Source organism: Musca autumnalis, unplaced genomic scaffold (assembly GCF_047663935.1).
Source record: "Musca autumnalis isolate F117 unplaced genomic scaffold, ASM4766393v1 scaffold_4, whole genome shotgun sequence".
Taxonomy (NCBI): domain Eukaryota; kingdom Metazoa; phylum Arthropoda; class Insecta; order Diptera; family Muscidae; genus Musca; species Musca autumnalis.
The window spans coordinates 139,421,994-139,494,082 of record NW_027411977.1 but is presented as its reverse complement, the minus strand read 5'-3'; the positions used below and the strand labels follow the sequence as shown (position 1 = coordinate 139,494,082).

The window sequence follows — 72,089 nt, the reverse complement described above, 5'->3', positions numbered from 1 at the left end:
ATATGGATGTTTGTCATTTAACAGATTTTAGTAATTTTTTTTTAAAAAAAGTCACTTTAAAATTTTAGATCGGACGAGTACATACATATTTCCTTTTTGCTGATGTGACGGAAACTGTATTTTAAATAAATTTCCGGATAAAACCCGATGAGATTTTATCCCATGGTCATTTCTCGTAGATTTCGATACAACATTAAAATATTTATGTATGTATGTATGTTTGTAGTATTTCCACTATTAGAACTCATACAAATTGTTAAGAAAAAAATTTAATGGAACCATGATGATGACTGATAGTTGTAGGTCAGATACATCCTCTTATAACTGTTACATCCATCCTAACACATACAGATTAGCCAGGTCATGTTATGGAAAACCCAATTTAATGAACTGATAAACATTTCTCGTAACTGTGGCCTTTAGCGCGATTTTGTGAAAAGTCCAAGGGCCCCATACAAATAACTATGAAAATAAAGATCGCTCAGGGGACACAGGTTAACGATAACCGATCACCATAAACTTTCATATTTGGATCTAGTGGACAATAATTGGAGGGTGAGCAACAAACAGTTTCGGGAATTTTTGGTCTATGCGGCATTTCTTTTGTCTTGGCCCAATTTTTTTTAAGCGGAGAGGATTTGAGCTTTTGTATCCTCTGGCAACACCCAATATTAAATTACAGTTTCGAAAATTGTACAGAAAATTGAGTAGAAAAATCTGACTAAAATCTTAAATGGGCCTACCCTGATATGCGAGTGAAATAATGGGGCTAAAATTTTCAAAACAACTAAAATCGGGGGTACCGTTCTATGGAGGCTGTATAATACATTAATCTGTACCATGAAATTTCTGGAGGAAAGTTTTGTAACTCCAGCGACAACTAAATATCAAATTCGAGTCTTTTCTCTAGAACAATGTGGCTAAAATTTTAAAAATACCGAAAATCGCGAGTACTATATGAAGACGTTGGCCTATACCGACAAATTTCAGGTGGAAAGTTTATACACATAACGAAGTCTCAATATAAAAGTTCTGCCATTTCGGTGGTAGTTGGAGAAAACTAGGAGATACCGTCATTTGGGGGCTATATGAAGACGTAAACTTAACCTGCAAATTTCGTGTGGAAAGTTTTATACCCACCAACAAATGCTAAATACCAAATTTCAGCCATTCCGTGGGGTTTTGAGGCCACAATCTTAAAAATACCGAAAATCGGGAGGTGTTTTTCTATGGGGGGTATATGAGGGCGTGGATCTATGTCGACAAATTTCAGGTGGAAAGTTTTATACTTCCAAACAAGACGAAGTATCAAATTTAAGCCATTTTGGTGGGAGGCCATAACCTTAAAAATACCGAAAACCGGGAGGTACGCTTCTATTGGGGCTATCTGAAGACGTAGACCTATATCGACAAATTTCAGATGAAAAGCTTTATTCCCCAAACGAAGACGAAATACCAAATTTCAGCCATTTGCTTCAAAATTCGGAAAATTGGGAGGTACCGTTTTATGGGGGCTATTTGAGTGCGTGGACTTATACCGTCACAATTCAAGTGGGAAGTTTTATACCACAACGGGAACTAAATACCAAATGTCAGTCATTTCTATGTGATAATGCAGCTAAAACCTTCATAATACCAAAAATCGCTAGGTACGCTTCTATGGAGGCTATAACAAAACGTAGACCAATACATACTGATAATTCTCTTTTGGTAGGTTGTATACCCCAAGCGAAGACTAAATACCAAATTTTAGCACTTCCGGTATGATATTGACACCACTGAATTTAAAATACCGAAAATCGGTACGTGTCGTTCTATGGAGGCTAAATGGAGGCGTGGACCAATATAGCCCATTTTCAATATCAAACATCCTAGGAGTAATAGAAACTTCTATACCAAACTATAAAGCTCTATCTTAAAACGTCCGTCCAGACACGGTTTTATCGACTTAGAATTTTATACTGATAAGAATATATAAACTTTGTAGGGTCTTCGACGAATAGTTTGAAAGAGAGGAATTTTATCTTCACAATGATGTCCAATTTTGGTAGAAATTTTCCATAAAAATTTTAAAAATACTTACATATCGTCGGTGTCAGGCTTAAGTGTTTCATACGCCATTTGCTCGTTTCGAGAAAAACTGAATTTAATGTTTGGGTCCATACAAGCCAAAACTTGTGCAACAATTTTGAACTTTAAGAGCATAATTCTACTTTACTAAGTTCAAAGAATATATTAGCAGTATCTTTTAGTAATAAATTTGTCATATTCTAGAAGTTATGGTCAATTTTTATAATTGCAAAAAGTTGCTGATAGGATCTTTTTCCATGCTTTTGGCTGGTTCAATCACATGGAACACAATTTTTCACATTTAAGAAAAAACACTTTTTAGCAACATTGTCCCACCTCCTTTATAGCTAGTGATATTAGAAATTAAAATCCACTGTCTTAACCCCCAGTTTTTGTAACTATTTTTCGTTCGTTCGTCTATATTCGTAATAATTTGGGCATCCATAGCTCTGCCCCCAGGTGGCATCAAGACCTAATTTTTCGTAGATGCGTTCCATATTTAGTAAAGAATTCCTCATTTAAAAAACAGCGCTCTACATTTGCGCTATGGCGAGTAAATCGATCTACAAAATTTGACAATTCGTGTGAGAACAGGGGTAAATCAAATATTTATTCGAGAAAAGAAATATTTATGTACATACATTAAGGAACTTATGGTAAACTATGAAGAAAATATATATAAGCTACAATAGTCTAATAAAATAATATCCCCTGCGACTGTCTGGCATAAACTTTATTTTTTTTTAATTCTTTCTTTTTATTTGCTGTTAATGTTTGGGATTTTTATTTAAAAATACATTTTCTGTTGTATTCATATTTTATTTCTTGGATATTTTAATATGTTACAAGTTTGTAATAATGTTTTATACTTAAGTGAAATGAAATATTCGTTTTTACATAATAATAATATTTTCAGATAGGTAGATTTTCTTTGTGTTCATTTTTTAATAGTTCTACTTAATGATTAGGACTATATCTTTAAACATTCTATTGAATGTACACAGTCAACTTCCTGTATACTAGAGTGTCCTGGTTCTGAAAAATTTTGAACTAATTCCAAAATATTCAAATTTCGGTCCAAAATTTGGCGTTCGTAATATTTTGTCTAAACTTAGTTTAAGTTCGAAGATGGGTTGTATCGGTCCACTCCTTCCGGTACCTCCCCCACAAAAGTTCGGAAATGTTTGGAAAATTTGTGCGCACGATAACTCTTGAAGGAAGTACCCGATTCGGTCCATACTTTGCACATCGTGAAATTTCTACCAGACTTATATGAGGTTCCAATATGGACTCAATCGGTTCACTCCTTCGGGTACCTCCCACACAAAATTTCGGAAAAGTTCGGTTTAGGACCTGTTCACGAAACGCTTTAATTTTTGTTGTAGCAACTTGTATTCACTGCCCCTCATATAACGGTATAAGTTTTATTAGGGGCAAGTCCATACTTCCTGAGAAAATAGCCTGAAAGGTACAAAAACAGCCCTATGACACCGTGTGTGTGTTGGTTGGAGCGCGAGATAACTGTCGAACAGATCTGCCGATTCGGTTGAAGCAACTTGCATTCGCTCCCTCAATTACCGCAGTAAAAGTTTTTTCAGGGGCAAGTCCATACTTCTTGAGAAAACAGCCCGAAAGTTGTAAAAAAACCCCTATGGCACTATATACAGTGGCTGAAGGGCTCGAACCGAATACTGCGTTCGTCCACACTTTGGATATTGTAATATTTCTTCGAATATTAGATGAAATTCGAAGGTTGTGCTTATAGGTCCACTCCTTCCGGTACCTCTTCCACAAAACTTAGATTATGTTGAAATTTGGGCCATATCTGTCCAATCCTTGTGGTACAACCCACACAATTGTTCAACATTTATGTGTGGTTCGAGGATCCGTTGGACATTTTTACCGAAGGTTTTCCTAGTGGCCCTGTTTACAGCGATATTATGTTTTTGTAGGCTAGTGTGATAAATAAAGCCCTATCTATCGATATCCCCGCAAAATTTTTGAGCTTTAATCATATCCATACTTTTGTCGGTGCATACGACCAACATTTTGAAAAGTATTTCAACCAGCCGACTAATACTTTTTTACTTGTTATTTTTATACCCTCAGAATTTATGCTTACGAGGGTATATACACTTTAATACGGGCCTCATCGAAATAAAGGTTTTAGGTCCCAAGTATGTTTGGACGAAATCCGTCTCAGGCAATTTGGAGTTGATTTAACCATGTTCGTCCATCTGGCTGGAGCGCACGACAACTCTCGAACGGATCAAACGATTCGGTCCAAACTTTGACTTTCGTAATATTTTGTCCAAACTTAGTTTAAGTTCGAAGATGGGTTATATCGGTCCACTCCTTCCTGTACCTAACCCACAAAAGTTCGAAAATGTTCGGAAAATTTGTGCGCACGATAACTCTTGAAGGGGCTAACTGATTTGGTCCATAATTTCACATCGTGAAATTTCTGCCAGACTTAGATGAAGTTCCAAAATGGACTCAATCGATCCACTCCTTCGGGTACCTCTCACACAACATTTCGGAAAAGTTCAGTTTAGGAGCTGCTCTCAAATTCCTTTGATTTTTATTGTAACAAAGTGTATTCACAGTTGTAATATTTCCAATAATTTGTTTAAATACAGTTCCTTGAAAATTTGGTCCTATTTTATATAAATTTCAATATAAACATTTGCTATGTCTGAGGGGCTATAACTTTTTAGTAACACCATATATAGACGGAATTCTTAAAATAAAATAAAACCACATTGTTCGATTTTTGTCCACTGACGCATCATTGTTAAGTTCTTTTCCTTAGGTCCGAGGCTATCTCTGTCGGTACGGTTAACTGATACTTTCTTACTTGTTTTTGTTTCGGATAGATATTGGCTTTGTTTATTTTCTAAGAAGAACTTCTCAATCTTACAACATTGTAAGTAATTTAACTTATATCATAGCTGAGATATAGGTAAAAAAGTTGTCGAAATGAGCAAAAAACTAGAAATTAGAACTTTTGAAAAAAATGTTCAAACATTTCATTAAAAAATTTTATTTCGGTTGCGAGCCCCTATGCCCAAAGAAAGCATCACAAAATAGTCCATGGGCAACATGATACTAGTGTATGATTTTTCAATATATCCACTGCATACACCTAAAATTGATGCTGACATTTTGAAGCCAAAAGTTCGGGGTGTTTCGATTTTTTTAATAACCCCGACGAGCAACAACGTAATATTTTAAACTCATAATAGGATTATAGAACTCGTAATTTTACGTCGTTTAATGTATATCTCATGATTGTGCTCCATAGAGTATCCTAGTAATTGGAGTCTAAAGGCTAAAATTTGATGCGTGAATTTTCTTAAAAAAAACCTATTTTTTGCGTTTGAAATTTAGAAGTGAATTCAATTTCTATTGAACCCCGCGTGAATTTAGTTTTTTAAGCGACGGATATTATGAGCCCTACCGCGACCGAATTCATCCAGTAAAACCGCGGATATAGATACCTTGGAAATGGGAAATCAGCTAAAATATATTTTAACAAATCAGGGTACTAAACCGCGACTTTCTTTAAAAAAATTTAATAAATGGGATCCTTTATGTGCGATTATAATATTTGCGAAAAGGCGTGTCATAAATTACAGAGATACGCGAGTAGTATGGGTCTTTAACGCAAAATAGAATGTGGAGGCACATCCGCGGTTCTGGAAGAATCTATTTGAAATAGTTGTATATGTATTTTTGATGGGTGCTAATGAAACCGGGTGCGCATCAAAATCGTATGCTCATTGCGCGACTTTTACCCACTTTAAGGTTTTTGGCATTGTGAGATGCAACTGACACACAATGGTCGCTGAGTGAAACATCGAAATATGCATAGTATTGAAATATCTAAATATGCATCGCTGTATCCAAAATCGGATGCGCATCAACCGACTTTAACTAATTCGCGAATAACAGGCTTTTTAATTTTCATATTTTTTGAATGCTTGTAATTTCATTATTGCTCTTAATTTCCTATCCTAGTAAGTTATCACAGGAAGCAGTTTAGCTTTCGCAATGGTAAACCATAATTTTTGATGAAGTTTTAGCCGTATACATTAATTATTGTATGGGATTTTATCGATATAGTTTAAGAACTCCCACATATTTTTATACCCTCAGCATTTATTTAACGATGGTATATACACTTTCATACGGACAAAATGTGCCTCATAGAAATAATGGTTTGTTAGTAATGGTTTGTAAGTATGTTTGGACGAAATCCGTTTCAGATAATTTGGAGTCGATTTAGCAATGTCCGTCCGTCTGTCTGGCGTCTCTAGAACGGATGAACCGATTTGGTCCAAAATTTGGCTTTGGTAATATTTTTCCCAAACCAAGTTTAAGTTCGAAGATGGGCCATACCGGTCCACTTCTTCAGGTACCTCCTCCACCAAAGTTCGAGAAAATTTGTGCGAACGATAACAGATTTGGTCCATACTTTGCACATAGTAAAATTTCTACCAGACTTATATGAGGTTCCAACAGAGATTTTATCAGTCCACTTCTTCCGGTACCTCCCACACAAAATGTTGGACAAGTTCCGCTTAGGACCAGCTCTCGAATCGCTTTAATCTTTGTTGTAACAACAACCGAATACGGGTTGGCAAATAAAGAAGAAAAAGAAGTAACAACTTCTATTCACTGCCCTCTATAAAACTGTATAAGTTTCGTCAGGGGCAAGTCCATACTTCCTAAGTAAATAGCCTGAATACTGCAAAAAAAAACCCTATGACACCGTGTGTAGTGGTTGGAGTGCAAGATAACTGCAGAACGGATCTGTGGATTCGGTCCAACAAAATTTGGCCTTCGTAATATTTTGTCGAAACTTATTTTAAGTTCGAACATGTTCGAAAAATTGTGCGCACGACAACTCCTGAAGGGAGTGACCGATTTGGTCCATACCTTACACATCCTTTTATATCTACCAGATAAAGATCAGGTTGGAATATGTGTCCACTCCGCGGGTACCTCCCACACAAAATTTCAGATAAGTTCACTTTAAGACCTGCTCTCGAATCACTTCGATTTCTGTTAAAGCAACTTGCATTCGTTGCCTCAATTAAGACGGTAAAGGTTTTTTCAGGGGCAAGTCCATACTTCTTGAGAAAACAGACCGAAAGGTGTAAAAACCCCTATGACAGCATATCGTCGGTGTCATGCTTAAGTGTTCCATACGCCATTTTTGACATTTTGAGATAATGGTACCTTACAAGGTTTTGAACCATGCTCTTTCAGATTTTTTAGTCGGTTTTTCTCTATCTCTTATAGTTTCTGAGATATTCAGATGCCAGTATGTTCTATATCCGCTTTGTGACCCAAAAAATCTTGTCGTTTTGTTCCATATCCATAAAGCCTGGCGTATGGAACAAAACATCTTTGAACTTTTTAGTTCCATATCCATGTCGTTTGGCGTATGGAACAAAAAGAGGCAAAAACGAATTGTTCCGCACCAAAAATGATGGCGTTTGGAACAAAAAATTGCCCATTTTTGCCAAGTTACGGAAAAGTGTGGCGTATGGAACAAATTTTTTTAAAGGACTTGGTTTAAAAACTGAAGAATAATAGTTTCTAAATTCAAATATTTTTAAATATTGTATTGTTATATGAAAACGAAAATTTATCAATCGTTTAAACAAAAAATCACTAGCTTAAAGACAAAATTTTGATGTAAGCCCACAAAAATATACGCAAAAACGTCCATTCGACTTGAAGCTTACCGACTACAAAAATGGTATTATAAGAAAATCGCGTTTAAATGTTTTATGTTACCTTAGAAATGCAAAATACCAATCCGTTTTGTCCGATCGAAATTGTTACCACAAAAAAAAAATAGTGATAAGTGGAGGAAATCTCTTAAATAAGTGTTAAGGATACCTATAATAATGGTCCTTATTGTATTTATATGAAAAAAATAAATGTTTCACTTAAAGTCCTGATTTTTAAACTCCACAGTAGCACTTCATATAAGGGAGGTGGAACACGATTGATAAAAAGTGTTTTGGTTGAAATGTGACAAAACGTGTTCCATGTGACACAAACTGCCAAAAACATTAAAAAAAGATTCCATGGAACAATTCAGCAACTTTTTGCTATTATAAAAATTTGCCATAACTTCTAGACTATCACAGATACATGACTAAAATAAACTACTGTTATATTCTATGAGTTTAGTTAAGTAGAACTGAGCTCTTAAAGTATTGGATTATTGCACCATTTTTATCCTGTATGGCCTTAAACATTAACTTGAGTTTTTCTCGAATCAGGCAAATGGCGTATGGAACACTTAAGCATGATACCGACGATATGTAGTGGGTGGAAAGCACGATAACTCTCGAACTGATCAACCGATTTGATCCAAAATGTGGCCTTCGATCCTCTTTCATAATGGACTATGACGGTCCATTCCTTTAAGTACTTCCTGCGCAACACTTTTGATCTTTAATACCAATCCAGGGTTTTGAAAAGACCCTATATACATTCGAACTGTCCGTAGATAAAAGTTTCAATTCACATAGGCTGAGGGTTTATCTCTGTCGGCAAAGCCGACTGATACTTTTTTACTTGTTTTTTTTTTTCTAATCGAAGCAAAAAATATATTTGGAATTATATTTTAACAATAAGTTTTTTCTCCTTTGTTGTTGCTATAATATGCAATTTATAAAGCCAATGTTTATAATTTTGGTTTCATATTTTTTACGCGTTGTCTGGATTCTGTACGTATTTTTAGTTTATTTTTAGAGGTTTATACGGACTCTGAGACAGTAAAATTTAACTTTGCTCCCAGATTTTTTTAAATTCTTTTGATTTTCCGCGAAAGTAAAAACAAATTTTAGAAATTATGGTGGAAATTATGTATGGATATCAAATGCTGTTACTGATATATGCATACATTTTCTCAATACAACACATAAGAAATTTTAAAATATTTTTTCTTTATAAGAGAATAAAAATCGCTATAATTTTTGCGCGCATCGGTCAATTTTGTGAACGCGACTTTTTTCCTTAACCTCTAAACCAAAAATCGTAGATGTGCCCGGATTTTTTTTTTTTTAATTTTACTTCAAATGAAACTGTAAAGGAAATTTGGTTTTTACCATATATGTATGTATATTTTTATTTATTTCTAAAATAAGGAGAACAATTTTTAAGATCATACAATACTATTTTCCTTGCTACTAATTTTCGCAAACATTCGTCTTTTGGTAGTGTCCACATGACCTTCATCAATCCACAATAAATGTTCTGTCATTTGTTCCGCCATAGAGCTTATGTCACATTTATAAATGACCTTATGTCCATTCTTTTGATAGCCGTTCATGGTTATTACTCTGACTTTGAGCAGATTTTCTCATGAGACACCATTAGTAACAAACATACTTGGCCACTTTACTCAAATCCCTTTGCATTGCAAACCTTATCCCATTGTATGTGTCATAAGCGCATTGTGCTTTATTTTGTACTAACTTCTTGTCATATTTACTACATTTATCCAGGATTAACCCTTTTCTCTTTTTTATTCTTGCCTTTAAAAGCATAACTAAAGGGTTGACGAATATCTGCAAAAAATATCAAAAGGAAACGGAAATTATGTCAACACTTGCTAAGAAGCTAATATGTTGGAATTGCACGCGCCTCTTTGTAAAAAGACTAAAAGAAGATACAAATTTATTTTGTTGGGCAGGGGGCAGTGTTTGCATGTTAGTATTAAGGAAATTATGTCTATCTTCAAAATTGTCAGATACACTAATAACGAAATACTAATTTTTCCTTACTAACCCCTTTTTTGGTTTTATCAAGAAGCTTTTGTCGGTGTGTGCGTGTGTGATTATTATCGTCGTTAGATTAATATCTTTAAATATTTCTTAGTGTATTTATTACTTAAGGGAATGTTTTCCCATTTAATTAAGAGAAAACATTGTCGCAATTTATTTAATTGCATTGACAAGAAAGTTGTCATGAAGCTAATTAAATTGTGACAACATTTTGATACTGAAGTGAACGAAGAAATTTAAAAATTATGAATGTGACGTGAAAACAAATGCGTAATAATTTTTCATGATAATTTTTCTTTGACAAAAATCTTTATTCTATATTGGCATTAAATGATCTGACGATGATTATTTAAGGGGTAAACCCCACTTGTAAAGCCCAAAAAAAGCAAACTTTCATAATTTTTTGAAGGAAAACTACTAAACTTTTTTTTCATCTAAAAGAGTTCATCATAGCCTAGTGTCTGATTTTTTTGTCGAAGAACATTATGAAGTTTTTAATCGATTTTTTATTTATTTATTTTAATTAAACGATGACCGTATATTTTTGTGGGCTTTATCGATCGATTTGTAAAAAATATTAGATGGTGGACCAAAAAAGTCAAAATTTCAATTTTTGACTTAAAAAACGATTCGATTCTTTGAAATTTTCAAGTGGCGGTCACCCCTTAATGTCCTGAAAGCGGAAATCAGAATGATCTTGATAGCTTTATTGGATTGAATAGTTAAATTTCTTTCACAGTATGGCATTTTTATTAATACGTCACACAATAGCATATTTTTAGGCGCAGTCAATATGACATCTACCGTAATTAAATCTGAAACGAAATTCGGAAAAAATGATGAACATTTCTTGTCGCAAACGAAATTATTTCATATTAGATTTTCAGATATTCTACCATTTTTATATGCAATTCGAAGAGTTTCAGTAGCAATTTGATTATTTCATTTAAAATTCGAAACATTTCACTTGTAATTTGAGAATTTCAATTGCATTTCGAATTTTTCCATTTGTAATTTGAGAATTCCAATTCAATTTCGATTTACTTCATTTGTAATTAGATTTTTTTTATTATACCCTACACTACTATGTAGAAAGGGTATTATAAGTTTGTTTTGGGAAAAATTCATGTAACACCGCGAAATATTTGTCGGAGACCCCCAATGTGGTATACCAATCTTCATATCTCGGCGAGATAAAGCGATTTTGAGATGTGTGTCCGTCCGTCCGTGTGTCCGTCTGTCCATTATAAATTGTAATCAAACTCCAGGCCGCAATTATGGACCGATCGTCACGAAATTTGGTATGGAGGTCGGTTTCACATCAGAATAGATCGCTATTTTAATTGGTGATGATCGTGAAATATTTAGCGGGTGAAATGGACCAAAAACATAATTTTTATCCGATTTTGTAGTTGCTCTGTAGTTCGCAATAATAGTCCGATAGCCTCGAAATTTTAAATAAAATAAGAGTATATGACAAAGAAGAAGCTTGCGATTTGAGATGGCGATCAGATGATATTTAGAGGGTTAAATGGACCACAACTTTTGTGTGAAAATTGTGAATTTTTTTTATAAACAGCTTATATCTTTATTCCTGAAAGACACATTCCCCACTCGTGAGTTACATTTGGAAGACGATCTCTTGACCTTTCAATTGATGTCAATTATGTTGATGTACGTGATCAGATAACAGAGTTACAGCCTAATATATCCAGTTTTTTGTTTGTAGTGTAATTATAAACCCGCTAGAGGTCGCAGATATAGTTCAATAGTCACGAAAATTTGCACGTGGTAACAGTTTAGGTAGAAGAAAATGCCTATAATTTTAAATGATGATCTGATATTATTTAGCCGGTGACATTGATCATTAATTTTGTATGAAAAATATTCAAATTTTATTTTTGGTCCATGTTTTAATTTCTGGAAGGCATATACCGGCAAAGCAACCTACATATGGAATAATAACTACTGACCTTTCCCCTGATGCAAATTGCAATAATGTGTCCGCCAGATAACGGGAATACTGCCTAATATGTAACGGGGTTTCTGTAGAGAACCATAATTTCCTCCAATGCTACCAATTGTCTTATATCATGTCAGAGAAATTTTCAGTTCCGTTCATCTGTCTCTCTTACTGTCTAGCTGGCTGGTGCGCACGATAACTCCCGAACAGATCTACCGATTGCAACCAAATTTTGCACTTCGTAATTTTTGCCCAAACTTAGTTTAATTTCTAATATGGGCCACATCGGTTCACTCCTTCAACACCTCCCCCACAAAAGTTCAAAATTTGTCTGAAAAATTATGTGAACGATAATTGTCGAAGTGCGAAATCGATTTGGTCCAAACTTTCCATATATTAGTATTCCTTCCAGATATAGATCCGGTAAGACTATATCATTCCACAACTTCAAGTATCTCCCACACAAAATTTGGAAAGGTGAAATTTAAGAGTCCTATCGAATCGTTTTGATTTTCTTCAGCAGATTCTCCTTGCGGTCCCCTTTGCGATGGTACAATTGCAGTGGCAAGTCCATACCTCCAGAGATTATGACCGAAAAGGTCCAAGAAACCCTGAAAAACAAGCAAGAATCCTAACTAAAATGGCAAATCCGCAAGATAACTCTCAAGGGGATTTTCTGATTGGTCCAAACTTTGCACATCCTATTATTTCATCCAGTCATGTATCAGGTTGGAATATGGACTATATCGGTCCCGTTCTTCGAGTACCTCCTACACAAAATTTGGGAAAAGTGCAGTTTAAGGACCAGTTTCGGATCTATTTGAATTTTTTGAAGAAGGTTCTTTTCACGGTACCTATTGCAGCGGTACAATTTTTCCGGAGTAAGTCCATACTTCCTGAGATAATGGTCCAAAATTTCCAAAAAATAATTCTCAAACTTTTTCAAAAATCAGAAGTTAGACTTGGTAAAGCCTTATATTACGATACCTAGAAAATATATATTTTTTATACGGCATAATTATTGTGTTTGCTTCTTTTTTGGTCAGATGTTGAGGGTATATCACCGTTAGCGGAGCTGACTTATAAGTACTATCTTATAATTGAATATGAATAATTTTGGGATTTATAAATTTGTTTGCATTCAAATTATTTGAATTTCTATTCATTATTATTAGTTATTTCTATCGGTAAAAAATATGTATATAACCACAATGAACTATTTTCGAAATGCCCTGAAAATCACAAAACTGCGTGCATTACCAAGCATATGTGAGGACGATAGATCTTCAATAAACCCACAATCAATGTGAATTTTCCAATTTTGGCATATTGTTTAGAAATGTATAATTTAAAAATCCCAGTAGGGACAATGGAGGCTTATCGTATACCAATGAATTGATGTTATGTCATTGATATGTGACGTATTTTTATCGCCGAATCCGAAAGGCGTGTACAAGTTGCCACTTGTAGAGAAGTTTTTCATGGCTGAAATAATCAGGAAATATCGGTAGCATTACAAAGGGGTATTATGTCACCGTTGAAAATTTGATGTGGCCAGGCCTGGGAATCATACCCGGACATTCACCGTGCAATGCGGTTGCACATAGCTAATTCCTACAGGTTGTGGTGTAGGGTATCACATGGTCGGCTCCGTCCGACTATAGCCTTTGCTTACTTGTTTTTAATTCGAGTTATTTGTATTTGTAAATCGAATTTTCCCTTTGTAATTCGAAATATTCCATTTGTAATTCGAATTTTTCCATTTATAATTTGAATTTTTTTAATTTCAAATTCGAATTAGTTTATCTATTCCTGGCTCACCTCGGCGAATGAATGACTAGCGACAATTCGGATAACAGCTAAAGTTTTCAACATAAGTTTTAACTCCGTCATTATTCAACCGAAGATAGGAAGAACAGACCAAAGATATATATTACGAACGCTTAGAAAAGATCCGATGATCTGACAATGCCATTAATCGCTAGATTTAAAACCAATTTGATCATGGTATGATAGATGGAATACTCTCATCCTATGTGTACGCCTACTTTGTTGCACCAAAGCTTTGCCCCCGACTGAACGTAGAAAATAAAGTACGGACTGATACACCATAGTTGGACATACTTAAAACTGCACTTGCTATATGAAACAAGCCCTCGTAAATAAAACACAACTTTGCTGTCATAATATTGATATTTCTTACATAGGTGCCAGAGGCCTGCACCAAGGTGCCACGGGGCTGCCCTGTATTGCAGAATTACTTCTTTCTGCCATGTCATTTCATTATCAAATAATAAAGGCTCTTGGAATTTTGTTAGTCCCGGGCCAAACTAAATCGATTTCAATGAAATAATTTAATGAAATTAGGCGTTTTTAGATCGATTTCCCCACTACAGCAATTTCATAAAATTACTTTAGTATGGAACTCGACCTAAAAATGCCTAATTTCATTAAATTATTTCATTGAAATCTCTATAGTGTAGACCGGAACATATGAATAAAATGTTTTGCAATTGTGCCTGATGGATTTGAACTGTTAGTTATGTAGCTCATTAGACATATCGGCATAAAGCTCTTGAGGCTTTAAAAACTCATTCTATATTAAAAAAATACGAGTTCAGTATTGTGCTGATTAGAAGTGCATGAAATAATATGTCTATTGGACAAAATGAGGTTTTCCGTGGAGTATATCTCGAAAATCAATTAGAAAATGGTTTTACTGTTTTAATCAAAAAGTTGTATGCCTATTTTACATAAATTTGTTGTTAAATAGTAGGAGAAAAATTATTGTTGTGTGTCACAAAGTGTTATTATTTTCTATAAGTAGCATACCCACCTGATCAACTAAAATGACGGCTTGACAATAACGATGACGGCTGATAACTATCAGCAGGAAGACTTCCAAAACTATGTCCACTTCCGAAATGGATTATGTCGGTCGTTGCTTACAGGTATCTTCTACACAAAAGTGCAAAGCGTTTGCGCTTTTATCGAAGTCAAATTTATGAGCACAACATAAGTATTTATTAGCAACGACCACAATCTTGAAGTTATATACCCTAAATGTTTCGATATTTTTGTCGAAAATGATACGTCCAATAAAGGCCACGAAATTCTTAAACTACACATTTTTTAGGAAAAAGATTTTGGTTATGTATCCCGTATTCGAACTGTCTATAGATAAAATCTCAACTCGCACGGGCTGAGGGTATTTCGTAGATGCTGACAGAAATAATTAATTGTTGTGCATAGTCCTTAGAAAGTTTTTTAAGGTCATCGAGCCCATAAACATATACTCGTACAATTAAGATATAAATAAGCCGGAACAACAACCGTTGGAGTATCAGATGGAGTTTTGCGGGTTTATTTCAGAGATATTTTTCGACCATGTTTTTGAAAAGCTCAAATACGGATTTCGTAGTCTCAAACAATACTGCGAGTAGGATTTGGAGTCTATCAGTAGTAGTTTGTATCGTCCGACTCCTGATAAAAACGTTTTCTATTAATTTTTCTCGTTGGAGTTGAGCTGGTTGTGTGGGTTCGAATTTTCGGCTTTCCTTTTTCACTTGCAAAAAAATCCATCTCAACACCCACGTGAAAAATTAATAAAAATGCCACCAATGTACTGAATAAAAATTAACAATAACGTGATCTTCGCTGTCGGCTCGATACGATCGTTTAGCTGACAATCGGGTGTTTGCTGTCGGCTCAAGTTGATATAGTCTACTCGAAGGTGTCAGAAAGGTATTGTTGCTGTCGCCTTGGTTGTAATCGGGTGCGGGGTTCAGTTTAGGCAGTGAGGGCTATTCGGGTGGCGGTCCGCTCATCAGCCGTCTGATGTGTTACTCAGCTCTGTGGTATTCGTCTGTGCTACTATGCAAAGAAAAGAGTCGGGTATAATCGCAAAGAGCGAACGAATCAGCATGAGCGAACTAATCGCAGGAAATAAACGAATCGCAAGGAGAAGACGAGTCTTCAAGAGTTATCATTCATACCAATTTAGTGAAAAATGTAAAACTTTTGTAAATGAGTGCACCGATAATGGACTACATTTATAGTACCTAGATCTAAGTTTGGACAAAATATTACGAGATGCAAAATTTGAAGCAAATCGGTTGATCCATTCGGGAGAGAAGGACAAATGTGTGAAACGCATTGGACCCACTTTTTTATCGTGTAAAAGTGAACTAAACCTCGTATAAACGTTAATTTGTTGACTTAATTAACATTATTATTACAGAACAACGCTTCAGTTTAAACTTAAAGGACACTTCCAACTATAAATATTTAGTAGATATCTGTAGTGCGATTCTCTTAACCCATGTTTTGAGTTGCCGACAATGTATGTTTCATTGAAGACCGAAATTATACCTTTCTTTAAAAAAATCCAACAAGATCGGAGCGTGTTTAATAGAGTTATTCCATGTTCCATGTTTTATGCAAAAATAAACTGTTTCAACGAAAACTCTCCGATTTTTTTGAAATTTTGTCAATAGATAGGGTTTGTTGCCATGATTACGGAAATGTATACTCTTCATGGGCGCAGATCCGGTTCGCCGGTTATTTGACCCGAAAGGCCAGATTTAAACCCGTGTTAGTTCTACTAAACCGATTACCGCAAAGTGGGTATCGTTTGAAAACTTATGGAAATACCTAACACATGGCGTTGCTATTTTAATCGGTGCGCCCCATTATGTTCTTAGGCGGCATACTTCTTCATATCGTAAATACCATTCTTGTAGATAATTTGTAAGCCTACACCTTTTACTTTAGTCGATTTCTGTTAGGTCTTACCGTTTTTGAGAAAAATCAAAAAAATTAATAAGTCCACCAACAAATTACCTTTGACCCTGAACATCTTCGTTTGTACACATGGAATCGATGGGGACTTTAAAGACGTTACTTCTAATGGCAAACTTTAGCGTTCCACCAAAATTTTTGTTATTTCCCCCTTATACGCATGTCTTTTTTGACTGGACTAGAAATAGCTATCTTGTTTTTTCGCAGAAAATTAACCTAAATCGGTACATTGTTAAAAATACATAGCATATACCTCCTAAATAATTGTATGAAACTGTGCCGTTATTGCAGGTCTCGAATAAACCCTATAAGGGATATATATTCTTGATCAGGGTAAAATTCTAAGTCGACATGTTCGTCTGTCCGTCCTTCCGTCTGTTGAAATCAAGATACAGCTCGCAATTTGAATACCCTCAGCATTTATGCTAACGAGGGCACATATATACACTTTCATACGGGCAAAATGTGCCTCATCGAAATGACGGTTTTAGACCCCAAGTATGTTTGACGAACTCCGTTTCAGATAATTTGAAGTTGATTTAGCACTGTCCGTCTGTCTGGCTGGCTGGAGAGCACGACAACTCTCGTATGGATCAACCGATTCGGTCCAAAATTTGGCTTTCGTAATATTTTGCCGAAACTTAGTTTAAGTTCGAAGATGAGTTATATCGGTCCACTCCTTCCGGTACCTCGCCCACAAAAGTTCGAAAATGTTCGGAAAATTTGTGCGCACGATAACTCTTAAAGGGAGTAACCGACATGGTCCATACTTTGCAAATCGTGAAATTTCTACCAGACTTACACAAGGTTCTAATATGGACTCAATCGTTCCACTCCTTCGGGTACCTTCCACACAAAATTTCGGAAAAGTTCAGTTTAGAACTTGTTTTCGAATCGCTTTGATTTTCGTTATAACAACTTGTATTTACTGCCCCCCATACGACGGTACTTCCTGAGAAAATAGCCTGAAAGTTTCAAAAATCCCCTATGACACCGTGTGTAGTGGTTGGAGCGCACGATAACTCTCGAACGGATCTGCCGATTCGGTCCAAAATTTGGCCTTCGTAATATTTTGTCCAAACAAAGTTTAAATTCGAAGATAAGCCATATCGGTCCACACCTTCAGGTACCTCCCCTAAAAGTTCAATAATAACTCTTGGTGGGAGTGACCGATTTGGTCCATACTTTACACTTCAATATGGGCTATATTTGTCTACCCCTTCGGGTACCTCCCACACAAAATTTCGGACAAGTTAGCTTTAAGACCTGCTCTCGAATCACTTTGATTTTTGTTAAAGCAACTTGCATTCGCTGCCTCAATTTCGACGGTAAAAGTTTTTTCAGGGGCAAGTCCATAGTTCTTGAGGAAACAGCCCGAAAGGTGTAAAAAACCCCTATGGAACCATATGTAGTGGCTGGAGAGCACGATAACTCTCGAAATGATCAACCGATTTGATCCAAAATTAGGCCTTCGTGATAATTTATCCAAAATTAGTTTCAGTTCGAAAATGGGCAATACCGGTCCACAACTTCCGGTACTCCCCCCCAATTTTTAAAAAATGTCACTAAAATGGTATGCACGATATCTCTTGCACAGGGCAACCAATTTGGATATCCTAATATTTTGTCGAAATTTAGTTTAGCTTCTAAAATGGCCCATATCGGTCCTCTCCTTAGGGTATCTCCCCCACGAAATTTCAAAATTTGGCTCTAAAGTGCAGTTTAGGGTCTATTCTTTTGGAAATGTATACCGATGCTGTTCGTTGTGGTCCTGTTTTCAGCGATATTATGTTTTCCGTGGACAGGTCCATGCTTCCAGAATACTATCCCAAAAGTTGAACGATGACCCACTGAAATGACTAGTGGGCACGATGTCTATCGAAAATATATGACTCTCAAAAGAAGATTCAATTCCATAATGTACTATGTCGGTCTATTCCTTTAAGTACTATCCTAATCCACATTTTTGTCGGGAATAAAATGTTTCAAATTAAACAGGCTGAGGGTATATCTCTGTCGGCAGAGCCGACTGATACCTTTTTACTTGTTAAGATAGACCTTTGTAATTTGGTATAGAAGTTTCTGATACTTCTAGGATGTTTGGTATTGCAAATGGACTATATCGGTCCACGTTTTGATAGAACCCCCATAGAACGGTACCACCCGATTTTCGGTATTTTGAAAGTCTTAGCTTCATTATCACACCGAAATGGCTGAAATTTGGTGGTAGAAATCTTTTCTGCAGAATTTTTTTGGTATTGGCCCACGCCTTCGTATAGCCCTCATAGAACGGTACCTCCCGATTTTAGGTGTTTTGAATGCTGTGGCCTCAATATTCCACCGAAATGGCTGAAATTTAGTATTTAGTCTTAATTTGGGGGTATACAACTTTTCATATGAAATATGTCGGTATAGGCCCACGCCTTCATATAGCCCTCATTGGACGGTTTAAGCCGATTTTAGGTATTTTGGAGGTTGTGGCCTCAATAATCCATCAAAATTGCTGAAATTTGGTATTTAGTCTTCGTTGGGGTATTCAAACTCTAAATATATCGGTATAGTCGACTACTTCATATAACTTCCCATAGAACGGTACATTCCAATTTTCTGTATTTTGAAAGTTGTGGCTTCAATATTCCACCGAAATGGCTGAAATTTTGGTATTTAGTCTTTTTCTTTCCACTCTAAATTTGTCTGTATACTCCCCGCCTTCCAATAGCCCCATAGAATGGTACCGAAATTGCTGAGATTTGGTATTTAGTCTTCGTCATAAACGAAAGGAAACTAATTGTTCAGATATACTTCAATACAACTCGTGTAAGAGTGTATAACAAGTTCGGACGGGTCGAACTTAACGCCGTTCTTACTTGTTATGATTACATTAATTTATTCGTGAAAGACAACCTTGTTCAACATTACTTGTTGTTATTCTTGAAAATCTAAAAGAAAAATCACAACAATGTGTATCAATATTTTTATACCTATCTTTCAACACAAATTATTTCAGTTATTACTACGTGGTAACAATATCCCAAAATTGGCATAAGGCGACAAGTGTTACATTTTCTGAAAACCGCAAATTTAAACTAAAACTCTTCACACAGCATGTAGTCCGGTATCCGTAATAAAAAAACAAGTTATTATTACCTATTTAAAACATTTGATGTCATCTTTGCCACTGTAAAGCTATAAAATTTGGTCATGTTGTTTTAACTCTGCTACTGCATCACAGTTGGATGAAATCAAATACAGCAAAAAATGTCATACGTTTTTAATTTGTTTACAAATAATACATATTTATTCACAAAACAAACATAAATAAATACGGAGTTATATTCTGTGTGTGTTTTTGTTTTTTTTTTTAAGTTAATTACAATAACAAAATGGAAAATTGTTACAGGTGCGAAAGAAATATAATAAAAAGTGACATCATTGGGGTTGTCATCTATCCCCGTCATAATTTTTCACGGTGGCTGATGTTGACATAAAAACTTTCCAGCATTAAATTTGATTTGAAAATGTTTGTTTTAATTCTTCTCCATGACCATATTTATCTCCTCAGGCGGTTAGATTCGATTTCACAAATGTATACTTTGATGATGACAATAACACTACGTCCGTCATAAAAATGTGAGATTTTTAATTTAGTTTTAGTAAAATTTTAAAGCTTTAACAACACATTATTTCCAAACGGGAGGCTTTTTATGTGGCAGCGGCTTTGTTTTGCCCTTGTGTCAGAAGGCCCTCTTGCATGACATGCAATGCATATGCAGGGATTCGCGACTGGCCATAGAAACCAAGGGCTCATGGGCATACGTTCTGATTTCAACAGCATCTTCTGAGAAGACAATTTCCAAAATATCTCTTACACGCAACCAATCCAAGCGATCAATGCCGCAACCCAAGCGTGGTATGGCCAATTTGGTGACAGCATTTTTGCGCTAAAAATTTAACAAACGAAAAAAAAAAACATTGATTAACTTTGTTCAATTATTTTTTGTTTTAATTTTTACCATGTGATCTCTGGTTGCAATTAGAGCATAAAATAATGCCACATATGTTCCACGCTCATGATTCCGTTCTTTGGTCACTAAATTATAAACATAACGATTTTGATCTTTCAACACTGCTACATTTCCGGTATGCTTGTCCTGTCTCAGTTGCTCGGTGCTTCGGCTACTTTTGCAATTGAACTGAACACCAAGACCAGGGCACATGGCAAAATCTGCACTTATCGTATGTACGACGGCACAATTATCCGGTGCTGACACATTGCTTCCCCGCTGTTCGGTAAATCGGCATCTGGGTGTGGCGATCTAAAAATTTGAAAGCGTTTTGGTATTAACGGTGATATTTATCTAAAACAGGGATCTTTTTTGTATCCTACCTTTTCTGGGCGATAATTACAAATCATTATTTCCGTATTGTATTCGTGAGCAAAAATTCTCGAGATCATTTTTTTAATCTGTGGCCATTCCAAACCATCGCTGCCACAACATATACGTGGCATTGCAACTTTGTGAACTCCATGATTTTGCTGAAAATAAACAAATAAATGATTATGTTACCTAATTATTTTACAAACAAGTTTGTAATTATATTTGCCAAATAATCGTATGTATATAACTGACATAATGTTATACTTGTCTCTGTACCATCCTTATTTTGTTTTTCAATATAGGTCAATGTTTTAATACGGCCTTACGTAGACCTACGGCATTAAGTAGACCTTAACAAAAAATATTACACAGTAGTGTCTAAGTTTAAATTAAATTTAACAAGTAAAAAGGTACCAGTCGGCTTTGCCGACAGAGATATACCTCAGTCTATGTGAATTTAATGTTTCATCTACGTACAGATCGAATGTATTTAGGGTCTATTCCAGGGACGCGCTGTCTTTGCAAAGAAGTATAGCGAGGGCGCCCACTGAGTTGTTTTTGCATTTGCTTCTCTCTCTCACGTGCATTGTACGTGTACATAAACAAACGATGAAAATCATGTGGTTGTTGTTTTTTTCACCCATCCATACACACATGCTTTAGTATTCAGAATTTTGTGGCCCTTCTTGGACATTTGATCTTGCCGACAAAAATGTGGATTAGAATTAAAGTTCAAAAGTGTTGCGGAGGAGCTACTAAAAGCAATGGACCGACATAGTCCATGGAAGTGGATCTTATTTTGGGAGTCATATCTTTTCGATAGATATCGCGCCCACTAGTCATTTCAGTGAGTAACAAATATTGGACAACATTTTAGGAGATCCAAAGTTTCGACTTTATTGGTTGCCCCGTTTAAGAGATATCGTGCATACCATTTTAATGACCGTTATTGCCCATCTTCAAACTGAAGCTAAGTTTGGACCAAACATAACGAAGGCGAAATTTTGAACCAAATCGGTTGATCTGTTCGAGAGTAATCGTGCTCTCCAGCCACTAAATATGGTGCCATAGGGGTTTTTACACTTTTCGGCTGATTTCTCAAGAAGTATGGACTTGTCCCTGAAAAAACTTTTACCGTCGTAATTGTGGCAGTCTTAAAGTTAACTTATCCGAAATTTTGTGTGGGAGGTACCTGAAAGAGTAAACAAACATAGTCCATATTCGAACCTGATCTATATCTGGTAGGTATATTAGGAAGTGTAAAGTATGGACTTGCCCCTGATGAAACGTGTACCGTCATATAGGGGACAATGAGTACAAGTTGTTACACGATGTGCAAAGTATGTATCAAATCGGTTACTCTCTATAGGAATTATCGTGCGCACAAATATTCCGAACATTTGCGAACTTTTGTGGGGGAGGTATCGGAAGGAGTGGACCGATATAACCCATCTTCGAACTTAAACTAAGTTTGCAAAAAATATTACCGAAGCCAAATGTTGAACTTAATCGGTTGATTCGGTCGGACATGGCTAAGTCAACTCCAAATTGTCGGAAACGGATTTTGTTCAAACATACTTGGGGTCCAAAACCATTACTTCGATGAGGCACATTTTGCCCGTATGAAAGTGTATATACCCTCGTTAGCATAAATGTTGAGGATATAAAAACAAGTAAGAGAAGGCTATAGTCGGACAGAATCGACCATGTAATACCCTAGTCGACCATGTGATACCCTAATCAACCATGTGACAAGTATAAGTTATATATGACTTTTTGGAAACAAAATGTTCAAAAAGTGTATGCAAAATATTCATTTCGGTTCCGGACCCCTACGTACGTCCCTACCATACTTGCGGGCCAATACCGTATGATTTTTTGTATGGGGTGTTTTGTACCTATTATAATGTTTTGTGTCCCTAGCGAAGACTAAGTACCAAATTTCAGTTATTCCGTTTGAATAATACGCCCAAAACATTCAAAAGTGTACCGTTTATGGGGGCTACACCAAAACATTGTCCTATATCGAGAAATTTCTGTCGTAAAGTTTTGTAACTCCAAATTTCAATTATTTCGGTTGAATAATGTGGCTAAACCTTAAAAATGCCGAAAATGGGAATACCGTTCTATGGGGGCTATATAAAGACGTGCACTTACACCTATAAACTTCTGGTAGACAGTTTTATACCCCTAATGAGGCACCACCTAATCTGGCTAATGTGTAAAATAACCCTTTAAGAGAGAAATCGATTTAGCTCAAACTTTGTAAATTGAAAAGTAAAATTGTAATATATTTAAATTCAGAAAATTAAGTACAACATTTTTAATTATATAGTCTGTAAGGAAAATATCCATAGACTAATAAAGAAAAAACTATTTCCTACAGATTCCGAATATGTATTACATCGGATCACTCCTAAGGGTACGCACTACCCAAAGTTTGAAAAAATGCACTCGTCGTGGATCATTCTGAATTTTGTTGCAACATGTAGTTTTTTGCTGCCCTTTCCATCCTGGAAAATTTTCCCAACAGCTAAAAAAACTACAGAAGTATTGTGTTAACTTTTTTCTTCGGGTACGTGGCTGAGGGTATATCTCTGTCGGCTTACCTGACTGATACTTTCTTACTTTCTTACTGACTGATACTTTCAACTAATTTATCAACTGCATACGAGAATAAATGGCCGAATAGAGCGCTCCCTAAATGAAAAATGTACATATGAGTTGCCACATAATTTTGATAGATAAAAATTTTCACACTATGTGTACAACATTCACAGGAAGCAAATTTGACATTTAGAGTTATTCCATGTTAGAGTCATTTTATGCAAAAATAGTCCATTTAAACCACATGTGTAATCGAAAGCCCAACGGGAACGAACCCAACGAAAACTCTCAGATTTTTTTACTTTTTGTCGAAAGGTAGGATTTGTTGCGCTGATTATGGAAATGAATAATTTTCATGGGCGGTGGATCCGGTTCGCCGGTTATTTGACCCGAAAGCTCAGATTTAAAACCGGGTTAGACACGGTTCTACTGGACCGATTACTGCAAATACCTAACACATGGCATTGTTAGTTCAACCGGTCTGCCTTGTTATGTTATTATGCGGCTTACTTCTTCACATGTGTAATTTGACACTTCTATCACGATATCTCAATAATGGTGACTCCTATTGAAAAGTCATAAGGATCCATTCTGTAGACAATTTGCAAGCCTACAACTTTTACTTTAGTCGATTTTTGATAGGTTTTACAGTTTTTGAGGAAAATAAAAAAAAACAAGTAAGAAAAGTCTATAGTCGGACGGAGCCGACCATGGGATACCCTATACCACTATCCCAGAACAATCGCTCTCCACCGAACTTCTTTTCAATGATTGTGAAAATTGAATTATCAAATATCAGAGTTGTAATGTACAATACTTATGACCAAAACCAAAAGGTTATCTAGCATCAGGGACATACGCAGGGGGGGGGGGGCACGGGGGGCCCGGGCCCCCACCCCGAAATGGTTTGGTCGAACAAAATTTTTTAAGCTACTGTAACTAGTTATTGTATTTTTTTCTCATAAAAATGTTTGTATATATGAAGATTTCAAATTAAAACTTATATTTTCTTAACAAATTTTGTAGGAAAATATTTTAAAAATTTTTGTTTGTAAGCTGTTTTTGAGAGAAACTTCCAATAAAATCTGAATTACTTCTTCATGTCATATCATACCACTATCAGAAGCTAATTCCCTAATGAATATACCCCATGTCTATTATTTATTTGAACTGTATAGAGCTCTCGAGGCTTAAAACTAATCCGGTTATAACAAAATTAAACAAGTTCAGTATTATGGGAATGGAAATATGTATGTATATAAAAAACAAGTAAGAACGGCGTTAAGTTCGGCCGGGCCGAACTTGTTATACCCTCCACCACAAGTTGTATTGAAGTAAAATGGAATAATTAGTTTTCTTTCGTGTATGAAGAAGACTTAATACTAAATTTCAGCAATTTTGGTAAAACAGTGTGAGGCACCATTCTATGGGGGCTATTTCAAAACGTCTATCTATACCGAAAAATTTCTGACGGAAAGTTTTTAGGCTCGAAGAAGACTAAATACCAAATTTCCTATATTTCGGTAAGAGAATGTATCTAAAACTTAAAAAATACCGAAAATCAAGAAGTACGCTTCTATGGGGACATAGGAAGACGTGGACCTATACTGATAATACACTTCTGGAATATTTTATAGCTCTTGGAAGACGAAATAACCAATTTCAGCCATTTCGGTTGAATATTGACGTCACAATCTTCAGTATTACGAAAATCGGGAGGTACCGTTCTATGGGGGCTATATCGAAACGTGGACCTATACAGACGAATTTTAGTTAGAAATGGGGCAATATGGAAGTACTTACCACCGTCCGTCCGTCTGTATCTCTGTTTGTCTGGCAGGTGGAACTCATGATAACTCTCGGTCCATGTTATGGATCTCGTAATGTTTTGTCTAAATTAAATTTAAGTCATATCGGTACCGATTCGGTCTAAAATCGAACCTAATATGGTTCGCAAGATTACTTCCAAAAGTACATCAGGGTCCAAGAGAATATGTTTGGACAACATCTTCAGGTCTCTTATACAAGTCTAACATAACTGCAGTTTAAAGACTGTTTGTTTGTTTACAGCGATATCCTATTTTTCGTGGACAAGTTTATGCTTCCTGACAAAGCTCTAAACACTACGTTGGCCAACTAAAAAGCTTATGGGCGCGGTAACTATCGAGAGGAGTGTCTCTCAAATAATTATTAGTGAATAGTTATGTGGGGTTCAACAAGGATCGATTGTTATTTGTCAAAACTATATAGAACTAAGTCCATCAAAGTGTTTGTCATCGAGTCCAAAAACTTCTAACCGTTCAATTAAGAAAACAAATTATAACGCTTCTTTTGTAACATAATATTAAAAGTAAAAATAATCCTGGTATCAGAATCTATCTCTTTCGGTAAATAACACTGTGCAACATGTTTAAGGTAATCTTGTGCAAATAATTTGAAGTGAGGATTTTTTGAAAGTACAGACCCAAAGTACAAAAGCCCTAGTTCCGTTTTGTTGAGTCAGATACAGCTTGGATTTTATGGCCCCATCTAAACATTATTAAATATCGACTTTTTAAACAACTCGGGGCTATATCTCTGAAACCAATGCAAATCTTCTTCTGACCTTTGCAGCATATTTGTACGGAAGGGCCAAAATAAAATATTTGGAGAAATGAAAAAAAATAAATTTTATAATATATCTAAAAATTCCATAATTTGTATACATTTCGCACCATATCTCGAAAACTGTTAAATTTTTCTTAATGTTTTCATTTGGAAACATATCAACGACAACGACAGCCAATATTCTTAAAAATTAGGCTAAGATCATCGAAATAGTGAAAATCTTGCTACAGCAAAGACAACGGCAATTCTTTGTTGTTGTAAAATTCTGCGATAAACCATAACGTGGACCTGTATGATTAAAAACTTCAATATACTTCAATAAATTTTACATGGCGACATTACCGAACGTGGCCCGATATTGTCTAATTTCAATTCTAAATATCCTACTCTGTAAATATTTAAAATTGTATCCTTAGTCCCAATTTACATTAAACGATTTTTCTTGCGGCAATTTTTCTCGTTCTCTTTTAAACTTGCCTCTTGCGTTTATACAGGCAATTCTGTTTCTGCAAGTTTTGTTTTCAAAACAATGAAAATAATGTCAAAAACGAAAAATATAAAAGGAATTGCCTGAAAATTGCCGGTACGAGCAATTTTTTTCCACTTCCATATCCCTTACGTGTCTCTCCTACAAACTGAGACTTGCCGCAAGTAAACTCGCCTAATGTAAATTGGGACTAAATATTATGAATTCTTTCTATTGAATTTATATACATTGTACCATTATTTCATATAAAATATAGAATAGAATATGGAATAGAATATGTGCCAAAATTTCCAGTCAGACAAAAATTTACCGAGATATGAGCTTTCGAAGGGAAACATTTATTGTGTTTTGTATGTAGCATAGAAACTAAAAACGTCTTTTCCTCGAAGTGGCACTTTAAATGTTTTTGTGGGACTATTGTACACATAAATCATGTGCTTAACCGAGAGAGTCTTAAAAAAACTGCTGACGGAGTCAGAAAAAATATCAATTTTGTACGGTGTTTTGTTTTTGTTAAAATCGAAATTTTGATTTTAACTGTTCAAAATTTTTAAAAATTGATTTTTTTAATTCCTTTTCGATAATGGACAAGATTATTAGGTTCGTAATGATCCCACAAAAATATATGCTGATCGGTTTATTCTTTTTCAAACTACAGTGGGTAGCGCAAACTGCTTTAGTAAAAACAGTGCTTTATAAGCGAGCATTTTAATGTAAGATTTTCCAAAAAAAAAAAAAAAAATAGAAGGTAACTTAAGGTTTAATAGATTTTTTATAAGAAATGCATGAAAATGGCTTTTCTCATGCTTAAAAGTGGCCATAACCCCTTAAAATAGCTTTACGTAACGCTAAACAACATTTGAATTTTTCATGATTTTTGGTCAAGTTGTGCCCCCCCCGAAATGAAATCCTGCGTACGTCCCTGTCTAGCATGACAAAGACATATTTGTAGCAGGAAAGGAAAATTTAGTTCACACAAACTAAAAAGTAATGAAACCCACTTATGTAGTACTACTACTTCCGTTTAACCGCACGTTATTGAAATTTTTACCAATTTCACACAAAAGTTTCAGTCCATTTAACCCGCTAAGTATTATCTGATCTTCACGTTGGTTTGTACGCTTCTTCTTCATCATAAACTCAAACTTTGTTTAAAATTTTGCGGGTTATTATTTTGACCTACAGAGTCGCTACAAAATTGGTTAAAATTTTGTTTTTGGTCCATTTCATCCCCTGAACATTTCACGATCATCACCAAAAACTAATCATTTCTATTCTGGCCCGAACCCAACCTCCTTAAAAAATTCGTTACAATCGGTCCATAATTGCGGCCTTAAGCTTGTTTACAATTTTTAATGGACGGACACACATCGCTAAATCGCTTTATCTCGTCGCGATATGAATTTCGGCGTCTACATAAACTTTTGGAGAGACAATAAGTAGCATGGGATAAAAATAAGGTTCTCTACACAGAACCCATTATAAATTTGGCAGTAGGCCCGTTGTCTAGCAAACACTTTCTTGCAATTTACATCAGAGGAAAGGTCAGTAGTTTTTTTCCGTATGTAGGCTACTTTGCGAAGTATATATGGTAAATTTCAAATTTCCTTTTCAATACCATTGAGAAAAAAAATTAAATTTTTTTTGTGAGCACACACGCGATTTTTGGTACTTAGGTTAAGAATAAAATTGTGGTTTCAAATATGTTCGCGTTCACAAAATTGGATGCTGTACCCAAAAGTTATAGGGGGTTTTGTTCCCTTATAAAGAAAAAATATTTAAAAATTCCCTTTTGGTTTTAATAAGAAAATATATGTATAAATCGTTAACAGAATGTTATATCTCTCCGCTATTGTTAAAATATTTTTAAATTTGTTTTTATTTTCGCGGAAAATCAAGAAATAATGAAAAAATATTAGATTAAATTAAATTTATTCTAACTCAAAAAAATAAATTTAAAATCTCTACAGAATCTAGACAACGCATAGAAATATGTGAGGCCAAAAGTATAAATATTGGGTTCATAACATGCATATTACAGCAACAACAAAAGACAAGAACTTATTGTGGGAATATTATTTCAAAAATATATTTTTTGGTTTAATACGAAAAATTGGAGAAAAATTTTTAGGAGTTAATCTAGTATTTCGCTAAATTTCCATACAAAACCTGAAGTATTTTGCTAAAACTCCTTCGAGGAAAATAGTTTGTCATCGTGAAAGTATATTTGTTTAGAATGATAAGCAATAGAGTTAAGAAGTACAGAGTAATATTGAAATCACAACCAAAGAAAAAACACAACAGTTAAAAAGAGTGTAATTCGCGAATCCGTTTAAATCAGTTGAGGTGCATGTGCTTTTCGGATACAGGGAGTCCATGTCTGTCAATATGCATGGATTTTCCCTTGTTTCATTCAAGATCCAAAGTGTGCCATCAGTTGCATCTTACTATTCAAAAAACCTTCAAGTGGGCAAAAATTACGCGATGTGCATATGATTATAAGGTGCATCCGATTTCAATGGCCGCCTATTAAAAATACGCCAAAATAAATTATTTTAGACAGATTCGTCAAGAACTGCGGGTGTGCCACCACATTCTATTTTTGGATAAATAGGGATATTACTCCCGAATCGTTGTAATTTGTGACACACCTTTTTGGCAAATATTATAATCGCGTATAAAGGATTACATTTATGTAAAAATAATCAAAGAAAATCGCGGTTAAATTCGCGGAATTGTCAAAATATATTTTAGCAGATTTTCCTACTTTCAAGGTATCTATATCTGGCGTTTTAGTAGATGGATTCGAACGCGGAAGGGCTTATTACATCCGGCACGTAAAAGAACTAAAATCACGCGGGGTTCAGGGGTACATGTACGACAGTTGTAAATTTTAAAGCCAAAAAATAGGTTTTTTCAGAAAATTTACGCACCAAATTTTCGCCTTTGGACTCCTATTACTAGGAAGCTGTACGGAGCACACTCATGAGATATACATCGAACGACGTGGAATCGCGAGTTCTACAATCCTATAAACTAGTTTGGATTATCTAGTTGCACCCTCTAATTATAAGAAAAATTCGAATAACACTGAAATCAAAACTTCAAAATGTCAGCATCGATTTTAGGGGGATGCAGTATATATATCGAAAAGTCATACACTAGAACCATATTGCCCAAAGGGTATTCTTTTGTTCTTTCTTTGAGCACAGGTTTGAATTTTGCGTGGTTTGGCCAGAAATCAAGAAAGAACACAAAAAAAACTTGTTTACTTCAACACATTTTTCCCATTTTTTTTATATTACCACCAACGCAGCTTCCACGAAAATTATTTGTTATGGTCCATATTATGAGATCGTGGCTAAAACACTTCAATTAAAATAAATATATTCATATTTTATAAAATATATTAACAGTTCGCGACTTATTAAAAGGTGAACCTCAACTTCAACGATTGTAAAACTTTTTTGAATATTACCATATGTCCTCAAGGAATTAAAATATCGACCAAAAATAATTTTTTTTATATTTTTCATACAAAAGTAATGGTCCATTTCACCCGCTAAAGAATATCAGATCATCATTCAAAATTGTAGGCATCTTTTTCCACCTATACTCTTACTCGGTGCAAAATTTCGTGACTATTGATGTATAATTGCGACTTCTAGCGAGTTTATTATTACACTACAAACAAATAACGGAATATATTAGGCTGTAACTCTGTTATCTGATCATGCACACCAACATAATTGACACCAATTGAAAGGACAAGCGCTCCACTTTCAAATATATCTCACTTGTCCGGAATGTCACTTCCAGGAATTAAGATATAAGCTGTATATTAAAAATTGTCACAATTTTCACACAAAAGTTTTGGTCCATTTAACCCTCTAAATATTATCCGATCGCCATCTCAAATTGCAAGCTTCTCCTTTGTGATACACTCTTACCTTATTTAAAATTACGAGTTGATCGGACTATTATTGAGACCTACAGAGCCGCTAGAAAATTGGATAAATATTATGTTTTTGGTCCATTTCACCCGCTAAATATTTCACGATCATCACCAATAAGAATAGGGATCTATTCTGATCTGAACCCGACCTCCATACAAAATTTCGTGACGATCGGTCCATAATTGCGGCCTGGAGCGTGTTTACAATTTATAATGGACAGACGGACGGACGGACACACATCTCAAAATCGCTTTATCTCGTCGAGATATGAAGATTGGTATACCACATTGGGGGTCTCCGACGAATATTTCGCGGTGTTACATGAATTTTTACCAAAACAAACTTATAATACCCTTTTCCACATTGTGGTATAGGGTATAAAAAATGAATAAGGACTCCAAAAATGATCTTTGACCCTGAATAACTTCGTTTGCACACATGGTATCGATGGGGACTTTTAGGACGTTACTTCTAATGGCAAACCCTATCTTTATATAACAATTTCCAATCAATTAGGTATTGCTTTAGCTGCCACTTGTAAAGCCCAAAACGGCAATTTTTTATGATTTCTTTCCAAGAAAACTACCAAACTTGTTTGGTAGATAATTTTTTTTCTTCTGAAAGAGCACATCATTACCTTGTGTGATTTTTTTTTTTTTGAAAAATATTATGTGGTTTTGGGGTAAATGGCCGTCCACGAAACCCTTTTTTGTAAAAGCGGTGGCAACTCTAGTTCAAAAACTAACCGATCGTCATTTTTTTTTTGGGGCTTATTTAGAACATAAAGATCTCGTCCTTCATCGATCGATTTTTTGAAAATATTTGATTTTACTGAAATGGTGTACTAAGAAAGTAAAAATTTAAATTTTTGGCTTAAAAAAGTGACGTTTTCTGATCATAAAACGGGCAATTTTTTAAAAATAAAATCGATCGATGAAGTACTACTCTTTGATAACTCCCAAAAAATTGTATGATAATCGGTTCATTAGTTTTCGAGCGAAAGTGGGAACCGATTTCAAAATGTCATTTCGAGAAAAACAAACACAAAACACAATAATTTTTTTTCCTTCCAAAGCTCATATTTCAGGCAATATTGTTCTGACCGACTTAACTCGACTTTTACCACATATTCTACGCTACTCCTACTTTAAAATAAGCCAAATAAAAAATTTTCGATTTTCTGAAATTTACAAATGGGGGTCACCCCTTAACAATTTAGTTTTCCTATCTTTATGTTTATATGTTTTTGGTACAATCTTCAGACCGAAACGACAGAGAAAAACTTTATATTTTGCGTTTATGCAGTGGTATTGTTGATATATGAGCCGTTAAGTGCAGACATCGATTAACTCCATAAATCGAATAGTTGGGGAAAGCGAAAGGAATTTTTCAAAAAGTGAAGGCAATCGATGTGCGCACTGGGTGGATCACATGCAGAAAAAGTTATAACCCTAATGTATTTTAAAACTTTTATTTGTTACTGATCATGCATATTAACTTACCATATGATGCCGCAAACATATCAGTGCTGACTCCACATCACCATAGGTGCTCTTGTAGTACATGTTTTCTTTGGTCACCAGCAAATATATGAAACGGTTATGATCTTCTAAAACGGCAACATTACCACTGGTGATGTACTGGCGACTAAGTTCATCGTATTGACCAAAAATAACTCCCACTTTCCATGCTAATTTACCCTTTTCGGCATAAAAATCGGCGCTACTGCTAAAGGCCAACGAATACGATTGTGGAATTTGGAAGATGTCAGCTTTCACTTCGGTTAACTTAAAGGCTGTCATGATGATTCTTTGGCATTTCACACGTTCGTCAAAAAGTTGTTTTCGTATACGGGTTCTTCTTCTTCGTCTTTCAAATAAAATGAAAACAATGACCACGATAATCACTTAATGACTTGCTGTAATAATTTATTGTTGCGAATCTTTGTTTCCGCTTAGTTAGTTAGCGTCTAAGATGACTGAGTGTTTGATTGGTATTCGTTTTTTCTGTATTCCGGTCTTTTTAATCAGCTTAAAGAATGAGGGCTTCCAAATTGTTTTTGTTGTTGTTGTATCACCTTTTCGAAAAGTTATATTTCCCTTATTTTTGTTTATAACTGATTTTGTTGAGTTCGCTGCTTGCTTGTTTGCCTTATAAAAAATGCCGGTACACCGTTAGAATGATAAACAATATTTCTAGAAAGAAGAGAAGGGAAAAACACACCAATCAAAATATCGTAAAAATTGTTTTCGTTTAAATTGCGGTCTGTCTTTTAATGAACTTTAATTTTAGCAATTGCACCTTCACAAACCTCAAAATCAAAACACACAAAGCCCCAGTCACCCTCTTTGGCATGGCAAAAAAATGTGTGTCAGTCGGCGAACCGGCATCGTCATATCTAACAAACCACTGACGAATGTCTGTCGGTGTCAGTAACTTGTGAGAATTGTTTCTGTTATTTTTTGTTTCTGTTTTGGTTACGCCGAAAGCCTTAGCCGATTTTAATTAAAAGTTTGCTATTTTGGGGCTGAGCGTTGAGAAATATTTCATGTTTATTGTGACAATTCGTGTTGCGATTAAAACTGAACAAGTGAAAATTGTGTGAATTTATTGTGGTATCAATGAATTAATAATGAATGGAATGATAAAGTAACTTGTTGGTGCGCTAAGACGTTGAAAGTAAAGCAAATTCAAAACCTCATTGTTGTAGATGTGTGTGAACTAAATGTATCATCGTTTTTTATTGATTTGGGTTTGGTACCAGATGCAGAGGAAGAGAAAGAAAATATTGAATGTATACGGTTAATAGCATATTAACCGAACGTAATATAGAGCCTACAACATCCAATATCACTGATCAATCAAGACAGGGAGAGTTGGAGAAGTTCTTGCTAAATCTCTACACTGCAAGGTAAAAGACGATGGTAATAAGGGTGATGTGCGGATGTGACAAACCGAACATATCCACACTGGTCAGGAAACCCTTCAATTTTATGTAAGATACATATGCCAAAATTTGGGAAATTTGAAGACCGTAAAATGCTTCTTTCTGAAAATTCGATATAACTTTCACTAAAAGTAAAAATTGTAAACGTAGGTCCATGTTTTGGTACACACAGAAAAATATATGTTAGAAATATGTTTGGATCCAAACAAATATTTGTTTGGGACTGGTTGCAAACAAATATATGATTGGATCCAAACATAAGTTGTTTGTGTCCAAACAAATATATGTTTGCAACATTTTGTAACATATCTCAATTTTATTTGTTTGGGTACCAACATATTTTTTATGTTAGAACATATTTTTTATGGGTGGAGAGAGGATTTTTGTCAAAGAGAGGAACAACAGGGCTCTCGCGAATGCTGTTTTATAACAAATGTGTTCTTCTTTGACACAGCGGTGCCGAAGTTTTTCGGCAATTTACACACATACGACCCGAATGCATAGAAAGAGCGCACGAAAAAGAGATAATGTTTTGATTTGTTTTTGTTTTGTAGCGTGCGTGCATAAAAACATACTAACACACAGTCATAATTTGCCAATAGTTTGAATATATTCACATTTTGGGTTGTTCTCTTTTTGGTCACGTCTGTTTTATAACAAAGAGCTGTGTGCATGGTGTAATAGAATACGCAGAAGCTTTGGTCAAACACGTGTGTTTCGTTATTTGTTGTTGTTAACCATCGTAGCAATCGAAGAGGAAAAGAAAAAAATAATTATGTTGTTCTTTTTTTCAGTTGTCTAAATACAATCATTGAGTAAATACGGCAATGTGAGTGAATAAATCAGTGTTTTGTGTTTTCTTAAAGAAATTGTGCTTTTTAGGAAATTTAATGCCCAATACATTTTATAATTGGAAATTTTATAATTGAATCAAAAACTGAATGGAAATTTTTTATTGGACAAGGAAAAACCCGCATTTGATATTGGTAATTACATCAATACATCCCACCATACCATTGTTATCGAAAATGATATCGTTTCGAATGTTTCTCGATAGTTTGAAGAAAGAATTGAAAACGATTCATTCGTCGCTCAGTTTGTGGCAGGAAAACCTTCGATTTCGAATATCGGCAATAATATTATTAACGAATGAATGACGATAGTTTCTACGATAGTGGTGAAAAACATTTTTTGTGGAGTGTCTTGATGTTTCTGTTATGTACCTTTTCCATTTTTATTTCTTTGTTATGTTTGCGACTCGATATGTACTTGTTGATAAACACTGTTGTCTTGTGTTTGGCAACCTACCCATAAGCTGTCTTCATCAACACTTATTGTTTATATTATAAGTAGCATTTATATCGAAATTATTTGAAAAAAAAAAATGGGAATTTTTTACAAACAACATAAAATTATTTTTTGAAACCAAAAAAATTTCAAAGTAAAAAATTTTTCTCGAAACAATTTTTCTTGTGAAGAAAAAACATTCACCAAATGTTCGAAAATGATATCGTTTTCGTACTTTTGACGAACAAAAGAACAACGTGCTTGTGTACACACGAAAAACATTTTCCAAACATTCGACAGTGATAGTCGTTTTCGAAAGTTGTGCCAAACATTCGAATAATACCAGCAACTGGTATGGGGGGGTACCTCTTTGAATTTTTTTGTACCTATGTGTCTGTTGTTGCTTATTTCCATGCGTTTCAACAAACCACCACCATTATTTAAAAATGTGTGTATATGTTAGAGATAGCCAGTGAGCGCTAATAGAGAGCAAGGGAGCATCATATCAATGTGTTATACATTGACATTTACGCTCCCTTCCCAGCCAGCAATTGGGAGTGAGTGAGTCACTTCCTCTATCAGAAGTAATCGCTTTCTGAACTTCTATTCTAGAAAATAGCGATCCTTTATCATTTTACAATAACAATTGCATTGCTGTCCCTTTTTGAACTTCTTGAATAACTACCTAGTGTCAGAAAAGGAGATCGAAATTCTATTATTGCTTTTTTACACTAACAATGCTAACTTACGACTATCGCATGGGCAGACACATTCTCTGGTCAATGCAGACACTTCGATTGTTTACGTTCATTTGAGGCGTGTACAACCTTAAACTAATATAAGACTTTACCGTACCTTAGATGGTGCAGTGGTAAGCATGTTCGCTTTGCATTCTTAAGGTCATGGGTTTGATTCCCAGGCCAGGCAACATAACATTTTTAAAAGTACAAAAATTAATGAAGATGGCAATTTCATCTAAGGATAGTTCTTTAAAACCGTATGTAATTTGGAACTTTAATTAGAATAGTAAAAAAATAAAAATTAAAAGAATAACAACAGATAAATTGAAAAACGAAAAAAAATGTTTTTTTTTTCGTCACAACCAATTTTATCGCTAAAAGTACTTCTAGGAAGTCTCGAAAGCGGCATTCCCAAGAAGTGTCGTGGACGTGGTTCATTTCTTCCCGATCGGTGTGCCTACTTCAATTAGAATGCGAGATCGCGGATGTGTATTTCTATCGCCTGGGAGTGACTGCTTCGGGTAATGGGCGATAAAAAATGCTTGCTGGGTTGCTTTCAGTAAGCGCCCACTGGTGCATGTGTTTGTTTTTTGTCGCTTTTGGGTTTTATTTTGTTTGCACCCAAACATTTATTTGTTTGCAGGACCCAAACATATGTTATGTTTGGGACTGATTGCAAACAAATATATGTTTGCTGCAAAATATGTTTGGGACACATGTTACAGAGGTTTTTTTTCCTCCGTGTACAGACCCCATATAACGGTACCTCAAGATTTTCAGTATTTTGAGAAATTTAGCTAAATTTTTTGACCAAAATACCTGGTTACAAAACCTCTCCACAAAAAATTGTCAACATATGTCCATGTTTTGGTATAGCCCCATATAACAGTACCTCCCAATTTTTTTTCTCAGTGGTCACAAAATTTCTCCACCAAAATGTTTCACCATGGGTCCATGTTTTGGTATAGCCACCATATAGTGGTACTTCCCAATTTTCCGCATTTGAGGATTTTAGCTACAATTTATTGACCGAACCACCTGTTATATGACATTTGAGATTCTCAGTGGTTACAGAACTTCTCCACCAAAAATTGTCAACATAGGCCCACACATTAAAATGGAGTAAAATGCATTTAGGCATACGGGGTATCCGTGGTTATAAAATATCCCCACTCAAAATTGCGGACCGGAAAGAAAACTAATTATTAAATTTTAGTTCAGACTATTTTATGGTGTTGATTACACTATGCAACACTGAAAATGCAAACAACTTCTAGTATGTATTTTTTGAAAGTATATATTTAGACTACAAAAACCCTAGTAGGGGTTTGTCCTGTCAGATCCAGTTCGGATTTTATGGCCTCATATAAACCGGGCTAAATCGACACTTTTTTGCATTTATCAGGCCTTTATCTCAGAAACGAATAGGAATTTGGCCTTGCTGTCTTTAGCAATTTTGTAGCCCTAAACTAGTAGAACTTATGTTTTGAAAAAACCACATAAGAAAAATTCCACGTATAACTGCTGAAAGTCTGGTCTGTATCAGCTAAACTGTTTGGTGTTGAACCAAGTAACCTAATGCAAAAATATTCCAAATAAATTTCTCAGCAATTCTTCAGAACACTCTGAAACTCTAAAATGCCTAATTCATGTTGTTTCAGTGGTATTTTACATCATATATTTTACAACACGTATTTCAAACACAGTTCACACCAACAGTTTATTCTCGCATTTCGGGTTTCACTACATTATTGACATTTTTATTAAATCGTCGTTGAAAAATGTACTGAAAATAACGGCATAGGGGCATTTTACAACAATGACATGTTCTGAAGAGTTGTGTATTACATTCCAGGGAATATTTTTCCAAAAGAAAATATTCAGAAAAAATTAACGGTTTTGGAATTTCTTTAAAAACTCAATATTTAACCATGTTTAGATGGGGCCATAAAATCCGAGCTGTCAAAAAATCCTCAGTTCGAATTGTTTGCATAAGATCACCTTAAAAATGTTGCACAGTGTTATACCAATTTCAGCCCGGTTAGACTAGTCGACTTTTTGCTTCCTTTATTTATTTGTGAGTATGCACCTGCACAACAATTTTATAATTACAGCGCGAGTTTGATTTGCTACTACTTCGACTACATCCCACACAAAGTCTACATATTTTCTGCATATGTACAATTTAAGCACATTTATCGGATCGTTTTGATTTCTTTGCAACAGGTTGCCCCCTATTGCAGTGGTACAAATCCATGCTTCCTTAGATAATAACCCAAAAGCTATAAAAAAAACCCTGCTGACACCAACTAAAAGATCTGATAATCGCTATAACTGACGAATTGAGTATCCGAAATGAAAATTTGTACATGGTAAAATTTCCTTCAAATCTACATCGAGTTCCAAGAAGTTCTATATCTATTCGGTTACATCCCTCACATTTTCGCTTGAATGCAGTATTATACCTGTTCTAGTATCGTTTTGAAATTTTTACCGAAGGTACTTAGTGTGTAGTTTTTAGTGTCGAAGTTTGTGTTTCCTGCAATCTGTCCCGGAATGTCTGCTCCGAGATCTTTTGGTCCATGCTGGAATAGAGAAGATCCGCATTCACCCTTTGTCAACATCGGTTATATGTTACGAAAGTAGTGATGGGTGCACTTCCGAAGCTGCTCTGGTCTTGGCCGCCTGCAATACTACTGCGATTGAAGTTATGTCGCTACTTGATGTGCCAGTGCATCTCCTATCGTGTATACAACTTCGTCATCCGATTCACCGTCGTCGTTGGAATACAAAACACCCACGCAGTCTCTCCAACAACAGCATGAGCAGCACCTATCACCACATGTTGTTGCTTAGCTCCCCGTAAATGCTCATCTTGACGTTTGGCATTCCGTCTTAAGCAATGAACACAGGGGTACAGCGTTGGTCGAGCAAATAGATATATTAACATGTTTCACGTTGAACTTAGACGCTCCTGCGAGGAAGAGAGGAGACCCGAAAGCTCGAAATTAGACCAAATTTCCCAACAAAGGCAAAGAAACTAGGAAATGGGCGTGATGGACGGGTGTTATTTTAATCAGAAATTCAGTATTTGAAAAGTGTCTTTAACCTATCGTTAGCCATCCAGATTGTACCAGAACCCTTGAATTTGGCTGGGTGGTCGATCTCCCTCCTGTCGCCATTAGCGAAGATTTTAGAAGCACTACTTCTCCCAATGATAAGAAGCAGGTTCCAGTAGCACAACATCAGAATGGATTCTAAAAAAACAGCATAAAACGCTATATTCATACTGAGGACTAAACCAGAACTGGCCGTTCGACCGAACCGTCATGGTAGGTGACGCATGACCGCCTTCGATACCGGCAACCATGCCAGGTTTTTCGAGGGCATAGAAACACTTTTCCCAGCTTAGAGAAAACTTTTCCCGTCAATTATATGTGCGGACGCAAGACGTTTATGGAATTCAGAAATAGGAAGTCGAAGACCCATAGAGTGAATCCGGCAGTTCTCCAAGGCGCGGTGATATCTTCGCAATTATTTAATCTCTACCTTTCTGAAATTTCACACCTCCAGACGGCATTGTGAGCACTATAAGTTTTTATTTTGGGAATATACAAGTACATATTTTTTTCAAAATATAGAAGGCAAGTAAATATACTTTTGGAGAGAGAGGTTTGCCTGTCGGAAAAAAATATTCATTCAATAAATAGTATTTGAAACGATTCGTTCTTAAATCTAAAAAAAAAAAATAAGTATATCCTCGAACATACATTAAGGATACTACTGAAATTTTCATAAGGATATAAAGGATATTGCTTGGAATATATAATGGAACTTGCCGAAACATATTAAAAGAATTTCGCCTGAATTTTATATAAAAAGGATATTTGAATTTATGCTGAATTTGTATATGAAAGGATATTTCTGCAAAATTTTGTACATGAGAATTCAAAAGACTTTGGCCTACGTAAAATGTTTTAAAGAATGTCTGCCGAATTTTGTGCATAAGAATTTTGAAAGGATATTGGATTCTATAAAAATGTTTTAAGAACTTCTGCTGATTTTCGTCTAAAGAATTATAATCTGCTGTATTAATTTATAAGGCCAAGTATTTATCGAACGCATGCATCGATTTTCTAAATCTATTGGCGACATGGTCTATCCATATCTTCTGTATTCAACGTCGGGATAAAATTATAAAGATTTTAAGCAATCACATCCCAGCTTTGTACTATTTTTTCCTGCATCTTCTGCGTTAAATGGATCAATACAAGGCTACTATGTCAAACAATTAATCGGAGAACATCATCTAGATTAACTTCATCATATATATATTTAACGATTAAGTTGTATTCTATAGTTAATTTTAAACTTCTCAACACATTTTATTCCCACTCAAATTATTCTTGTCAAGATTTTCAAGGTCCATTCTGCAAGCGCTTGTTGAGAGGGATAATGAAAACTGTAAGTATTACATGGAATATACATAAACGTATTTTAAATATTTAGTATAAAACAAATGTGTTGAGTGGTCAAAACATTTTATCTTTTAAACGTAATACTGTTATTATAATTATTTTTTTATTAACATTGATATACGATAAATATTCTATAATCCGTTATATTCGCGTTATATCAATCCAATCGCGCTATTTGTTAAATTATACTATAGAATTTATATTCACGGTTTATAATTGTACATATTTTTTTTACAATATTTTGTTAATAATCTTTGTTTGAAATTAAACGTTTAAAATTTTAAAAAAATTTGAAATTAAACGAAATTGAAGGGCTAGGTTAAAAGGCGTGTGGGCTGGCCATATAAGTTAGAAAGTCGGCAAGGTTGGGTGGGTTATTCGACTTTGGGAAGACAGACAACATCAATCTATCCCTTTATCATTTCTTTCCGAAATAAATAAGTTTCCCCCGTCAATTTGCATTTTTAAGATAATGCTACCTAAAAAAAATTTAATTTTTCTTGGTCGACCTAGACTGATTCCTTCCGGTAAGAACACCCCCCATTAGCCCTGAGCACAGCCGGAATAACAGGTAGTGTTGGGCCGGAAGGAATAGGGTCTGTATGGAAGCGGGTCGTCACAGCATAGAGATCGTAATGTGCTCGGATGGTTGAAAGATCATGTGATTGTCAACATTAGGGTTATGAATTTTTACAACCTCGTATCCCTGTATGATATTTTGATATGTTTTCACCTAATAGTACCGTTGCACTAGAGTTTTCTGTCGGGTTAACCCACTTCGAGAGAATTTATTTGACGTTTGCGCTATGGAATTGACATTTAAAATCCAAACCCACTGGATTAATCCGGTTAAGTGTAACCGGGGTATAAGATTACATAAAATCTTAATTAAAAGTGATTCGATGAAAAAAGCTTCCCCACAAAAAGCTTTTAAAGGTTTTTATTTTTCAGAACTTTTGACAATTTTTTGAAATCAGTTTAAGCAGACTTTTAACAGTTCCCTAGTCTACATAGCGCAAGCCACAACTATTTGTGGCAAGATCAGAACTTGGGACAAGGCCATCCTATCGCTTGCCTGCAGCATTTGGTAACCTTGATGAATAAAGCAATAGAGTGACTGAAATTGGTTCAATTTTTTCACATCGTAATATTTCTCTCAGTCTAAAACCCAAGACAGACGGCAGCGTTAATTTGCATTAAGATCTGCATATAATTTTACCCTGACAGACGACAGTTTCTGCATTTACGAAACAGCTGATTGGTAAACAACTATTTTGTTGTTGTTTGCACTGCAAATTGTGTCTCAGAGCATAAATGTGCTCTCTTTCATGAATATGGGCTCTCTTTTACAGTGTTACCATATTGTAATACCTAAAATTCAGTTTGATTTTGTGCATTAAGAATGTGGGTAATGCACGAATGAATTTGAATTAATGCAGGGTAAGCAAATTAACGCTGTCGTCACCCATCTATAAAATAAAGTTCGGATAACACCTTCGGAACCTCCCTTACAAAAGTTCAAAAATTTTCGCTTTAATGCAGTCCAAGTGCTGTTCGAGGATCGTTATGAAATTTGCATCGAAGGTAGTAGTTCTTGTGATTGTATATACATACATATTAATAATTTGTGGTTTTTGTGAGCATTCACAGTCATTGTTATATATGTTATATCTATATTTCCAAAGCAATGAGCAAATTGTGATATATGTGTATATTCTGATCTTTATGTAAAACCTCCACATTGAATGCCCTTTTGAGCATTTACCACACTAGAATTATCCAACCAACACTCCATTACAAAACAAAGAAATAAATCAGTGCAGTATCGTTGCCGAGTTAAAATTAATGTTGTTCTAAAATAAAAAAGGCAGACGATATCTTTTATGTGGAAAAACCCACATTTCCAATTTAAGAACGTTCAAGTAACCAATCAACCAGCCAACGAACAAACTATTCTATTAATTTACTATGCAAATTAATCATTGCCAACAAGAACAACAATGTAACAACTACAATGCACTTTTATAGGAAGTTATTTTTATTCGAATTTGTGGTTTTTTTTTGTGGGCATTCACAATCATCTCGTTATCGATTCCATCCGCATAGTAATCACTACCTTTACTGATCAAAATCTACCTAAAATGTTGTTACAATTATTAATTTTATTGGCTTGAACTAACACAAATGGTAATGTTATCTTTGGTGTGCTTGAAAACTGGTAGGCCGATATGACGACAGACCCAAATATGGATTGGTGCTAACATTCTTTCTCGTCGTTGTTATTATTCAGTTATTTATAATCTAATATTTAATTAAAAATAACAACAGTTGAAAGTGAACGAACATTTATTTGTAACTCGATCGACACTCAAGTGCCATAAAACATCACATGGAATGGTTGGTATTCCAATACAAAGTTTCATTAAAATTTATTGATTTCATTTAATCTTTTAATAGGCGTTCTTAAAGATAACCAAATATAACACGAACACAGAGAGAGAGAGAGAGAGATACACAGGGGAGTGTTACAAAATGCATTCGCTTAAAACGAAACAAGAAAAGGCGGGATAGCAACATTGACGGTACTGCATTAAGATAAATTTGTTTTTAAGTCAATCGAGCATCTTTGAAAAATTATGTGTTTTATGGTTACACCAGTACACTGGCTATAGCCGCCGGTGGTTTGTAGTGGTACCGACCGATGTAAGTACTTTAATGGTAATTTTTATATAGAGAACAAAAATAATAATAATTCCCACATAATTCGAATAATGTCCCAGAAGGGTTCCCAATCTTCAGATTCGTGCATATTATAAACACTGTTCCGGTTTTATACCCTCCACCACTAGCTGTATTGAAGTTAAATGGAACAATTAGTTTTATTTCGTTTATTAAGAAGACTAAATACCAAAATTCAAATATTTCAGTATGATAATGGGCTAAAACCTTCAAAATGACGAAAATCGGAAGGTTCCGTTCTATGGGGGCTACATCAAAACGTGGACCTATATTGATCATTCTATTCTGAAATATTTAATAACCCACGAAAGATTTCAGTCATTTTGGTAGGATTTTATGCCACAACCTTACCGTTACCATTTTATGAGGACTATAGGAAGACGTGGGCCGACAAATTTCAGGTGGAAAGTGGTATACCCCCAACTAAGACTAAATACCACATTTCAGCCATTCCGGTCGGATATGAACCGACAACTTTCAAAATTCTGAAAATCGGGTTGGTCATGGGGTCTATATGAAGACGAGAACCTATATCGACACATTTCAGGTGGAAAGTTGTATGCCTCCAACGAAGACCGAATGCCAAATTTCAGCAATTTCTGTGGGATGTTGTGGCCGCAACCTTCATAATAACGAAATTCAGAAGGTACCGATCTATGGGGTCTATATGAAGACGTGGACCAATACCCACACAATTCAGGTGGAAAGTTGTATACTCACAAATACCAAATACAAATACTCACAAATGCCTAAATACCAAATTTCAGCCCCTTCGGTATATTCAGGCCACAAACTTCAAACTACCGAAAATAGACAGATACCGTTCTATAGGTTATATATGAATGCGTGGACCTATACCGACAAATTGGAGGCGGAAAGTTTTACACCCTCAACGAAGACTAGGTACCAAATTTCAGCCCTTTCGGTGGAATATTGAGGCCACAAACTTCAAAATACCGACAATCGGGAGGTACCGTTCTATGGGGGCTATATGAAGACGTGGACCTACATCGACAATTTTCAGGTGAATAGTTTTATAACCCTAACAAAGACTAAATACCAAATTTCAGCCGTATCGGTGAGATATTGAGGCTAAAACCTTTAAAATATCGAAAATCGGGAGGTACCGTTCTATGGGGGTTATATGAAGACGTGGACCTATACCGAAAATTTTCAGGTGAAAAGTTGTATACCCCCAACGAAAACTAAATGCCTAATTTAAATAATTTCAGTGGTATATTGAGGCCACAACCTCCATAATATCCACAATGAAATACTTAGGAATAACTTTTAAACCTTTTTTTGAAATTTAACAAACATGCAAGGCAGGTTTTACAGAAAGCATATCGAATTTTAGGGTCATTCTCTAAGATTTTGGTAAATAAAGATCTTCCAGTGAGAACTAAAATACTGCTATATAAAACCAGCATAAGACCAGTATTCTTGTATGCATTTCCGATATGGTTCAATATATCCCCCACAGTTCTTAGTGAGATGGAAGCATTAGAACGAAAAGTTCTAAGACATTGTATTGGCAAGTATTACGAGTCAAGTTGTAAGCGTTACTCCAATAGGGTCCAATAGGGTAATATATGGCGAGTCCAGAATTACTCCAATTGGATTACACGTTTGTGATTTGATATCAAAATTTGTGCAACGTGTAAGGGCCCATGGCAACATATTCGTGTCAGAAATTTATATTAATGAAATGTCATATAGTTGGCGGAATATTAATTACTTATCTCCTATTGGTTACATTAACGAAGTCCCACCGAATTTCGATATTCATGCCAATATTCGGTGTTCATTTTATGAAAAAGCTGTATCTGGTACGCACAGGGGGTGAATTCAGGTTTATCAGCTGTTCTTTTTTACTTTTATCTATATATTTATAACCTATACCACAATGTGGAAAAGGTTATTATAAGTTTGTTTTGGTAAAAATTCATGTAACACCGCGAAATATTCGTCGGAGACCCCCAATGTGGTATACCAATCTTCATATCTCGACGAGATAAAGCGATTTTGAGATGTGTGTCCGTCCGTCCGTCCGTCCGTCCATCTGTCCATTATAAATTGTAAACACGCTCCAGACCGCAATTATGGACCGATCATCACGAAATTTTGTATGGAGGTCGGGTTCAGATCAGAATAGATCCCTATTCTTATTGGTGATGATCGTGAAATATTTAGCGGGTGAAATGGACCAAAAACATAATATTTATCCAATTTTCTAGCGGCTCTGTAGGTCTCAATAATAGTCCGATGAACGCGTAATTTTAAATAAGGTAAGAGTATATCACAAAGAAGAAGCTTGCAATTTGAGATGGCGATCGGATAATATATAATAATGGACCAAAACTTTTGTGTGAAAATTGTGAAAATTTTTAATATACAGCTTATATCTTAATTCCTGGAAGTGACATTCCGGACAAGTGAGATATACTTGAAAGTAGAACGCTTGACCTTTCAATTGATGCCAATTATGTTGGTGTGCATGGTCAGATAACAGAGTTACAGCCTAATATATTCCGTTATTTGTTTGTAGTGTAATAATAAACTCGCTAGAAGTCGCAATTATACATCAATAGTTACGAAATTTTGCACCGGGTAAGAGTATAGGTCGAAAAAGATGCCTACAATTTTGAATGATGATCCGATATTCTTTAGCGGGTGAAATGGACCATTACTTTTGTATGAAAAATATAAAAATTTTATTTTTGGTCGATATTTTAATTCCTTGAGGACATATATATTTCGCAAAGTAGCCTGCAAATGGGAAAAAACTACTGACCTTTCCTCTGATGTAAATTGCAGTAAAGTGTTTGCTAGATAACGGGCCTACTGCCTAATATATAATGGATTCTGTGTAGAGAACCACATTTTTATCCCATGCTACATATTGTCTCTCCAAAAGTTTATGTAACACCACGAAATATTCGTCCTAGACCCCTTATTTGGTATGCCAAAATTCATATCTCGACGAGATAAAGCGATTTAGGTGTGTGTGTCTGTCCATTAAAAATTGTAAACAAGCTTAAGGCCGCAATTATGGACCGATTGTAACGAATTTTTTAAGGAGGTTGGGTTCGGGCCAGAATAGAAATGATTAGTTTTTGGTGATGATCGTGAAATGTTCAGGGAATGAAATGGACCAAAAACAAAATTTTAACCAATTTTGTAGAGGCTCTGTAGGTCAAAATAATAACCCGTAAAATTTTAAACAAAGTTTGAGTTTATGATGAAGAAGAAGCGTACAAACCAACGTGAAGATCCGATAATACTTAGCGGGTTAAATGGACTGAAACTTTTGTGTGAAATTGGTAAAAATTTCAATAACGTAGCGGTTAAACAACGGAAGTAGTAGTACTACATAAGTGGGTTTCATTTCATTTTAGTTTGTGTGAACTAAATTTTCCTTTCCTGCTACAAAAATGTCTTTGTCATGCTAGATAACTTTTTGGTTTTGGTCATAAGTATTATACATTACATCTCTAATATTTGATAATAAAATTTTCTCAATCATTGAAAAGAAATTCCGTGGAGAGCGATTGTCCAGGGATAGTGGTATAGGGTATCCCATGGTCGGCTCCGTCCGACTTACTTGATTTTAAATTGGTTTATAAGTTTAACTGAGTTATTAACACTCCAAACAAATGTATTCCCGGGAGCAAGGAATTCTAAATTTTACACCCCCAAATTGTCGTTGTTGTTCTTATATATCGACGCCTCCAAACAATAGTATGCTAAGTCGACTTAGCATGTTTTCAAGTTCTTTACATTTTTATATTTAACGTCCTTTAACTTAAATTCTGTCAAATTTTGGTAATGATCGGACAATCCGAACATAAGTTATAAACAAATATTTACTTAGCATAGTACTGAAGGTCAAAGAAATTTCCAAACTTTTAGAGCTTGTCCTGCAAAACTCGCTTTTCAGAATTGGCAAACTATTATTTGGAGGTGTCGAACGTCCTTTAACCTAAATTCTGTCTAATTTTGGTAATGATCGGTCAATCCGAACAGAAGTTATAAACAAATATTGACTTAGCATAGTACTGAAGTTCAAAAGAATTGCCAAACTTTGAGAGCTTCTCCTGCAAAACTAACTTTTTAGACTTAGCATACTATTATTTGGAGGTGTCGATATGTATATGTAAAAGCATGGTGCTGAACACAAACAAATATTGTAAATTTCGATCATACATTATAATCTTAAGTACCTCTAGATGTTACAAAAACTCTGTACAATTTTTTTTGGTTATTTAAAACGCTCAATAAATTTAATCTTAATCTTCATAATATCGAAAATCGGGAGGTACCATTCTATGGGGGCTATGTCAAAACGTGGACCGATATAACCCATTTTCAATACCAACCATCCAAGGAGTAATAGAAACTTCCATACCAAATTATAAAGCTGTAAATTGCGAGCTGTATCTGGATTTCAACAGACGGGCGGACAGCGTTTTTTTCAACTTGGAATTTTATGCTGATTAAAAATATATATGTACTTTATAAGGTCTCCGACGAATATTTTGATGTGCTACAAACGGAATGACAAATTTAAATTATAACCTCCTTATTATGGTTGAGGGTACAATAAACGATGATATCTGGTTTCGCAAGATACTATCTACGAATTCTAAATCCGTACAGCAAATTATAATCAATCCCGCACTGAAGAGAATGAATTTACTTGATAGATAGATTAACTTTCCTCCCAAAACTTCAATGGGCGATTAACAGCGTTCAGCATTACAAGTGGCAGAAAGCGGATGGTATAACATCCGCAATGCTTCAGAATGTAATGGAGCCGATGTTACTAATCGTGGTGATTTCTAAGGCCTATCTGCGTTCCTTGCGTATACCTTGTCTACGGAAAGAGATAAGGGTGACCTACATCCCGACACGGGGATGCCGAGTCACACATTGTCTAAAGACTATAGACCAATTAATCTTCCTTCTTTTCCATAGAGGACGATAAAAAGGTTACTGGATCTTAAAATAAGGATAGACTACAAAGATCGGTTAATCTTATCACGCTTCATCAAAAACCAGAAATGGTCGGATAATATTTAGGGGTCAGAATGGCCAAAAAACTTACTTCACGAAAAAGTCAACGTGTTTTTCAAAGCGAATATCTCAGCTTCTATAAGTGTATACCCAAAGAAAAAAGTATCACCTTTCTAACGATATAAAGTAGGTTGTCGTAGGTGGCCAAACAACGAAGATATCACAATATTCGCAAATAAAACCTAACTTTTCATTTTTGAGATTTTTATTATAATGACGAATATCACAGCTTCGGTTGGGGACCAAATTTTCCTATTATTCAATCCACAAAAAATGTCAGTGTGTTATAAACATAAATTTCATAATTTTAAACATGTTCAACAAGTTTTTTAAAGAAAAACCGCAATAAACATCTTAATATTTTATGCGGTGAGGTTGGTCATGTTTGGCAAGTTTGTCGATTAGAAACAAAAGAAATATGCATTAATAATAGCAATTAATTTTTTATCATCGAAAATGCCAAATGACCAAACCCGGTCTAAAAGCACATCGAAAAAAATGTTACTTTGATCCAAACCGGTCGTTCAATCAATCGCCTTATCAGTTTGGATGCATCTCTAAATGGACACATACATACACATTTGTTCTAGATTAGCTAAATGTTGTGCGAATAATGTCAATTAAATTTCAAATGAAATCTATTAGCAAAATATTTACACGAGACTCCGAAACGTTTTGTGTTGTATGTGTAATTTAATGAATGTATTAATTAATGGTTGTGTCAACAACATTTATTCTCCGGCGAACAACGAGTAGTTTCAAAGTTCACATATCCATGTCTGTCCGTCCACTACTACTGTTGACTGGCTGGCGTTATATAAACAATTACAAAATGTTGGTGGGTTTTGTATACAAAAATATTACAAACACAAAACGCCGATTCGAATGCGGAAAATTCTAAATTAACGCCTACAACAACGAACACTTTACCACAAACGTTCTAATCAAATGTTGTATGTATTTTGTTTTCATTCATTTTCGAACAAAATTGTTAATAAATTATGCATATTAACATTTTGTTTATAACACAATTTTGCCGCTTAGCAATTACACAAACAACTTGACTGATAGTGTTGTCGTATTGGATTTAATATTTTAACTAAAAAGGTTGAATTAAATTTGATTAAAATGAAAAAAGAAAGATTCAAATAAAATCTCACCGAAGTGGCAATCATGGCAAAAGTTGTTTAAATGCTTAATGCCATACTTACATTAGGCAATTTTCCTTGCGGCAATTTGAAGTTTGATGGAGAGAGGGATGAGGAATATGGCAACCCTTTGCCTCACAACACCCTCTCTCATCCACAAACTGACAATTGCCCCAAGGAAAATTGCCTAATGTAAATATGGACTAAGTAAATTTTCGGTTTATGGAGGAATCAATTACCACTTATAGACTTGTAGCATAGGTTTATCCTTAATGCCATATTTTCATTAAGCAATTGAACATTCTACTGGCACTGAGCGACTCTGTACTTCATTACACCCAATTTTGAATTTTTGAATCATGCTAAACCTCATCTTGCACTTTGAAAACGAAGTTGTTTAAAAACCGACCAAAAATTAAATAACCGATCACCATAAACTTAAATTCCAATGGCAACATTGACCGATTTTTTTGTTTACTTTGGCCATGAAATAGCTGCATATGTGATCTAGAAGCCTGAGCTGGACAAACTTGTTGCAAAAAATCGTGAACTAGCACAAATGCAGGCTGGGCGGCTACTCGGAAGCAAAGAGGTAAAAATGCAAAACAGCTTTTCTTCAAGTTCAACTTGTTCGGCCTACGAACGAACACTTCTTTTTTATGGCAATAAAGAAGAAACTTGTCTTCAGGTATTGCAGATGTTGCACATCTTGTTGTTATCGCACTATTATCCACTACATACATACATATTGCCAGATCCTGTTTTTTGTTATTTTTTAAACAATAAGATCGAATGTCCAAAATTTAGTACTTGTATGAGGTAATTTAGCGCTTTATTGTGAAATCATCCCACGCTTAGAAGTGAAAATAATTTTAATAGAAATTTTATGACACAAAAAAGGTGAAAACGATGACATTATATATTTAATAGCTGAATTATTAAAAAAGAATTTCATCATAAAATGATGATGACGAGGAACAGAATGGTGTGATGCAATATATGAGACAATAGCACAGGCCAGTTGTCGTTTATTTTACGTGATCAATTATCGACAAATTCGGAATGACTTATTTTCTGGTACCTATATTTTGCACGAAATGACTATGTTAAATTATTTCACATATAACATCAGGCTTAATTTTTTTAATGGACTAAAAACAAAGCATTAGGGCGGCCCGAAAAACGATTTCAAAAAAAGAACTATTTTTTGAAACGCCTACCTCCCAATTTTTTCCATTTGATCCAAAAACCTTTTATATTTGGAATTTTTGTGGCGATTGGTTAACGTTAACCCGTGCCACCAGATGGATCTCTGTTTCTGTAGTAATTTGTATGGGACCAAAGGTAAGTTTTCACAAAAATTCTCTAAAATCCAATCGATTATGGCCCAGTTCATTGCTGTGGCTAAAAAACGAATCCTACAAAAAATTATGAAGATACGATCGGAATTTGATATATGTAGCTCCGATAGGCAGATTTTTGGTATTTTGGGCCCTATATAGCTATATCGAATTTTAATCCGATTTTCAAAATTTTGTGTGATTCGTTTTTAGGTTCAAGGTTTTTCTCTGGTGAGCAAGACGGTAACCCTCAAAAAGAGTAAAAGACTTGATCCAATCCCATAGCGACCGGCTCTATGCAACAGATTGACTTGGGGCAATCTTTTACCAGGGGCCGCCATCTATACAATAAAGTGTTTGCGTTCGTGTATTTTTTCAAGGTGGTGCCACTCCCACGCCACCGTATATCCCGAAATGCTTACTCCGAGCTCCGTTATGCTTTACCGGGATAGAGATGAACCCTATTCCCTGGATCTATTCCGATTGGCAGATCCGCATCCACCATATGTCAACATTGGTGAGATGTAATGGAGGTATGGAATGGGACACTTCCGATGCTCTGGTATTAATCGCCTTCAGGACTACTGCGATAGATCATCTTCCAGCGGGTCCCCAACATCGGTGTCGGAATACCAGACACCCTAGTAGTATCCCCAACACCAACAAACGCAACATGTTGTTGTTACCCGAAAATGCATCATTCAAATTGTGTAAATCGGAGGAACATCATGACCACCGCGATTCAGGAAACAAAGCTTACTGTCGCCTTAGCTTGCGATGGTTACAACGTTTTGCGAAAGGATCGTACAAGAAGCGAAGGAGGAGGACTTGCCTCCTTATACACCAGTCTGTCCATGGAACGTATGCGGGTAGCAGAAAAGCGTGGGATTGTCCATGAATAGCTGTGCCTTGTGTTATATGCCCGACATTAGTTTGCTTTTGGAGGCAATAACCGTCTGCTGCTAAGATACTTCAATACACAAAATGAGCTCTGGCACTCCACCATAGGCAATGACCAGAGGGGTACAGCGCTGGCCACCGAATTGATAGCTCCACATTTTGCACGGCGAACGAAGAGTCTCCTACGAGGATAGGGGGAGACCTCTGATCTGACCTCTAGATCCTCTGGTTGCTGAGAAGATTTTCCAGGACACCATCACTGCTGCAGGTGCTCACTACATTTCTATTGATCAAATACCCGAAATCAGACAAAAATTCACTGCAGTGACGACGGGACTAGCAACTGAACGTAATGAGCTTCATCGTACGAACCTTAAACACGCAAGAGTTGGGGAAGTTCGCTAGTAGTAATAAGCGGCTAGACCACCTGAAGCAATGCAACATTGGTACATGATTAAGAAAATTGTAGCAAGGGTTAAATTACTCTTGAATCCAGGAAGGATAATAGAACGGTTGTTACTTTCAGCGGCATGGCAGTAACTAACCCCTTTGGGTTAGTGTTATTTTAAGCCGCTGTTTATAGAACACCCGAGGTTGATATGGCGATGAATATTCAAATCTGCCACAATGTCCGCTTGAAAATGGCAAAAAGGTGCCCCCTTATGACAGCAGTGAACAATCTTCGTGAGAAGATGAAGGTAATCAACACAACAAGATGTTGTTGATGCAGTACCTTCTTTGGTGTTACCGTCGTGAGCATCACTTCCCACACAGACACGACAAGATTCATCTTCATGATAAAGAGAGGCAGGTCCAATGATACCTCTAGATCAACGAACATATCAGGCAGGCATTCACATTGATGCAGTGGCGTAGGCAGTACAAAGATTCAGTGTAAATGCCCTACTGCCGAACACCAGCTTCCAAGGCAAGCACGAGTGGTTTTAGCCCAATTAAGATTCAGACGATGCAGCCGCCTTGATTTGTATTGGCCAAATTGATAGCACGATACCATACAAATCCCCTACATGTGGATTGGGACCTCAATATATGCTGCATTTGTTTAACTGTCCAGCTAAAACCACTCACCTGTCTCCCGATTCTTTATGGACACATCCAGTGCAGATTGCAGAATTTCTGGACCAAATAACTCATTAAAATATACTAATGCCTCTCGATATGTGCCCAATACTTAATGCTCGTCAATAACTTCGGACTTCCTTTCGGGTAATGACTAGAGGAAGGGGATGCAAACAGCTTAACAGTTTTACGAATACAGATAAATCTCGGTGAATGATAATTTGGGCGTCTGCCCATCTGCAGTGGAATTCTGTAACTCATTTTTCGAGTTACCGACAAAAATCGTTAAAATTAAAATGCAAAATTATGCAGGAAAATATCAATAAAAGTTGACAACAGTGTTGCTATCTGTAGGACTTAACGACGACTTCACTTTGGTTGTTAACTTACCGAAAATTTTCGTTAATTTCCGAAATTATAAGAATTTTAATTTAACCGTTTTTGGTCGGTAACTTGAAAAATTACCGAATTGCACTACTGGATGACTGGTGAGAACGAACATAAATCAAGTTTCAAGATGGGCTATATCGGTTCACTCCTTCGGGTATTTCCCCCATAAAAGTTTTTTTTATGGCGCCCGCAAAACTCTTGAAGGAGTAACCGATTATGTTCAAACTTTGCATATCTTAGATTTCTCGGAGAAATAGATCAGGTTCCAATACAGACTAGAGATCAATACCAACTAAAATGACTAGTGCGCAAGATATTTCTGGAAGGTGGTATACGATTTAGTTCGTAACCATTCTTCTAAACTTACATCAAATTTGAAGATAGCATATAAAGGTCCCCCACAAAAGTTCAAACATTATGGCTTACGACGAGGTTGAGACCTGTGCGAAAATAATTTTTAAAGTCAGCAACAGTTTAACTTTTTTCTTGGGGGTTTAAACAAAAAATGTTATTGTTTTAATATTTTAAAATATTTATAGAGGAAAAGATTAGAGTAAAAGATTTGGCATTGTTCGCCAAGTGGTAAGGCAGGGAATACTATAGTTTCGAAGTTTCGAGTTGAAATAATGTGCAAAAGTCTTGAAAATATAGAAATACTCAATTTCGTAAAACACATAAGCCAGCCAAAACCAAGAACTGGGAGGGAAGGTAGAGGAATCTCCTGAAAAATTACGGCTAAACCGCCCTTAATTTTCTTGAAATTGGTCACTGAGACCTAAATGAAAAGGAAAATCAGTATACCACCAAGTTTCCGGCCTTTCTGTTTACTCCAACACAAAAAGTACAAAGGAGCTTCTAGGAGAAATGTATTTATCAGTGACTTATAGGGTTTTGGGTAGGGAAACCCCGCACCGGGAATTCCCGGGAATTCTCGGTTTTTTGGTTTCGATATTTTCCCGGGAAACAAAATCATATTTCCCGGGAAATCGGGAAATATCTTTTTACATTTATCACAACTAATATTGAATTAATGAATATACTATGCCCGTCAATTTTATACCATAGAATCGGAATTCGATTAGATTTTACAGAATCTATAAATTACAAAATCTTTAATCTACATAAGTGTTTTCAGAGAAAAAGTTATAAGAGCCGCACCAAAAACATGGACTATAACGCCGGATTTTTATTCTGTTTTATTTAAGTGCGAAAGAACATTTTCTATTTTAAAGTCCCATTTTTATACCCTCAGCTATTGGGCTAAAGAGTGTCCGGCTTGCTGGCTGTTGCGCACGATTACTTTCGAACGAAGCCACCGATCAGGCATTCGAGATTTTTTTCAAACTTAGTTTAAGTTCGAATATGGACCATATCGGTGGTCCACTACTTCCGGTACCTTCCCCACAAAAGTTCAACAATTATCGTTAAAATGGTGGGCACGATAACTCTCGAAGGGAATAACCGAATCGGTCATAATTTTGCGTATGGTAATATTAGTTCCAGACATAGAACTGGTTCCACACAAAATTCGGAAAAAGTGAAGTTTTTGCTCCTGTCGGATCAATTTGAAATATTTTCAAAAATTTGTCTTTACGGCCGTCTTTACGACGATACAAATTTTGTCGGGGCAAGTCCATACTTCCTGAGATAATGTCTTAAAAGCTCCAAGAAACCGTGACGGCAACAACTAAAAGGGAAAATTGGCAAGATAACTCCCGCATGAAGTTTCTGATTGGTTCTAACTTTGCATATCGTATTATTTCATCTAGTCATGTATCAAGTTGGAATATGGACTATATCGGTCCAGCCCTTGGCCTACCTCCAACAGAAAATTTAGGAAAAGTGCAGTTAAACAGCTCATCTCGAATCCTTTTGAAATTCTTTCCAAAAAGTTCTACTTGAAGGCCCAACTTTTGTTGGGAGGGCAAGTCAAGTGCGGCCCTAGTTAAAACGGTACAATTTTTTCGGGCCAAATCCATACTTCTTAAGAAATTGGCTCAAGAAATCAAAAAGCCCCTAGAAACTTCAGAAGTATTTGTATTTTGTATTATTTGCTTCTTTTCTTTAGGTCCGAGGCTGAGGGTATATCTCAGTCGGCACAGCTGACTCATACTTTCTTATTTGTTGCAAGCAATTTTAAGCATAAGAACAAAACATACGATTTTCGAGGTCCATAAAATTGGAATTTCTGATCAATAACTTCATTGTCTGAGCCAAAGCACTTTCCTTATAGCGATTTCATTAGCTTTGAATAATGGAAATGGTCAGAGCGGGCAAAATCCGGGCACCATGGTGCATTTTTCCATATTTTTTTCTTTTTTAAACGATGGAGCGAAAACGTGCCATTTTTGAGCCCGCAACTTTTTGAAAATGTTGTATTTCATAAGTTACTATGGGAAGATAAAAAAACACGGAAACATTGATCCACACTCGTATTTTAAAATTTCCCGGGAAATCCCGGATTCCCGGGAATGGCGATTTTTTCATTCCCGTTTCCCGGGAATGATAAAAACCGGGAAAACCCAAAACCCTAATGACTTATGATGTGTTACAAGGCCAAGAAAGGCTTTATCCTTAAAATTTTTTTGTAATGTAAGTGCATATTTTCTATCTTCTGGAAGTCATTTAGGACTCAGTGACCAATATCAAGAAAATTAATAGCGGTTTAGCCGTAATTTTTCAGGAGATTCCTCTACCTTCCCTCCCAGTTATTGGTTTTTGCTGGCTTATGTGTTTCACGAAATCGATTATTTCTGTATTTTCGTGACTTTTGCACATTATTTCAACTATATTCGAATATATAAGCAAAATTTCCTTTTATTTCTGCTGTTTTTATAATGAAATATGACCAGTTTTCCCTTATCTGGGATAGCGTTTTTCCTTAGCGCTAAATTTTAATAATTTTCTATAAAATATAATATTTTCGCACACAGGAACAAAGATTTTGTTCGCAATTATTAAAATGTATACTAATATTGTAGAAAAAGTTCGATAATGACCTGTTTTTGGCAAAATATTTAACAAAAGTTACAAAAACCGAATATTTTTGACGCATAGAAAACAGGGTTCACAACGTTTTCTTTGTTATTCTCGCTTATAGGGTTGCCGTGGATCCATGTTACAAACATTTTTTAAATGCTACAGCACCAACATATTTTTAAGTATTTGGATTTTTGGATATTGGGCATGGGCTTCTCAAATACTGAGGAGTATTATCGGTGAAATTGAAAACCGAATATTTTTGACACTCACTGTACATGTAAAGGATTTTATATAATTTCCAAATATATATAAACAACCATTGCAGAAAAGGTCAGTTGTCGCCTTTTATATTTTCTGGAGGTGCCCTTGTTTGGACCAGCATAGTTATACCCATGTTTGTTCTTCATACTTTTTAGTTTTGTTTACTATTTTCTCTAAACTCTAAAGTTAGATACGACCATAAACAGAAATGTGTAAAACAAAAGCTTAGTTGGTTGGAGTGAGTGAATGAATGAATGAATCACACAATCTTTAGAATATATGACGTCTTTCGGTAACGTTCCAAATTGGTTGAATGACGACGCCATGAGACTCGCTGACTGACTGCTGAGATATGCACATAATAAACAAAACAAAATGACCAAAAGCCAAACCAAAGACGGTATACAATGGCATCATGTGCCCGCTTGATCGATTGAATTGCTTGTCGATCGATAGCTGGGGACAAAAAGAGCTTAAGCGACGAAGAAAACAACAACAACAATAGCTTATCACTTTCAAAAAATAAACAAATCGACAAATAAAAGCCAAAATTTCGTTAAAAATTCACAATTATTTATTATGTGCCTTTTCAACAGTGAATGAATTTCAAAGTTCAGTGGTTGTGTTTATTGGCGGCATTTTGATGAAGAGTTAGCTAAATAAAAATATACGTATGTATATGTGTATCAGCCCTAAACTATTGAGAAAGTTTCAAAAATACATTTACTATCTCAAACAGCTGTTTTATTGTTTGCTTGGTTATTAGGTGTTCCCCTCCGCACAATTTTGCCCACCACTTCATTGTTTGTTCTACTGAAAGTAGACAACAATATCTTCTTCACATGATTAACCAATTTACATTTATCTTGATAGCCCCTATGAAGAAAGATATGTAGTACTGTATGTAAATCCATTAATGTGTACATACTTGTACAGACGTTTGTCTACATACATACATATGTGCACTCATTTACAAACAATCAACGGAATATGAAACTTTGTTGAAGGTCTTTTTGTATAGAACCCCCCTTCGTGGAATTTGGAGCCAAAAGCTATAAAAATCATAAATGACACCCAACTTGAGAACCAAAATACAGTGGTAATTAACGAACCATAAAAAATTGTTTTTGTTTTTTTATAAAGTGAAAATATTATCGATGTTGTATGGAAATTGTAGAATACACACCGAAATACAACGAATTTCGTTAAAAAATAATAATATTAACAATAATGTGGTTAAAACTTTTAAAATCTGAAAATCGAGAAATTTTTTACTGACAATTCCTTGCAGGAATGAATGAAAAGGACACTAAATAGGAAATTGTTGCCATTTCGGTTAGATAATGTGGCTAAAAAAGTCCAAATGCCTAAAATCGATAGTCCAAATACCTACCCACAACACCAAAAACAACCCTAAGTACCAATATTCAGTCATTACGGTGGGATATTACCTTCAAAATATTGCAAATCGGGAGGTGTCGTTCTATGGGGGTTATATGAAGACGTGGACATGTACCGACATATTTCTAGTGGAAAGTTTTATACCCCCACAAAGACTAAATACCAAATTTCAGACATTTCGCTGGGATATTGAGGCCACAATATTCAAAATAACGAAAATCGGGAGGTACCGCTCTATGGGGGCTATATGAAAACGTGGACCTACACTGACAAATTTCAGATGGAAAATTGTATACACCCAACGAAAACTAAATACCAAATTTAAGTCAATTTGGTGGGATATTTGGGTCACAACCTTTAAAATAACGAAAATTGGGAGGTACCGTTCTATGAGGGCTATATGAAGACGTAAACATATACCGACGAATTTCAGGTAAAAAGTTTTAGACCCCCATCGAAGAATAAATACCAAATTTCAGCCACTTCAGTGGAATATTGAGGCCACAACCTTCAAAATACAGAAAATAGGATGGTACCGTTCTACGAAAACTAAATTTAAGCCATTTCGGTGGGATACCGAAAATCGGTAGGTAGCGTTCTATGGGGGCTATAGACGTGAAGACGTGAACCTATACCGACAATTTTAAGTTGAAAAGTTGTATACCCCCAACGAAGACTAAATACCAAATTTCAAGTGGGATATTGAGGCCTTAATCTTCAAAATACCAAAAAATCATAACGTATTGTTCTATGGGGACTATATCAATACGTTAATCGATATAGCCCATTTTCAATACGAAACACACCAGGGAGTAACAAAAACTTCTTTACCAAATTATAAAGCTCTATCTTAAATAGTGCGAGCTGTATCTTGATTTCTACAGACGGACATGGTTATTTCGACTTAGAATTTTATGCTTATCAAGAATATGTTTACTTTATAGGGTCTCCGACTAATATTCCCACATGTTACAAACGAAATGACCAATTTAATTATACTCTCCTTATTTTGGTGGAGGGTATAAAAATGCCTGGAATTGTGGATACAACAATCCCAAAGGGTCTGCAGTATCCCTAACTATTCATATTTGGTTTCGGGTTGTATGACGGTAATTCTCAGCTTCCAAACAAGTAAAACTAATAAGAAAATATCATTCTGTCTGATGAGCTGCTACCATCAGCGAAACCGGTGGTTGTGTGATTCGAATTTTCGGCTTCACTTTTTCACTTGCAAAAAATCTTCGACTCCAACGAAAAATTAATGACAACATTTGTGATTGAGGAACCGGAAGAATTGGACCGATATTATCCATCTTCAAACATGATTTAGGTTTGAGAGAACTATTACGACGTGCAAAGGTTGGATCACAGCTACAATATGTTTCTATGTTCGTTGCCTGCTTTAACTTGGTTTAGACTATGCATGCACTTATACGATGATTAAGCGCATTATCTCGATTTAATAGAAATATATTGTATGAAAATGACGAATGTAGCTGCTTCGATGGACTGTAACCACAAAATTACTGAAGTTAGTTGCATAGATGTGGCAGGACAGTTCAAAAGGTGCAGCATGTCGAGCGGGCGTGTTCCGTCATCATTCCGTATGTAAACGGCTGCGTCATCCCGAACGTAGTTGAGCTAAAACTACTCGGATTTATCGTGACAGCTGACGTTCTACAGTTAAGATGGATGGAAGATATACTCAAAGGACCGCATTCACACGATATATCTTACGGCCTCTGCGACTGTATGATAGGCTTGCTGATGTAACTTTGGATCTCTCTCTTTCTCTGGACTGCAATGAGAGGATGCCATTGGTTGACGCACTGGAAGAATATTCATCTGGTCATGCAGAAGTTTCACTTATGACATGAGATGGTACCCTGTTGCAGTTCTCAGGGCAACATACTGACAGATTTGAATATTATTCCATCGCGATGTATATCTCTTGGAAAATTCCTTTTGGAGATGTAAGCCTTTGGTTATAATATTGTAAAAACACAAAAAGAAATATTCGCCATAGGTCAAGTTTCTCAGTTATGGCGTGATGCATTTTTTTATTTTCCCCCTATTATGCTTGAGAAAGGAGCTTTATATATCTGTTTTCCGTTTTTCTAGCTTGGGTTTGAGATGACATGTCTTCAGACGAATCGAATGGAGATTATTTTTGTAGAACATTTCGTCCTTGTAACTCAATTCCTTGCATGTCCTTTTCGTTCTTATTTTATTGAATCGTAGTAAAAGTACCACAAGATGAGATTTTTTAACATCCAAATATTTTACAAAAATATTGATCTTAAGATTTTAGGTACGGTTCTCAAAGACAACTAATCGATATTTTCACATTTTCGTTGTCCTTTCTGACTTTTACCCGGTCCTTGTTCTGAAATAAATTTTATGTTAAAGTATTGGTTATGTCTGGCTATCTGGCGTACGTCTGAAATATTTATCACTAATAGATATCGTTATGCTGAACACATTAATAATAAATTTTCTTGGATTTAAGATCGGGTTATCTACATTTTGGAACCGAATATTTTGAAAACAAACGGTTCATAAAAACAAGAACCGAATTATCGATTAATTTTCATGTGACTGCCAATTGTATAAGCTTTCTAATGATATACATATAAACCCAATCGGTTACTTAAAACCGGCCTTCAAAATATTCGATTCAAACATGTAGATAATCGGATCTTTCCTCCAAGAAAATTTGTTATTCAACTTCTTGTTCCTGAATTTCACGAGCGACTGCCGTCCACACTTATATGTGATTATCCAACGTTTCAAACTTGGCCGGAGGGGGGTGCGATCGATGTGTTTGAGGACATCGGTCAGAGCACCGGCGCACACTGGTCGAAACCACTGATCTAGCGGCGCCAAAGTCAAAAAATCGAACTATAAAAATGCGAAATATTTTCCATTGTATCGATTACAGACACTTTGCAGACAAAGAGTTTGTTTTTTTCATTTTTGTTATTGTAAATATTCACTCAGTTATTCACTACTAAATACATGAGTTTTTGTTGCACCAGATGTTAAAAAATGTTTGCAAAAAAATTAACTTCATATTTGTTTAAATGTTAAATAAATTCGTAATGAAAATGGACAAGATATATTTTTAATTAATAGCAGAGGGTGTGATTTAAATTATAAAAATTAGTTTGGAGTCTGGAGGTACTTAGTTATATAGCAATACATTTTCAAAAAATTCAATTTTTTAGTGTTTTTATGGGTTGTACGCGCTTGTTCCATAGAGAGCATTTTGTAAACTTGGCCGAACTTAGGTCCGATTATTTTTTGAGGAATGAAATTGGACTCTCTCGATACTGAATAACCACATTCGGGCTGCAAATATTTGCAAATCGTTTGATGACTGCACTTTTAAAATAAGGGATTTTGCATGAAATACATACAAATTTAGCTGTGCATTTGTATGGAAGCTAAATCAATGGACCTATCACTAGAAATGTTTGCAAGGAGGAGTTCTACCCCCGGAGACACTATAATACCATATTATAGCTAAATATGTTATTAAATATGGGATAACAAGTAAAAATTCAACGAATCGGGGGTACCACAAAAGGGGCTACATCGAAACATAAATCCGTATTGAAAATGTTTTGCAAGAAGATTTTATACGCAGTGAGAACACGGAATGCAAAATTACAGCCAAGTTGAATTAAAAATGTGGTCATGATATTCAAAATACCTTAAATTGGGAGATACGGTTACATGGGGGCTATATCAAAACGTGGACCTATGTTCATAATTTTTGGTGGAAATATTTTGTGACCACTAGGAACTCTAAGTACCAAATTACAGCTAATTTGCTACGAAATTGTGGCTTAAATCCTCAAAATACCGAAAATCGGAAGGTACCGTTATATGGGGGCTATACCAAAACATTAGCCGATATTGTTAATATTTGGCCCATTATTACCCACAGGTACAAGCTGAGTTTGTGTAAAATTTCAGTGACGTATCTCAATTCGTTTGCAAGTTATGAATTTCGCGCCGCTAGATCAGTGCTTTCGACCACCGTGCGGCGGAGGGCTTGACAGTATCAATGGCATTTTTAAAAGTCTAGCGCCAATAACACTGTCCTTCCTGTTCTAGCTATTTTTTCTACTACTATAGGTGGAGATTTTGTGCAACGCTGTTGTAGTGCTGTGCTGCTTATGGAATCCATATTGATGATCGGCAACCGGATAGCTATTTCTGGGGAGGTGTAAAGGCTCGGGCGACTAAAGCATATGTACGTATACTTGCTTGGCTTAATTAGAGGAACCACACTGCCCATTTTCCGACTTCTGGCACGATTTGGGTGGCTAGCGACAGGTTGAGAACTTTTATTAAATATTCTAATTCCGGCTTAAGAAATGGATCCAGCATTACCATACAGATTACGTCTAGTAGCTCATCCATATTGAACTTTTATGGTGAGCATGTAGACTGAAGCCCAATTCTAATATTGCAGTTTTAGAGTCGATTGGTTAAAAACCGTCGAAAATATAAGATTAAATACCTGACAAGAACAAAGAAATGTTCACCCTTTATAAGGGTAGCGGCATGAAACCCGACATCATCAACGCTAGTTGACTTATAATTTAAGAAAATGCTCTTTTGAGGTTTAATGAAATCTCTGAGGTTCTCTGGCGCGGATATTTAAAGATCTGGCAGAACCTACAGAAAAATGGCGATAGACTAACGATGGACATGTTTGTTTAAATATAGGAGTTCTATTCCACAAGGTATTTTCAAATCTATGGAAGCTTTACGTGCACTAGCCTACAATTACCATCTATCATGAACGATATAACTCTATTTTAACATCGTAGGAGTGAAAAATACCGCCTTAAAACAAGGGTAAAAGCTTGAGTTAAAACACTATGTGTATGGTGCAATTTAACCATAAGAGCGGAATTGTGACTTTACGAAAAATAAAGCATTAGTAGCTGATGGGCTACCTACAAATCGTACTACATAATTGAATGGTTCTGAAGCGTTTTCAGAGTTCTTTCAGAAATCCACCACTAAAAAAGAATGGCATATATCGCCCATTCGTCATCTATATAGGCGTATTCCACAGTCCAATACGATTAATTCTGAAAATATCCTTGCGAAATTTGTAAAACTATGCCGAAAACATCTTAGTTTCAGCATTTCAGGCTTTCGCGACCACTGTGCAACCTATACATTTGTGATGGGCAGTGATATGGAAGAAGAATGTTTTTTTGTGTGTTGGTTTGAGGTAACATTTCTGATTGTCTTTGTTTGTTTTGTTTCTGTTCTGTTTTTTTTTTTTTGTTTTTCTAAAGAACTTTTTACTTACTCAAGGCTTTGGAATTTCTGCAATGTTCAAGAACTGCATTTGGCTGCTACAATGACTAAGGAGAATTCAAAACTTCAAATCCAAAAAGTAGATTCCATTCACACTTGAATATGCCAAATATTGAAACTGACCACTGAATTTCACTATGACCGATTCCAGATAATTCTTCACTGATTATGGCTTTATTACGTTTTATTTATTTTGATGTCTTAATAGATCGCCGCGCTCATCGATCACAAATCAATTATTATCTTCAAATTTGGGATTTTATTTTATGGGAATTTTCCAATTTTGGTTAGATTTAAGTTTCAAAAATAAAAGTAGGTATTTGTTTATTTATTTAATTTGCAACAACTTTTTCAAACAGCTATCACGCAGATGGCAAAAAACAACAAGACATACGAATCGCACTAAATCAAACTGACATCCACAAGCTACGAGAAACTCTGACTAACTGTCAGACTATCTTAGTAAGTTTAACACTCGATGTTCTAAAGCAGGTTGTAGTATCGAATCGAATATCGAGAGTGAATAGCGCCGCACACTGTCAACCCGCTAACAATTCTGAGAGATTCAATGAATTACTGCCACCACTGGAAGAAGAAGCTAACGCTCTTTGTGTTTTGCTAAATTAACTGCGGCCACCGCCATACCATATCTGTCGGCACCACTTCTTGTTGTTGTCGATCATGGGTTGAGTGGGGGGTTTGGTGCTCACTTTGGAGCCAATAAGTTGAATGTGCATGCATACGAATGTCGCTGATAGGTTTGATGGGTCGGTTGTGGTTGTTGCCCAAAGCTTGGGTGTTGTGGTGAACACTTATTGTATTGTAGTATCAACGGGAGGTATACTAAACGTTATCTTAAAAGTTTCAAATAAAAAATTCACCACAGAAGTTATTATGAAAAGCTAAGACTCAAACCGATTTTTAGATGTTTTAGCCTTTAATAAAAGCTTAAATCGTTTTAAATCATTGATGTTCAAAACTATCAAAAAAATCAACGTTAGCGTATTTGTGTGTTTCTCTTAAGTTGCTGGAGAAATCGAAAAATTAACGATTAAGCACTGTTTTTAATTCCTTTTCTTTTAATAATATTATGAGGCCAGTATTTTAAAAGATATTTATGATCAAAATACATACGAAATCTATTGAAAACCCGGAGAAAATTGTGGGTTTTTAATGCATGTAAGAGAAAAATATTCACTCCCTTTATTTATTTTGCTCATCTATGTGTTAAATCAATTAAGGAATTTCATTGTTCTTTATGCTGAATCTATAGTAAACATCCAACAGCTTTGATGAAGCATAAAATACCAAAGCGGCTAGAAGTTTGAACTGATTGGTATATAAGAACTCTTTTCATTGTTCAGAAGATGCTCGATAATTTCAGTATTGACAACATAAAATGCCAAATTACAGATAATATTGACTACATCGGACCACTCTTTCGGCTACCTCCCATAAAAAGTTTAACGACGCGTCTGGGATCGTTTTTAAATGTGTGACAACATGTCGTGTATGCGGCCTTTGTTACGTCGTTACAATTTTTTCGGGGGAAGTCCACTCTTCCTGAAAAATTGCCCCAGAAACTCAAAAAAAAACCTATTGACGTCAGAAGTATTGTATTTACTTATTTTCTCTACATTATGTCCATTGATGAGAGTATGTATATTCCTGTCGACACAGCTGACTCATACTTTCTTACATGTTTGAAACATTTTGCATATGTCATATGTCTGGAAGTATAGTCTTGCCCAGGGACGTAGCCAGGATTTCATTTCGGGGGGGGCCCACCTGACCAAAATTTTGAAAGTTCATGTTAGCGAAAATGTCTTATTTAGCAAAGATGCAAACCTTATTTTAGACTTCTTCTACTGATGAAATAATTTTCATTACTATGTTTCAATTCAAATCGCGTAAGACTTCTTGGCCAATTTTATCTTGTTTTTAGACCTTTTTTGACAATATGTCATAGTTAATATATGGTCAAAACAATGAATATATTTATAATCCCATATATTTTTGGGCGTATCATTTATCAAATAATTCACAACTACAGTCAATGTTATGAAATTCAGTGATATCACTGCGGTAAGACCAAAAGAAAGCGAATACAATGGAAAACCTTAGAAATATCATAACATTTAATTTTCAAATATCTTAACATTACAATTTTCAAAAATATGCAAAAATCCGATGTTTACCTATCACAAAGATTTTCTGAAGGCCGAGAACTAATGCTGAGCAATAGTTAGTCTATCCATCAAGAAATTCTAGCACATAATCGCGGTTATGTAAATGACAAATTCTGTCGCCAAATCGTGCATCTGTCAATAGACTAATTTTGGCGTCCAATCGTCAGACTTCACTTCACTTCCTTTATGCTAATAGTTTAGTTATAAGTAAAAATATGAAATAAATAAATCAATAAATAAAAAAACTCTCTGGAAACGCTTTGCTTTTTTGCAACAAGTGTTCTCGGGGTTCCTATTACTACCGTACAAATTTTTCAGATGCAAGTCTATACATCCAGAGAAAAAGCTGTAAACAACACCTAAGGCAATCACGTGTAGTGGCAGTGCGCACGACAACTTTCGAACCGGATACTGCGTTGGTCCAAATTTTGTTTATCGCAATATTTCAGCCAGCCTTATATATACAAAATTCGAAGATGGTGCTTTTCGGTCTACTTCTTCTGGTATTTTCCCCCCAAATTTCAAGAATTTTAGCTAATGTGGTATGCGCGAGTTTTCTTGAACGGAGAAACCGATTTGGTCCAAACTTTGGATTTAGTAATATTTTTTTCCAAACTTAGTTTTTGCTCGCAAATCGGCCACTCTGCGGTACCTCCATCACAAACCTTTAAAATAGTGGTTTAAGTGCATTTGAGGATCTTTAGAAATTTTTACTGAAGGTATTCCTGGTGTTTAGACCGGTATTATGTTTTTCGTGGACAAGTCCATATTTCCTGACATAAGAGTGAAAAGGTGAAAATTATACTGTGGCGAACTGATATGACTGGTGGGCGCAATATCTTTTGAAAGGAATGACTCCCAAAATGAGATATACTCCCAAAATGAACTATGTCGGTCCTGTCCATATCTCCATACCTCCTCCGCAACACTTGTGATCAATGATACAAATCCATATTTTGTTTGCAAGTTCATACGTCCGAAAATGGCTACAAATTTCTGAAAATCTCGTAATGCATATATTTTGGGTTTAAGTATTTAGGCTGTGCAGCCGCTATTCGATCTGTTTAGAGATTAAAGTTTCAATTCACACAGGCTCAGGGTATTCCTGTCCGCAAAATGGAGTGGAACTTGTTGAGATTTTGAAGAGGAAGAACCTGTTTCCGAGCAGGTTTTTAGATTTCGTTTGTCGTCACAGGGTCCTTTACCAAAGGAGGAAAAATTAACATTTCTAGAAATGTGCATCCATTGAAAGTACTTCTCAAAATACAATTGCTGTGGGTTTTTATGACGTTTTCTTCTGGTTTTATTCAAAGTGCAAATATGCAAATATCTATAGAATGGTAAAAGATAATGTCTCCAAATTTTGAATGTGTGCAGGAATTTGGTCTAGAAATAAATTTGCCAAATCATATTGAAATCGGTTCAGATTTGGATATAGCGCCTCTATATATATATCGACCGATTTCATGTATTTTAAGCATTAAACACGCTATACATGTCCGATTTCAATGAAATTTTGGATGTGTGACGGAATTGGGTCTAAAAATACATTTTTCAAATTATATTGTTGAAAATTGAAAATTGGCCTACAAATAAATTTGTCAAAATATATTTTACCTTATTCGGGTTAGCGAAGCGCACCGGGTTCAGCTAGTAAAATATAAACATTGACCTCAAGCTCAATAATCTTGATTTTATTAAAATTTGAAAGGTCGAACAAAACATAAAAATTTGACAGAAAAATCCTTTTGTCCAATAGACATTTACGACACTGCGGTGGAACAGAAATTATATCATAAAAAATGGTTGATATACATAGTTTTTTATTGCAAATTTCAAACATAATAAAGAATTTGTAATTGTTATGAATTTAAAAATAGTTCATTATAAAAACGTGTTAGAAAAAATATATAATGCCATGTTCATACCAGCATTCGAATAATGTCGTTCGTTCTCATAAGTACGTACATGAATTAACCCGTTCATACGACATCATACGACATTCATACGTACATCATTCAAGCAACATGATTCATATTTTCATAGTTTTTGTTTACTGATTTTAAAGAAAGTTTCAGCCAAAAGGCGAGTAAAGTTAATTGATATGAACTGAAAAAATATTTGTCCTTCTTTCAGATATCTATTTAATATTAAATTATTTTAGTTTCATTCATGTTTTCTATTTTTTCTCACAATTTTGGTGTTTTCAGTATATTTTCAAATTTTTTTATTTTAAAAATTAACGAGAAAGAGACCTGCCAAAATAACTTTTTGGTATACAGACTTTCCGGCAGGCATTTGATTTTTGTTTCTAAATTTGTACGCGAATTTGAAACGATGGACAAGAAATGTAAATGCAATGAAAGAGAAGACAAAATTTGCTATTATTTGAATGTATACTAGTCGTTAAACCGTTTAATTTTCATTCATATTTTGCAGTTTTTCTAAAAACGTTTGGATTTGTAATAAATTTTGAAATTTTGTATTTTCATGTCATAATTAATTTATTTCGATAAATTCTCTCATTTGTTAGAGACATATTTAATCGTCGTTCTGAGAGTAATTTAAATTGAACAATGTACACAAATCGTTGTTCGTTCTCAACATTTTGTATGGGAAATGAAGTAATTACATCGTAATTTGGGGTCGAACAACGAATAGAGAGCGAAACACCGTCAGTCTGAACAAGGCATAAACACTTAAAACCACAAAGATTAAGCAACGGTTTTAGATTTTATTGTTGAATTGCTCTTATAAAAAATTTCAAAAACAAAATATCGCAAAAATGTTTTTGGACCTAATATATTACAAACGTTCAATAAATACAAATAAACGTATTGTTCTGAACTCAGTAACACTTACAGTCAGCCTTAAATTCCGATTAAACGCTTAAACAACACCTTTAAACTTAACAAGAACTATGCATAAATTTGCTCAAAAAAACTTGTTCATTATTTTTATATGTTCAAATATGTTGAACAATGAGTATACCAATGTAGTTAAATAATTCTCTGTAATGCTTCCAACCACTTTACATATTTCTTGAACAATTTAAAAGAGTTTAAAATTTTACTCAAAAATTAAAAAATAAGCTAATATCATATGAGAACTAAAATCATTTCGGGGGAGGCCCGGGCCCCCCGGGCCCCCCCCCCCCCTGGCTACGTCGGTGGTCTTGCCCATGTAACACATTATATCGCTTTAAACCGGACAACAAAGAACATCTTTGGTAAAATATGAAAACGTTCTTCAAACTGCCTTTAAGCGAAAATTTTGAACATTAGTGAGAGAGGGACCAAAAGATGTAGTCTCGATATAGACCTTTCTGGCATTTAATAGGCGTTTGAAAGAAATTTCTGAAGAAGAAGTTTCGGCCAAACCGGATATTCAATTCGGAAATAATCAAATTTTCTAAAGCTTTTAGGTCTTTATCTCAGGAATTTTAGAATTTCCCCCATAATAAATGTACTTCAGTAATTGGGGCCGCAAGGACAATCAGCTGCAAACAATTTCAAAACTGTTTGAGATACACTCCACGTTAGTAGAATATAACACCTAAATATTCGTTAATGTTTGCTTAGGGATTTAAAGTCCATGATGTTCCGTATCAAACACAGAAAAAATTATGTTTTTTACCTCTTCGCGAAATGATTTTCTGATCAATTTTCCGATAGTACTATGAAAAATAGGCATTTATTTTTGGTCGTCAGGATAGAACAGTCAGTTTATTTTCGCGAATTTTTGAGATATTAACGAATTTTCTATCAGTCGATGAGGTAAGGCTTTCTAATCATTTTCACCAAAGAAAAGCTATAAATTATTCTGCAGATAATTGAAACATCTCGGAATATCAATTTCTTCACAATAAGATAGAATGTGACACAGACAACCTCGACGGATACAATCGAGTGCTTCGGATGCTGATAAAAAGGAACATTTTCAAAATAATTATAAAAACGTCAACATTTCTTATAAAAACCTTGATGTTTTGTTCAATAAAATGAGTTTTCCGCAAACATAAAGGTTTGAAAACATGCTCCACCTTCAGAGGAAGATAATCTGATATGAAAACATCCGATATTTTAATACACTGAGGGAAATTTTAGCACATTTTTCAAATTGAACACACCCTTTGGGAGTTGACCCATATAGTCCATATGAATATATAGCTCATATACTTAAAGAGTGTCAGAACTCAAAAAATGCGTTTTCAGAGTTACCAATTTCTATTTTTTCTGTGACTTCTACTTTATCTTGTGTCAAATTTTCATACTGATATCTACGAAACTCGATGAGTTACAGGTCATTTACTATGACTTTCGCATAATTCAACAGAAAAGATTTTTGATTTTATGAAGCACTAAAACACTTTGAAGCATGCTTGTATTTTTAAGTGGGGAAGTCAATTTTCAATCGTCAACATAAAACGCGTTTTTCTCGAAACTGGATTTTTTGAGATGTGTCACTCTTTGAGTAAATGAGCGATATGTTCGGAAGAAATATTTCGATGTGCAAAGTTTAGATAAAATCGAATGCTCATTTCCACAGTTGTTTTTAGCGAAAACTTTTGAATTTTTGTCGGGGAGCGGCCAAAAAGACTTCCACTGTATATATCAATACGAAAATTTCAGTAGCGGTTACTGTAGCAACACAAATAACACTGTGCAACATTTTTAAGGTGATCTTGTGCAAACAATTTGAACTGATAATTTTTTGAAAGTACAGACCCAAACGACAAGAAGCCCTAGTTGGGTTTTGTTGTGTCAGATCCAGCTTGCATTTTATGGCCCCATCTAAACATGGTTAAATATTGAGTTTTTAAAGAAATTCGGGGCTATATCTCTGAAACCAATGCGAATCTTCGTCTGACCTCTGAAGCAAATTTGTAGATAAGAACAAAAATAAAATACTTGGAGAAATAATGAACTCGAAAAACTACATTTATTGCCTCAAATTTCAAAATATATGCAAAAATTCTACAATTTTTATACATTTCGCACCGTATCTCCAAAGCCGTTATTTTTTTCTGAATACTTTCTTTTGGAAAAATACTCCCTGGAATGTAATACACAACTCTTCAGAGCATGTCATTGTTGTAAAATGTCTCTATGCCGTTGTTTTCAGCACATTTTTCAACGACTATTTAATAAAAATGTCAATAATGTAGTGAAATCCAAAATGCGAGAATAAACTGTTGGTGTGAACTGTGTTTGAAATACGTGCTGTAAAAGATATGATGCAAAATACCGCTGAAACAATGTGAAGCAAGCATTTTAGAGTTTCAGAATGTTCTAAAGAATTGTTGAGAACTTTATTAGGAAGATTTTTGCAACAGGTTACTTGGTTCAACTCCCAACAGTTTAGGCGATACAATTATGTAAAATTTTCCATATTTTATAGATTTTGATGCCCTAGATGGAGTTTTTCTTATGTGGTTTTTTCAAAAGATAAGTTCTACTAGTGTAGGGCTACAATATTGCTAAAGACAGCAAGGCCACATTCCTATTCGTTTCTGAGATAAAGACCTGATCAGTGCAAAAAAGTGTAAATTTAGCCCGGTTTAGATGAGGCCATAAAATCCGAACTGGATCTGACAGGACAAAACCCTACGAGGGTTTTTATAGCCTAAATATGTACTTTCAAAAAATGGACACTAGAAGTTGTTTGCATTTTCAGTGTTGCATAGTGTAATAAAAAAAATCAACATGGGTCCATTTAAAGGATAGCTCCCGTAGAACGTTAGCCCCGATTTTGGATTATTTTAAGATATTGTCCAGATCATTCGATGAAATTGGCTAAAATGTGTTCCCTGGTGTTAAAAAACCTTCTTTCAAAAGTTTTTGAGAGTGGGATGCAGATTTTGATATGGTCCTCATAGAACGATACCGCCCGATGTTCGGAATTTTGATTGTTTTATAAACATTATTAATTCGAAATGGTCGAAGTTGGCACTTAACTTCTTGGAGGTAGGCAAACATTAGAAATTTGTCGATACATATAGGTCCACAGTTCTACATTGTCGCCATAAAGGGTGACCCCCACTTGTAAATTTCAGAAAGTCGAAAAAATATTGACCTATTTCAGAGTATAAATAGCATAAAATATTTGGTAAATTTTTCAAGTTTATCGGAACAATATTGCCTGAAATATGAGCATTGGAAGGGAAAAAATTATTGTGTTTCGTATGTAGTTGAGTTGGATAATTTAATTCCTATCTGACTGTACTAGTTCCAAAACGTATGAGTAACATCATAAAATCTAACGTTTGATGTTATACACAGTTTGTTCAAACAAGTGATGAGGGCCATCGGAACTGCGTAATGAACTAAATAGTTCCATATAAATAACAACTCTAGTGTGTAGCATAGGCACTAATGAACCGGTTGTCATATATTTTTGTGGGCTTATCAAGGACATCAAAAAACTAGTCCTTTATCGATCGTTTTTTTAATTTTTATGCACTTTTTGTAACCAAAAGCGTCAGTTTTTATACCCTCAGTCTTTAGACTAAGGAGGGTATATACACTTTGATACGATGAAAATGTGCCTCATCGAAATAATGGTTTTAGACCCCAAGTATGTTTGGACGAAATGTGTTTCAGACAATTTTGAGTCGATCTAGCCATGTCCGTCCGTCTGTCTGTCTGTCTGTCCTGCTGGCTGGAGCGCACGATAACGCTCGAACGGATGAACCGATTCGGGTCAAATTTTGGCTTTCGTAATATTTTGCCCAAACTTAGTTTAAGTTCGAAGATGACCTACATCGGTCCACTCCTTCCGGTACCTCCCCCACAAAAGTTCGAAAATGTTCGGAAAGTTTGTGCGCACGATAACTCTTGAAGGGAGTGACCGATTTAGTCCATACTTTGTATAGCGTTAACTTTCTACCAGAGTAATATGAGGCTCCAATATGGTCTCAATAGGTCCACTCCTTCGGGTACCTCCCATACAAAATTTCGGAAAAGTTCAGTTTAAGGCCATCTCTCGTATCGCTTTTTGTTTTAGCAATTTGTATTCACTGCCCTCCATACGACGGTACAAGTTTCATCAGGGGCAAGTCCACACTTCCTGAGAAAATACCCTGAAAGTTGCAAAAAACCGTGTG

General features: G+C 35.3%; 1 protein-coding gene across 1 annotated transcript; it reads right to left on the bottom strand.

The window, feature by feature from the left end:
- Positions 1-19,912: 19,912 nt before the first annotated feature.
- Targ2 (Terminal ADP-ribose protein glycohydrolase 2) lies at positions 19,913-63,469 on the bottom strand. The gene is made up of 5 exons (XM_073985944.1): positions 62,788-63,469; positions 32,183-32,875; positions 21,032-21,181; positions 20,658-20,960; positions 19,913-20,585 (listed from the first exon to the last, which is right to left on the bottom strand). Exons 2-5 carry the CDS (start codon positions 32,480-32,482, stop codon positions 20,379-20,381), a joined length of 960 nt encoding a protein of 319 aa, XP_073842045.1. The 5' UTR covers positions 32,483-32,875; positions 62,788-63,469; the 3' UTR covers positions 19,913-20,378.
- Between the last annotated feature and the right edge of the window lie 8,620 nt (positions 63,470-72,089).

Bases quoted from the DNA above. Each gene is read 5' to 3' on its own strand.
- Targ2 (XM_073985944.1), bottom strand. From the start codon at position 32,482: ATGACAGCCTTTAAGTTAACCGAAGTGAAAGCTGACATCTTCCAAATT. The intron at 21,182-32,182 runs GTAAGTTAATAT...GTTTATTTTCAG, and splicing joins TATGTTTGCGGCATCATATG to CAAAATCATGGAGTTCACAA. The intron at 20,586-20,657 runs GTAAAAATTAAA...TTAAATTTTTAG, and splicing joins TTGCAACCAGAGATCACATG to CGCAAAAATGCTGTCACCAA.